The sequence below is a fragment of the Euleptes europaea genome, chromosome 2 (genome assembly GCF_029931775.1).
Source record: "Euleptes europaea isolate rEulEur1 chromosome 2, rEulEur1.hap1, whole genome shotgun sequence".
In the NCBI taxonomy this organism is placed as follows: Eukaryota; Metazoa; Chordata; class Lepidosauria; order Squamata; family Sphaerodactylidae; genus Euleptes; species Euleptes europaea.
Window position 1 is genome coordinate 50717842 of NC_079313.1, and position 72089 is coordinate 50789930.

Below are 72089 nucleotides of genomic sequence, written 5' to 3' on the forward strand. Positions count from 1 at the left end.
TTGTATTGTATTGAGGAACTCAAACAGGTGCCTGTGGTCAGAAGCTGAAGGATCAGGTTCTCATCCATCCCAGTCCCTCAGCAAAACAGTTATACAGTGAAGGTGGAAATTGGAGCACTTGCCTCCCCTCCAGAATGGTTGGTACAGAAGCTTTTAATCTCTACATACAGGCTATGAAGAAAAGCAAAAAGGGAGTGTGATGTTTCATGCTAAGGGTTTTTCTAGGCCAAGAACCTGTTTCCACCAGGAGCCAACTAGATGCTTCAAGAAAGAGAACAACCATCTTCTCTTGTCCGCCTCATATCTACTGGCCTATAGTGTTTTGATACATGAAATTTCCATTTAACTATCATAGCTATTAATAGATCTGTCCTCCATAAGTGTGCCCAATCATTTTAAAAACTTTCTAAATCAGTGACTATCTTCATATCTTGAGGTATTAGATGCCATCTTTTCATTATGCATTTTGTCAAGATTTTGTAGAGATGGATACGTGAAGGGGTAATAGGGTTGCCAGGTCCCTCTTTGCCACTAGTGGGAGATTTTGGGGGTGGAGCCTGAGGAGGGTGGGGGGAGGGGAGGGGAGGGACTTCAATGCCATAGAGTCCAATTGGCAAAGCGGCCATTTTCTCAAGGTGAACTGATCTCTATCGGCTGTAATAACGGGAGATTTTCCGCTAGTACCTGGAGGTTGGCAACCTTAAGGGGTAACCTTCCTTCACTGAGCACCCCTTTCATATCTGCGGATAGCTTTTGGAGGGCAAGGCCCTGGGTTCACTTCTTTGGAACTCCCAGCAATTTCATGGCAGTCTTTATGGGATAAGCAGGCCAATGCCTTTACTTAAATCTTTAATCTCTCCTTGTGGCTTACGCTTGTGTAAGGGTCAGCTGATTCTCAAGAGTTACTACAGCAGGCAAATGTACTTCAAAGAAGTGTAGCTCACACAGTCAGGATTCTCTTGTGACAGCAAACTACAGCTCTAATTTTCATTTGCTGTGTCCCAGCCTTCTAACAGATTGCATTTCTCTCCATCTCTCTTTTGCTCTCTATCGCCCTGTTATTATTCTTTCCCTTTAAAGCGATTAATACCTTTCAAGAAATGGACTTGTGTGCTGATTCAACTATTCTGAGTGCTAATATATGGAGTCCACAGCTCTGAGAACTGCTGTTTGATCGCCACAACCTGATGGACCCTGATGTACAACTGCAGTTATCTCAAGCTTCCACTGTTTGTGGGCCTAATACTTATCATGCTGCGACTTGTATACGGAGGTGCTGCTAGGTGGATGAAATCAATTGTTCTACGAGGGTGGTTTTAGATTAATCTTGCCTGTTAACAATGCTCACCATGCTAGAAAATCAACTTGCGAAGCCTACCGTGGGGTGGAGGGGGGGGGGAGGAACAGGTTGCTTTTGTGTTTTTTGTTGTTGCAAGCAGTCAAAGGTTTTCAGCAACAAGAAAGTTTTCAGAGGCCTAACAGAAACTGAAAGTAAAATAAGGCAATGAAAGCAATACTTAAAATGGTTTGTGATATAGTGCAAGGCCAATAGATAATGCCAGTGCTTCCTCTTGTTTTCTACATATACGTAAGGTTGGGAGTTCTCCAGCTTTGGTCATAAGGTTCAGAGTTTATTTACAGGGCCTCCAGGTAGCAGGTTGAAATCTCAGGGCCATCAGCATTTAATGGCCTCTTTGAAGACTTTATACAAGCTTGCTTACAGTGAACTACTGCACGTATAAATTGGAGATGGGAGGCAAGAAATTTGGTACCAGCTGCTCAATTACTTTATATGTTTAGGACATACTTAAAAAATAAAAGTATATGGGAATTATGTGAGGTGAGTTGTCCATCTCTTCAAAGACACATGATTGTGACTGCACATTGTCACAGATATTATATGGTACATTTCCTAGGAGTGTGTAAAATAACTGTCATTACTGCTATTCAGCGTGACATGAGGTCCACCAAGGGTTGCCAACCTCCAGGAAATTAATGGAAAAAAAACGTGTGCTGACACAACAAAGTTGAAAGAATCACAGCACCAGCTCAATATATGTACACACACACGGAATTATTTTACCTTGATAAGTAAAAAATAAACGAAATAAATTCACAGACTGGTTACATCATCAGAATCACCTTTGCATACTCTCAGAGTAACACATTTAATTGCCAATCAGTCAAAAGATATAAGGTTGCAACGAAAATATCCACAATTCGGGGAAAAAACAATAATATTGTAGTCCAAGTCCATAGACTTCCAATACTAAAATGTCCAGTAATCAAGAGGTCCAAAATCCAAAACGGCACCTCCGGTTAGGTGATCGTTTCACAATGTAAGTTGCTTCTTCAGTTGATTAGTTCTGCCTTGTTCATCTTTTCTCTTATGGATAACGCGATTTAAGCAGGGCACAAAGACCTCTGTAGGAACAATATACGTAATAAGCCATGCCATACAATAAAAAGAAGGATTATGCGCTAGATCAAGTTTATTTTTGGAATAATAAAAACGGGAGGCAACGCCCTACTAAGGGTCGTTTTACTGCTAACAGGAACTCTGATTCTGAAGGTTCCTCTTTGGAAAGGGGTGGTTCCAGCATTTCAAGCGGGGGATCTTACGGATCATCTTATTATCTCCGCTCTGGTAGATGGGATTTTCCTCATGCCCCGAGAGCACAACGGGGTCCCCGACAGAGATCCCAACCACAACAAGTTTCATAGTCAACCTTTCCTCCCGGAGTTTCACGCCGGAAGAAACCCGGGTATTGAATTTGGGCTTGGGCTTTGTCCCTACGCCTCGCTACTCTGGGTTTCAAACCCGGATAGATTTGTTTAAGTTTTTCAGAAATATAAAGCTTAAAGAATTTTTTCATGATCAAGATTCCACAATTCAACATCGTAACGAATTTCGACCTAAATCTAATTTTATTCCTAAGAATCCTGGGTTTCAAATTAACACTTTTCAAACCCTGGTCCTACGGGATGTGGCCAAGTTAGAACAGCGTAGAAAATGACACAGTGGCATCACTAATTTCTCTGAGCAGCAGATTAAGATTTTGGAGCAACTCTCATCTGACAAATCATTAACGTTCATGCCTGCCGATAAAGGCGGGGCCCTGGTGATTTTGGACTCCAGTAATTATGATTTGGAAAACCATAGGCAACTTAGCAATCGTTCCTTTTATTCTCCCTTGAGTCTTGATCCCACACCAAGGGTGATGAATGTGATAAAAACGGTAACATATGAAGGTTTGGCTCTTAATTACATCAATAAGGCAACTGCAGACTACCTCATGGTTAGATATCCTAGAGTACCCATCTTTTACTCCCTACCAAAGATTCATAAGACACTGTTGAACCCACCTGGCCGCCCTATCATTTCAGCCATTGGCAGTTTATTGGAACCTGTATCTAGATATGTTGATTCATTTCTACAGCCTTTTAGCAAATGCACTGTTTCCTACATTAAGGATACCAGTGAATTCATTAACAGAATAGAGAATTTCTCACTTTCTGACAACGTTTTTGTCACTTTTGATGTTTCTTCCTTATGCACGAACATTCCTTTAGAGGAGGTTAGAAGCATTATTAAAAGGAAACTTGACACCAGAGAAGACCTATCTGTACCTACTCATTTCATTTTAAGTCTCATTGATATTTTGTTTGAGAACAATTTTTTTCGGTACAAAGACCAATTTTATTTACAAACTCAAGGTGTAGCGATGGGCGCAGCATGCGCCCCCTCGGTCGCTAATATTTACATGGTGGCTTTTGAGACTGAATTATTATTGGACAACCCACTCTTTCGGGACCATGTTTTGTTTTATGTTCGGTACATTGATGATCTTTTCTGCATTTTGGATAGTGAGTCTTCTTACCCCGTCATTTCTCAGTGGATCAATTCTCTTAATTCCCATTTACAGTTCACTGGATGTATGAATGCACATTCCATAGCATATCTTGACCTGGTCTTTAGGACCATGGAGAATAAGACTACCGTGAGACCGTACCAAAAACCTACGGACGTAGGGGCGGGACTGCATTTTACTTCTCACCATCCCCTCCATTTACGCCTGAATCTACCTTTCAGTCAATTTCTTAGACTAAAACGCAACTCTACCTTTGAAAAAGATTTCATTTCTGCAGCTTCTGATCTTTGCTGTAGATTCCAGACTAGAGGTTTTTTACCCCGGGTCACCCAGAATGCCTTGGCTCGCGCTACTGCTATCCCCAGGGAGAATTTACTGAGAGCATCCAAACGCAATCAGTCTAGGCAACCAAGAATCTTTGCTTCCTTAAAATACAACCATCTTTCACATGAGATCCAGAAGATCGTTCGTAAGCATTGGCACGTGTTATACAATGTACCTGGATTCAGTGAATTTCCTCTGTTTGGACTTAGGAAGACCAAATCTTTGCGCAATTACTTGTTAAAAACCGATTGTCTGGATAGCAAAACAGCATCTAAACCAAAGGGTCACTTTAAATGTGGCACCTGTGCTATGTGTGCGTATTGCTTGCCGATCAAGGAAGTAAGCTCCTCCAGTACCAATTTCACATTTAAACTTAATCAATTTACTAATTGCAGTTCTTCCAACGTGGTGTACGGAATTTTTTGTCCATGTTTTTTATTATACATCGGTTCGACCACGAGGCAATTAAAATCCGTATTGGGGAGCATCGGGCAAGGATACGCTCTAATACACATGAGGCCCCGTTAACCAATCACTATTTAGAAAAAGGCCATTCAGACAAAGATCTTTTATTCTTTGCCTTATGGCAATACAAACCTCGCCCGTATTATCAAGAAGACGTTGCAAAAATATTACACAAACACGAAATGAAATTTGTCCATTTATTTAAAACCATGTCTCCATTAGGTCTTAACAATGAATTTGACCTGACTTGTTATCTTTAAATGAAATTCACTCAGTACCATCTTCAGGTGCAGGCAGTTTGAGTTTATGAATTTAGTCTGTAAGGGTTTTGCACTCGGCACCAGCCAGGGCAGAGCCTGAGGAACCGTGAGGGACGGCTGGTCTGCTGTTGGTAAGCTGGATTGTAAAAAAAAATTTCTTCCTTTTTTTCCTCCTTCAATTTTCTGAATATCTAGTTCTTTTTATTGTATGGCATGGCTTATTACGTATATTGTTCCTACAGAGGTCTTTGTGCCCTGCTTAAATCGCGTTATCCATAAGAGAAAAGATGAACAAGGCAGAACTAATCAACTGAAGAAGCAACTTACATTGTGAAACGATCACCTAACCGGAGGTGCCGTTTTGGATTTTGGACCTCTTGATTACTGGACATTTTAGTATTGGAAGTCTATGGACTTGGACTACAATATTATTGTTTTTCCCCCGAATTGTGGATATTTTCGTTGTAACTTTATATCTTTTGACTGATTGGCAATTGAATGTGTTACTCTGTGAGTATGCAAAGGTGATTCTGGTGATGTAACCAGTCTGTGAATTTATTTTGTTTATTTTTTACTTATCAAGGTAAAATAATTCCGTGTGTGTGTACATATATTGAGCTGGTGCTGTGATTCTTTCAACCTCCAGGAAATAGCAGAAGATCTCCTGCTATTACAACTGATCTCCAGCCGATAGAGATCAGTTCACCTGGAGAAAATGGCCGCTTTGGCAATTGGACTCTATGGCATTGAAGTCCCTCTCCTCTCAAACCCCGCCCTCCTCAGGCTCCACCCCAAAAATCTCCCGCCGATAGCAAAGAGGGACCTGGCAACCCTAGGTCCACCAGGTAGAGCCACAAGAGTCTTGGGGTTTAGGATACTAAGGACCTAGCAGCCTGGTGCTGCTAGTGTGTTAACCAATGTTTGAATCTGGTAAAAGTAAATCTTGCTTAGCACTAGCCATAGTTAGTAGAGAACAACAAGATGTCACTGTTGAATGCTAACAATGGAAGGGAGGTACAATTTTGGGGGAGAAAGGACCTGTCCCAATCTTTTAACCAAAGTAAAGATATTGGCAGCATTAAATCCATATCAGGCATTTGTGGGAAGCGAGAGACAGCTCTGGTTTTGTCTCCTGTCAGCTCATTTTCTTATTATGCTACATTATGAGCTTAAATGTATCTCTGCATGATATTTGTATATGGGGTGGTGTGGGGGAGATATCAGATCATAGTTGTCAATGAAATCTACCAAGTATGCATTAGTCATAATTCTTTTTATCTGAATGTACACATGCAATTATCTTTTAGAGATCTTCCCTTCTATTAACATGACAATTGTCATTCTTGCTTCTACTTTAGTTTGTGAAAAATGTTTATGTAAAAGAGGGAAAGAAACCCCTAATCATAGACATAACAGACATTTTATATGGTTACCACATTACATTTTTTCATACTTTAAATTGCCTTTTTGTATATACTGTGGAAAGTCCTCTTCTACTCACATTCTTAATAGATGTACAGATTCAAGCAATATAATCTGAATTCTTAAACTTAAAAAAAACACAAATGTGTTTAGATAAATTGAACAAGAGCAAAAATGGTGAAACTTGCACATTTTCCTGCCTGCAGAGTGTCATGTGTTATCATGTGTCAAATTCATGTTTAGAACACCAAGGCAGACTTCGTCTGATACAATCTTAAATCCAGACTGTAGGGAACATCAGGGAATCTGAAGATTAATCTCTCTTATTAGTTTTGAAAAGGTAGATCCATCCAGAACTGGGGTTGGAGCTAGATGGATACAGGACACTATGCTGAGAAGTAATGTAGCATAGCATAGCATTTTCCTCATGATGTTTTTCTGATTTAAATGTCCCCTCCAAGGCTGTTTATTCGCTCAGGGGGACCATTAGGGCTGCTCACCTCCAGGTGGGGTCTGGAGATCTCCCAGATTTACAAGTGATCTCCATACTAAACAGATCAGTTCCCCTGGTTGCTTTGGAGGGTGCATTCTATGGTATTATACCCTGCAGAGGTCCCTTCCCAAACCCCAATCTCCGCAAGGTCCACCACCAAGTCTCCAGAAGTTTCCCAACCTAGAGTTGTCAAACCTAGATACCAAATGTAAAGCCCCAAACTGGCTGCAGCTGCTACTTGTTGTTTTTGGGCTAAACTACACATTCAGGTTTTTAATGAGTTGGGTTCCTTGCATTTGAAGGAAACGGCTTTTTAAAAATAATGGAGAGCCCAAATGGGCTTGGAATACCACCGGGGGGGGGGGGGGGAGGCTCCTGCCTTCCTGCCATTTTCTCATGCGGAAAGTTATTTCCCTGTTTTTACTGCTCCACCTGGAGTATTTTGTGCATGTGGAGCAGCAAAAATGAAGAAATAACTCCCCCAGCAGTTTGTGTGTGGGGAAATGGCTAGAGGAGAGGGAGGAGCCCATCCTCCCCCTGTGCAGCTGTGGGGAACCCGGACCCAACTCATTAAAAAACCTAACATACAGTTTGGCCCTTCATTTCTGGTGGTCTGGCACTTTGCTCTCATGAGATTTCTGGCCCAGGAGGGAAAACAAACAGATGGGTTCCATGTGGGACTGCTATTGCTGGTGACTTGGAGAACTTGGATTTTCATGAGCATGAGTCAAAATGTCTTGGAAGTAAAATGCCTTGGGTTTAAAAAAAAAGGTCTCATGCATGCAGAGGATAGAGATACTTTAGAATATCTGAAAGATAACTCATATGGGGACATGCACAAGCTTCAACTATGACCATACTCCTGCATATGAGTTTGCTTTTAAACTTGACTAGGGATGTCAACACTCATAAAAATAGAGGGGAAATTCTGGAGTAAAATGACCTGAAATAGACATGTAAACATTTTGTGAAAATTTGACTTCATTGGAATGAGTCAAATACTTTGTGAAAGCAGCACTTTAAAGTAATGTAGCCAATTCATATTGTTGCAAAGTTCTTAGGCCCAACTTGCAAGGGTAGTATTATTAGTGAATACTACGTGTGACTGTCTCGTTGAGCAAGCAACACTCTTAGGACTTTGCTGGAAAACGTATAGTCAAACATTGTAGCGTATTTGGTCCAGTACGGCAAGCTGGGTGTCTCCCAAGCAAATTATTCCTGAGCCACAGTAGCTAAGCCTCTGTACAAGATACACCCTGTTTTCTCTTGTTTCTCACTTGCTCCACATGCTTTCATCTTCTACCTAGTGAAAGAAAGTGGTGAATGTTTAGACCACACGCATTGATGGGACAAACTGAGATTTGGAGAAGTTGAGAAACTGGTTTCAGATTAGTTCATACAAACCACCTAAAATCTATGAAGCAAAAAGGGACAGTTCAGAATGAGAAGCTATGGCTCTTTCAGATATTGATTCTGATTATAGAAATAAAATTGAGTTATATTTGTATTTTCAGTGATATATTATTTATTGTGAGGGAGTGGGATATAAATAAGATAGATAAATAAGGATTCCTGGTAGCTAAGTTTGTTCATAGTTACTGACTCTTAATGTGTACGATGATGATATACTATTGTCGAGTTCAATGTTGTTATAAAGTTTAAGTGAACATCTAAATTTATTGCTACTCCTTAATTACATTATAGAATGTTTATTTTCTGAGTCTTTTCACTAAAAAAATATGAGTTTTCCCCACGTTTTAGCATGATAATGTCAAAATCTGTATACTGTTTCTAAATTCCGATAATAAAACCTTTCTTTTGTTTACCACAGTGTTGATGGTTTCTATTTCAACTTTTATTTTATTTTTGTCATTTTTTCCCAGCCAGCAGAAACGAAGAGACACAGAGGTACCATAGGATGCAGTAACTTGCTTTTCTATCTCTAACCCTGGTTATAGTTGTAATTACTGTTTTAATAAAACAAAGACATTTATACTTTAAAATTCCATAAATATACCAAACAGTAAATGTTATGTGCTAATTAAATTATACATAATGCATTTCATGTTTTTGAAGCAGTAAGAGTAAATTTCATAAGAGAGTGAGTTTTGTGTATAGTACATATTGTCTTAAAAATGTCCCATTCTCTTCCCCCACAGTAGCTAAAATTTAGCTTCAGAAATTCTAAAATGATTACATCCCTTTCATGTTACATATGTCTCAACCAGCTAGGAAGGTAAGCAAATGGATTGGCAGTAAAATCTGTATATTATTTGGGACATCAATGGCCAATAAAGTACTAATCTACAGTGTACCAATTACTGTGTATCACAATCACTGCAGAATTGTGCAAATGACACAGAGTTTGTTCCCAGTGCAATGATATTATCGCAGTGCAACACTTTTTTCTCATAGGAAATTGGCAGCCACATCCTTCAATAGGAGAAAGCAAAGGATTCACTAGCTGCTGTTGTTATCCAGAGCCTTGATTTTGAGCATATGTACCTGATGCTGGGAACTTGGAACAGAATAGGGATTCTGTTGGTGTACTTCCACCCCATTGTCCAACTGTCTCCATGCCTAAACTGATTGAGACAGTGCTGTATGCCTGATACAGAGGCTGGATAGAGGACACAGTCAGTCATCTTATCTGGTGATAGGGGATTCCCACTGAGATAAAAATATATGGAGAAAATCAGATAAAAGCATGCTTTAGGACTTGGGTCTTTAAAGCCCAGTTTGGCTGCAAACTGAGCTGGCTCCTGCTTCTTCTCACCCCAAGAGCAGCCTGTCACTTCAAGTATGAGCGGGTAACATTTCTGGCATAGTAGTCTGGCTTGAGAAGTTTGCATTTGCACCTTCTAGATTGTAATTGGACTCTGCATAAACAAAGTGCTTTAGTTTCTAAGGCTGCCATACTTTGACACTGAGGAACTTCAGTATTCATCACCATCTTGCCCCCCCTCCCCAACCCCACATGAAAAGAATTTGTGCGTATGTTGGTAATCATGCAGAATTTGGAAAAGCAAAATTGAAGTGCTATCTTCATAAGCATGACTACACCACATACGTTTGGCTAATGGAAAATAATCAAACCTTAATGAACTGAGAATGATTATGCCTCAATCAGCCTTCCAAAAGGGGCCTGGTGTGACAATATCAGGTTTTATACAAATTTGGCAAATCAAAGATTGTACTGTAAGTCTGGAGGTGAATGTCTATGGATCTTGTGTCCCCCGGGGATGTATCATTCCCTTCTGAATGCTTAGCTTTTTTTTTAAGCATTCTATCCAAAATTTGAAAGCAGTGTACATAAAGCCTTATCCATAAAGGTAAAATTCCATTGACAGACTGTTGTTTAGGGAAAGTGAAGTGTGGGGAAAGGGCTGAATCCTATCTCCCTGCTTTCCCTCTCCCCAAGTATCAGACTTAGCTGTTTTGAAATGGCAACCACAACTGTTGGGTTAGTGAAGGGATCCACATGGGCAGCAAATGTTTGTTTATACAGTTCCCCATCTGTAGGGGTGAGGATAAAATTATTACCGTTGCTTAGTTTTGCATACATAGTGCATTGAAATGGGGGGGGGGATGTGAGCGCATCTGTCTATACCATGCATTCCTACAGACATAAGGGCAGTGTATAGACCATAGTCTGTATGGTTGCATGCTGAATAGCCACTGAGTACGACAACTGGGATGATTAACAAACACTTAGACATATGATGTTTAACATTATTAAATACATAGTATTTTATGAAAATTATTTTAAAATTATTTTGGGTTAGGCTCTTTTTCTATTACACATTAATGTATTATTAATTCCCCATGTGTCTTTTAAGTAGGCTTGAGAAATGAAGCAGGAGAAAAAATGGCTAGAAAAGGCCTCCTTCAGATACACTCTAGGGATTTGCCCATGTCTAGGAAAAATGTCTAGGACTAGGAAAAATCTCTAGATCGTCTTCCAGGAGTCTTCCTGAAACTCCCACTACCCCCACTGCACTCAAAATCCCCCAGGAATTGCTGAGGCAGTGCTGGCAACCCTACTTTTAAGCCACACCCCCAATATATTTCTAGCGATGGTTGTGGTCCATCTGTTTAAAAACCATCCAAACTCAGATAAAAATTTCTGCAAGAATTCAGGTGCATTTAAATGTTTACCATTTATAAGTCATTGCTAGAGTATGTATTTTTCAGGTTCAAGCAATCCCTGAAGGAGATGCATGTGTCTTGTCATTGTTTCCTTTCTACCCCTTGCCCATCTCATATCTTCATTTTAAAACTCAAGTGGGAAAAGTAGCACTCCATATTTATACACTTGGATAAAGTGTATACACTCCATATTCATAGCACTCCGTATTTATACACTTGGAACTTTCCTTGATGTCAAGTTCAAAATTATAAGCAAGCTTGTACAGACTAAGGGCCAGTTTATATAGTGATTAACACAACTAAATAATCCCTAGACTCTACTATCCCTCTATCAATCAACCCATTATATTTTTATTCTACCCTTCTTCCAAGGTGATCTGGTTATTTTACATGGTTATCTTCTGCATTGCTTTATGTATGAAGCAGATTAGGCTGAGAGATTGTGTCTGGCTCTAGGTCACTTAGTGAGTTGATTGGGAATTTGAATCTGTGTCCTATTTTATCATCTCAGGTTTCGATCTATGGGCTTGCCCCACTTAAAAAATAGTTCTGGGGAGCAGGGCTCAAAGGACATGATATATGAATGTAACCGAATGAGTTCCTCCATCTAAAATTGGAGTCAGCAGTCTGGGAGGTATTTACCTGGTCCTTCATGCTCAATTAGCACCATCAAAATACATCATTCATTACCAGCATTCTCTGTTAAAAAAGAATAGACCCTACAAAGGGACTTACCTGAAGTTCTCTGCTGCTGTGGAAGTGGGGAGTGTGAAGCATCAGCATCTGTGGGATGGATAACAGGACAAAGAGGAAGCAGAAAAAGCAGAAGAAGCAGAAGCAGAAGAACAAGAACAAGAATTGGTTTTATATGCTGACGTTCTCTACCACTTAAGGAAGAATCCAACCGGTTTACAATCACCTTCCCTTCCCCCCCCCCACAACAGACACATTGTGAGGTAGATGCGGCTGAGAGAAGTCTAAGAGAGTTATGACTAGCACAAGGGTACCCAGCTGGCTTCATGTGTAGGAGCAGGGAAACCAACCCGGTTCACCAGATTAGAGTCTGCTGCTCATGTGGAGGAGTGAGGAATCAAATCCAGTTCTCCAGATTAGAGTCCACCACTCCAAACCACCGCTCTTAATCATTACACCATGCTGGATCAGGAGCTTTCAGATAACATTTCTAATCCATTTGGATACACAATTATTATGGAAGTCATCTGTAAATATTTCCTTTCCCTATCAGAAGAAGGGAAAGAACAGTTAGTTCTACCAATAAGAGTCCTAGTTAAGTACCAGTTTTCTTGAGAATAACATTCCAATGGATTTGCATGCTTGGGATGTGCACAAAATGTACATCTTTTTTACACATTAGGCTACTAGAATTTCCCCAGGATATATATCAAATGAGTTACCTCTCTGTGTTTCATTCTGAGTAGAGATAAGGGATGGTTTTGCAATATAATCATTTTGATGATGCTTTTATTAAGTTCTATGTGATGGCAAATATACTTGAATCTTGGATGAAACGACTGTTTTCAGTGTGGTGAATTTCTGGTTAGCTGTTGGATAAGGAACGGAAAAACACAGATTCTCTATAGGACAGGAGAATTTTCTTTTTGTAAAATGATAGTTTGAAGGGTTACGTGCTGTTTTTTCCTCCAAAAGCGGATTTCATCCTGAATTTTTGTCTGGTAAAGGACTGGAAATTGCAGCAGGATCAAACTGTAGCGGGGAAATTGAGAAAATTTGGGGAGAATGCCATATTGGCATCCTTTGTCACACACAACTGAGGAAGAGAAGTAACAGACATCTCCAGAAACGGAAGGTATAGAGGCAAGCACAGGACCTTGCATCTCCAGACATATGGGATCCAAGTTCATTGGGACTATCAACATTATCACCGATTAACAGAAGTTTCAGCAGTCCCCAAAGGGACAATGCTTGTGAGAGAATGTCCAAAAAAGTTTTGGAGAAGTTGGTAAGAAAAGTCTGTACTTTCAACATTTGGAGGGATCCTGGCCTTTGCAAGCAAAGGGGAAAGGGCTTATCTTGATTCCTGTCAATGGGAGTTGTGTGGAGCATCACTCTAAGTTGCTAACTACTAATCTTCAACCTTCAGGTGATAAGAGGGAAATTTACTGAACTCTTCTTTTTAGACAAAAATGCACTTCTGCACTTGTGAAGCCTAGCGACAGGATTTTAAATTTGTTTCAAGAATAAAATATTTTGTTGGTAGATAGGCTATATAGATTATTCAGAGACAAGCATCATTTTTCTGTGTCCCCCTGCACATATACAATCCTATACTATGCAAACAATGTCATGAGTTAAGAGGGGAAGATGCCTATTTCTGAATAGATAAGATAAAGGTAATGGACTTGCAGCCTGGAGTGGGCCCTTCTGGACTCCAACGAAGTGTCCATTTTTTCCCCTAATGTCTAACCCCTGGTATGATGTCCTTTATAAAGACATGACTTTATAGCCCTTAGTATGACTCTATAGAGCTGAAACTCATGTTTCCATTTTGTAAAAAGAGTGTCTTTAAAATCCTTTATTCTCCCATACTACTGTGATTGCCTCGATTCCCAATTAGTAGTTTCCATGGCTTTTGTGGCAGTTGCATTAGGGTAGGTTATATCCTAAGAGCAGTTCAGTTCACTTAACAGAAAACTGACAGTGAAATTAAGCTTGTGAGATGAGGTTGCCATTTGCCTGCTATCATCAGGCAAAACCCTGTCAATGCTTCCCAGTGCTCAATTGAATGGTGGGAGGAAAATGGGGAGGAAGGACATCTGTGAAGTGCCAACATCACTTCTAGCTGGAACCTAAAAGTTATATTGGCAATGCTCTAGGAATCTTCTTGATCTCTATGGTTTTTACCAAAAAGATTTACCAAAAAGATTTACCAAAAAGATTTACCAAAAATCATAGAGATTTGCCAACATCAATTCTGGGTTCCTCCAGAAATCTCATGGGAATGCCAGGCATGTGCTTGGCAACTCTATGTACAAGCTGAATTCAGTATTCTAGCCTATACCTCTCTTCTTCTCCAGTACCTAAGGTACATCCACAGACTGTTAGTATTGTGCTCTTGTGCTACATCAATGATTCACCACCTGGGTTGTATCGTATACATAAGAGAATCCATTTCCAGTCTAGTTGTGAGTAATTCACATTGTGGTGTATAGATGTAACCTTACTGGGGAGAGTTACCTAGCTCCCAGAGCATTACATTGCTGCTGATTACCAAGCGAAATCTGCATTTGAACAAATGTACTTTTTTTTGTTATTCTAACTCATTCCAATTTACAAACAAAACTCAGCCCTTCTTGCTGAGAGCAGAGATCATTGCTATTCCCTTACCCATGCTGCCCTAGCCAGTCCCACTAGCTAAAAATATTCTACTATGAATATAGAAAAAAAATCTTTCTTTGTTGTTTCCCTTTCTGAAAAAAACAAAGGTCAACTCAAAATGGCTCTCCACCAAGTTGCAATTACATGTGGACATTCACACCAGAGAACTTTTTTCATGACTCTAAAGGCCATCTGAATATTATTGATGATAAGGAACATACTATGCTTCTAACAAGACTTCAGGTCTATCAGTTGAAAAAAATTACAGATTCCTGGAGAAAGTCCATTAGAATAACCAGCAGAAATCTTTTTACACCAGAGCAAATAGAAAAATAACACACAGTTTAGTGTCTTCCTCTCTGCCTCCTCATTAACTAATAGCTGTTTAACTTGAAATACCACTTTGGAAAATGGCTTTTGGAATAAGAATGGAGTAATAGGATAGTGCAGGTAATCAGATTCGTTGGAAGCAACAGTAATCAGTTTCCCTAGTAATCTTTGGGGAGAAATATTTGTACACACACAGATGTGTAATAAGGACATGGCGGTATTAGTCTGGCTCCCATTGTAAGGGACTGGCATGTTGATCTCATGCACTCTTGTTGATTCTCATGAGCACACTGAATATCCCCAATATCGAACATGTTAAGAAAGTGGTAATGCAAAATACTGCATAACAATTGCCAGCAAGCCAACTGCAGTCTTTGCAGAAAGAAGTCACACCCTCCCTCATGTTTCTCTGATCTAAACATCTCCAGAGCCTGTGGTCAAACTACATGGAGATGAGCTTGGAAATCCTACTAAGTCATAGTCATAAAGAGAATTTTACTATATCAAGTCTAACATCTAGTGAACTCTGATAAAATAGTCACCTGTAAGGGCTCTTTCAACTGCCAAGCTTTTGGAGATGTATTTTCTACTTCTCTGATGACCGATGGGCCCTGAAGAATCTATGTAACATGGAGGCTGAATAGAAATGGCAGACCTTTATTCTCAGTTTGTTGTTCCAAGCAGAATTTTGCTTTACTATCAAAGAGGCTGTAAATGGCGCGCTGAAGATTATTACTTTGGGCAGAAATTAGCCAGGAAAAACCCTCAGTTTGCTTTTAAATGTCAAGTTTCATTTATGCATGCAGCAGCTTAAATTTCACTTACCTGACAGTGTCCTTCAGATTGACAATTGTGATAGGATGATCTTGTTTTCAATAATCGCTCATGTTTTAAGGTGTTTCTCTAATGGTTTCTATTGCATTTTAAAAATAGAAGGCCTAGGCATATCCTGATGCCTGCTAGGATATTTCAAACTTGGTTTCTGAGTTGCTGACAGCTTCTGAAAGATTTAAGAACTGGCAGCAGGAAACGTTCCCATAGAACCTGTCCTGCAAAGTTTTTTTCCTGGAAAAACAGCATCGTTTAGCAGGTAATATATCAGTAATAAAACTACAGTTATGCAATAATGGTTCATTAATATGCTAAATCATAACATGGGCTGTTCTGTGAAATTGAAAATGGAATCTGTAGACAGAAAAACCCTCTCCCCCACCCTGACTGCTCAGACAGCCCATTTCAGTTGCTCTTGTGCAGCTTCTATCGTTTTAAATTTTGAAATTGCCATTTTGATTTGCACAGGAGATAAATTGACCTATGACATTTTAATTTTTTTATAAACAGATTTCTATTTAGGTTAAGGTTAATACAGTAGGAATTGTATTTAGTTTTTTTTTTAAAAAAAGAACAACTTGTAGATCCACTATGGCATTCTCAAGAGCACTTTTGTTTGGTATGTAGCTGCTAATTTATCTTTTCTGCCCTTACTATTGTGTCAGAGCTTCATGACTTCTTTACTTTTTTTGTAATCTAAAATAATCCCCCTGAAATCCCTTGATTGTCTGTTTGGACCTGATCCACTTCTACAGAAGGAATGTAATGGGCTTTATGGCACTTACTTGAAAGTAATTTATCCAGTGGAGTGACAGTGCATACGAGAGAGAGAGAGAGAGAGAGAGAGAGAGAGAGAGAGAGAGAGAGAGAGAGAGAGAGAGAGAGAGAGAGAGGATATGCTTTATGGAAAGCGGGGAGTGCTATTTAATTAGCCAAAGGGAAAGTAGTTCATGATACAATCTGTTCCAATCGTCTTGGACATTAAACAAAAAGGCAAGCTAATTTATTTATGTACATGCACTTTATTTGTAGCAGCTTTGTGTAACCTCTTCGGCAGAAGTTTGCAGCACCATCTTGAGAATTAAAAGAACATTTTAAGAGAGACAAGTTTCCTATTAAAAAATTGAAGCAGGAGTTTCATGTCCGCACGTCTATGTGGCAAATGCATGCGTACTAAAATCAGTTGACGGGGCAGTGATCTGGAGTTTATGCTGGGTAATGTTCTGTTTCCACACTTGATGTCTTGTGTTTTTGGAATTCAGTACCAACTCATGTTGCTACAAAAAGCTTTGTGGGATTGTTAACAGGGAGATAATTTTAGATGGGTAGCAGTGTCATTCTGTTGCTGTAAACTAAAACAGGAATCCAGTTAGAGTTGCCAGGTCCCCCGACCACTGGCAGGTTGCCAGATCCAGGTTGGGAAACTCCTGAAGATTTGGGGATGAAGCCTGGGGAAGACAGGGCCCTCAGTGGGGTACAATGCCATAGAGTCCACCCTCCAAAGCATCCATTTTCTCCTGGGTAATGGATCTCTGTAGTCTGGAGATGAGTTGTAATTCCAGGGGGTCCCCAGGGTCCATCTGGAGGCTGACATCCCTAAGCCCAGTGTCCCCTTAGACTGACCAAATTTGTTCTCGCTTAAGCTTTTGTGAGCCAGAGCTCACTTCATCAGACGTACGTAACATCTTTTAAGATGCTACTAGACTCCTGTTTCATTAAACTGAAGAATCTCTCCTTTTTTTCTTCAACAGTATGAGTTATTGTGTGGATGATTGAGATGAATTTCTTAAGATGCCATAGCACTGCTGCCCAGTAATATTTAGAAATGGTAACCCCACCTTTTGTATTTGCAATGAAAGTTTCAGGGAGGCCAGAGAAGGGAATGGCATGGATCCTGGTTTGTTTGTTTTAAGTAGAATGGTTTAACCACATAATATTGTCTAATACAGAATCAGACTATTGCGCCATCTGTGTTGATATTCTCTACTGTGATTGGCAGTGCCTTTCTGAAGTCAAAGGTAAAGGAGCATGTTTCCCAACACCTGAGATCCTTTAACAGGAGATGCCAGAGATAAGTTTGCTCTACCATTGAACCATGGCCCCTCTTCCATTTTCTCTAAGCAAACAGCCAAACTTAATAAGCTTAAGGAAGCATTCTACAAGGATTGTTTTATAGTTAAGGAAGCATTCTACAAGGATTGTTTTATAGTTAGGCTCTCCAATCCTATGCTGCTGTGCCACTTTCATGAAAATGCTCCCTTAGCTGAGACACAAGCAACTTTTCGTACTGTAGTAAGTTAGTGAGAGACAACTCTGAGCTCCGTTTGAGGCAGTGTGCTGAGAATGCAAAGTGTTCTGAAACCAGGCAAGACAAGAATTCTTGGATAAAGCGCAAGGGTTCAGATAAAGTGCAAGGGTTGCTGATGTCTCCCGTCCAATAGCATACTATGGCTCAGTGGCAGACCACATTCTCCTCATGCAGAATGTCCTATGTTGATTCCTCAGTTAAAGCATCTGAGATAGCAGGTGTTGGGATAGGAACGGCCTTTCTGTGCTTAATACCTAGATGGTCTGCAGAGCAAATATCAATTAAATGGATTAAAAGTCTGATGGTATAAAGCTGCTTCTGGTGTTCTAAAGCCATTTCCATGGTTCAGATGTATTGTAAAAGGATTTTCCTGAAGTACTGCTACAGCATTACCTGTAGCTGCTGCTGCACTGGTACAGGGGATAGTGAGATTCTTGCATCAGCTGAGATGCTTTCACTGAGGACTGCTCACCAACCATAATAAACAAACAAACAAATAACTACAGGCTTGGCTAGTTGGATTAAACCTCAGGGCAAGTTGCCAGAATACTTATATAATAACCAGGAATGTTGTCTAGTTGCCAGAAATTTTATAATGAAGGCTGGAATTTCTGCACAACTTTCACTTAGTGTGCATTTTTGATTGGTTTAGTCAATGCATGCCAAGGCAGTCAAGCTATTGTTAGCGCACCATTTCACAGTTGCTACAGTTGCTACTGCAAGGTACACATAAGTAGTATATCCATGGTTATCCTCACAGAGTCTGTTGACCCAAGTAGATGGTAACAGTTGAACATCGATGAAAATTACTGGGTGCTGCACAGAGTGCTCACACTCACCTCACATATCAGGGCAGGGGTCCCCAACATGGTACCCGTGGACCCCATGGCACCCACAAACTCCTTTCCTTATAACCACCAAATTTTTAGAACGTTTGTGGAGCTACGTGGGACTTTTGCCCAATAGGGCTTCTAATTGGCCATTGGAGATCTGATTGGCTGCGCATATTCTTAAAAAGTTGCTTCAGCAGCAGCTGCGACCACAGCACGAGTGTCTTCACTGCGTGACTAAAGGCCAGCTATGTGTATTCAAGAAGCATAATGTTAATATGTTCATTTTAAAAGGTGTCCTGTTCAACAGAGTTTCTGCCTGACATGTTGAAGAATTACTATCAGAGTTATCCATAAGTGCCCTGGCATTTTCTGATAGACTCCACATTCTGCGACAGCCATTTTGCAATTGTACCCACCACCCTATGTCAAAATTCTGAAGGTACCCACAGGTTCAATAAGGGTTGGGGACCCTTGCACCAGGGCTAAAAGCATCTGGGAAGACAATGTTGATAAGGAAGAAAGGAAGAAACCCTTCTTCCCCAGCACTCTGTCCCTAATCCGTATCATATTCCCCTCTCTCAAAAAAATATGGAATGCTTATTGATGCTAAACTAACATGTCTGGATGTGTTAATGGATCCTCAATGAATGTTGACTCTCAGAGCACTTCATAGCTAAGTAGAAATTTGAACCCTGTTCTCCCCAGTCCACTGTGGTTCACATGCAAATAAGCAGCAGCAGCAGTTCCCTTCCCCTTAGCCTTCAGTTTGGCCATTCTGTTTCTAAACACTGGACAGTTTCTTCTTTTATTAAAGGCAATCTTTTGCATCCTGAACTCTTGATCTTATATGCTTCATAAATTTTCAACTATTCCCCCCCCCCAACAGATACTCGAGATGCCCTTGAGTGACTATGATTTCATATGAAGTTTTCTAAGATCACGAGAGGCTCATCCCACATTTTGTTTAGTTCTGGCTAATAAAGGGGAGGCCGAGTAGAACAGCTCTGATGTTTCTGAAGCTTTACAGTAACATATACAAAGATCAGTTCTGTGCAGTCAACAGGAATTCCTCTAGTGTTGGAAATGCAGGCCCAAGGCTTAACGTTAGTGAATCAATGGGAGGGAAGCAGAATTAGGGAGGAATTGGCCTCCTTGCTCCTGTTCCCAATCTTGTTCTACAATTACTTGGAAGAATTTTTGACAGGAGACAAAGTGCAGCACATTTTGTTGGTTTTCCCTCCCCTTCCCAAATATGCACAAACAGCTGTTTTGAATGATCTTGCTTGTTTCGATGAGGTGCATGGCAAAGCCGTGACATTGAACACGGATGGCCCACGTTCAGAGAAACAGACAGCATTGCACTGGAATGGGTGGGGGAGATTTTTTGCATAGCCTGAAAGACCCTTGGTATGCTATAACATCACTTTTGTCCTCTTCTTGACACTAAATGATGATGGAAGCAGATCTGAGAAAGCACAAGGGACAATCAATAGGGTGCATTGACAGCACACACTTCTGCTTAGATTTCAGGTGTTGGACTGAACTGTAGCAGCAGCATGTATGCGTGTGGGTGGGAAGTGATTAGAACCCTCCTTCCTTACATAAGTTGCCAAGGCGCAAATCAGGCTAGATCTGATATATCTGCTAAAATGTAGTATATGAACTTTATTTTCCCTGGCTCCAGACTAAAAATCATTGGATCCAATATTTTTTTTGCAGTCATTCGCACTTGAGTTATGCAAGCACAATTTATAGACATTGGGTTGAATCCACTGGAGCATTTCTACCATTGGAAGGCTTTCTTCCCACAAAATACAACTTTCCCTTCCTGCTGCAGCCACAAATGCTGATCCTGGGGGTCCCCTGAACCTCAAGAACACCAGTACAAGCAAAAATGCTCCACAGCCATCCTAGGAACATGGGCCGATTAACAAAGCAAGCTCAGTGGCATCCACCACTTCAGTAGCTGTTGAAGATAGAAGACTAGACTTGAAGAATTGTTGGCCTGATCCAGCAAAGCTATTCTTACTTTCTTACTTTAAAAGCCACAATGTCCAACAGTACTACATTTCTCTGGTCATATTGGACTATTATATATGGAATTCCCATCACTGTTGGAGCTAGGTGGACAAAAAGTTTATGATACCAACTGGTGACAAATCCCTCTTGGCAAAAAACATATAAAGATATTTCAACGGCCTTCTTCGGGTGATACGGACAGAGAAAAAGGTGCCTTATCCAAAAAGTGGAGCACTTATGGAACTTCAAGTTCTAAAAAGTTAAGAAATAGCCTTAGTATGTTTTACAAATTGTATTTCCCGCAATTTAAAAAAATCAACATTCATGGATTGTCTCTTTGTAGTTGAGTGGATTGTCTCCACTCAAATATTTTACTGGGTCTGTTCTTGTATCTTTAGCAACATTATGCCATGCAGAAATTCAGTAATAAAGTTTTATTCCTTTTTATAGTTTAATATTTTTAGTTCGTTGTTTGTGCAGAAATGGGATGCAAATGTTTTAAATAAATCAATACATTTTCCCGGCATTAAGATTATAGTTGGTTTCATGTTCAGCCAGATGTAGACTGGATCTTTCCAACGCCTGCTTCAGACCCTTGTTCTCCTTAAAAAGCTGCTCCTGTAGGATAGGTGCCATGGGAAACAGCATATGAAGGTTAAGGCTTGATGCAGACATCTACAGAAATGGCACTCCCCCCCCCCCGATCTTATGCAAACAGATGCACCTCTGGATCTAAACCAATGTGACAGAGGGTTAGTGGTAGACTAGGAGAAGGGTTGGAAAGCCTGTGTTCAAATCCCCAGTTAGCCCTGAGGCTGTGTGGATTTCCTTGGGCAGTTATTCTCTTTCGTCCTAACCTACCTCTCAGAGTTGTTGTAAGGATAAACTGGAGGAGGGGAAAACCATGTCATAGAATCATGGAATCATAGAGTTGGAAGGGGCCATACAGGCCATCTAGTCAACCCCCTGCTCAACGCAGGATCAGTCTAGGCATCCCTGACAAGTGTTTGTCCAGACTCTGCTTAAAGACTGCCAGGTAGCTGATTCCACTGTCGAACAACTCTTACTGTAAAATTATTTTTTCCTAATATCCAGCCGATACCTTTCTGACATCATTTGAAACCCATTATTGCAAGTCCTATCTGCTGCTGCCAACAGGAACAGCTCCCTGCCCTCCTCTAAGTGACAGCCCTTCAAATACTTAAAGAGAGCAATCATGCCCCCCCTTTCTTCTCCTGATTAAACATTCCCAACTCCCTCAGCCTTTCCTCATAGGGCTTCATCTCCAGGCCCCTGATCATCCTCGTCGCTCTCCTCTGCACCCGCTCGATTTTGTCCACATCTTTTTTGAATTGAGGCCTCCAGAACTGCACACAATTGTCCTATTGCCTTGAACTCCTCAGAGGAAAGACAGGAGAAAAATTGATAGGCGGGTGGGGAAAGCTACACTTGCTCAATTTCTGTAGCTAAGGCTGCTGTTAAAAACAAGGAACAGGGTCAGTGTGAACAAGATGGGCCACCCATTCCTAGTGTATTGGAGGCTCTTTGAGATATCTGAAGCCCAACTGCTCCTATGCCTAGCAGCGCACAAGTGGTATGACATCAGCAAGATTTCTAATGAAAACTGTATGTAGTGAGTAGATAGGTCCTGGGTCCTATAAATATCTATTGTTCTATCACATCTGCTATGTTTTGGATTTCCATTTCTTAAATTTACCTCCAGGTTATTTTGAATTTTATCTTGATAAATGTCATACAGTTCAGTGTGTACATTTCTTTTGCATTACCACTAAATGCAGAGTGATGCCCAAAGACAATGAGGATTCTGTTATTTTCACCTAAGGTTGTCAATGTTTTAATGAACCAGACATAGAAACCTATCCCCGTAGTTGCAGCACTGGGGAAAGATTTTTTGTGCCGAATGTTTGCCTATCATACAACCAGTATTGTCTAATGCCATCCAAGTTCACTCAGTAGTAAGTCTCGCTGATTTCAACGGGACTGACTCCAAAGTAAATGAGCATGGGACTATAGCCATAAAGGCCTAGGTGCCCCACCCCTAAAACCATGAGTGCTAATTCCAGCCATTACTTCAGGAGATCAAATAAATTTCTTATTAAAACTGTACAATATGCTTACACAACTGCTTGGCAAGTGAATCACAGGGAATATTCCAGTCTACACACTGAGTGCTGCTGAAGGGGAAGGGAGAGAGGATGCCCTTACAGGGCAGGCACACAGCTACTGAGCAGCTAATGGAACACAGTGCCAGCAAGTGACATAATCCCCACCATGCTTGTGTTGCTCTAGCCTGCACAGTACTGTAGGCATTATTGCATTTGTGCTTATTTAAGGCCATTTTTCTCCCTGAAGTGCCCTACAGAAAATTTCTGAAATCCAATTCAATAACCCACTTAAACAAAATAAAACAGCCTATAGTGGTCCTGATCCACCAGGCTACCTAATACAGGTCCCAGGCTGTGAGCCATGGGGTAAGGGCCCAAAGCTCTTCGGTTCTTGTCCTTTGGTTCTCTCCTCAGGATTCACACTGGCTAAATGACCCAGCAGCTCTGTTGCTGCCTCCCTTCAGTGGTGGTCAGTGTGTGTGTGTGTGTTTTTTGTGGGGGGGATATTCCCTGAAACTTACCCCATGAGCTGCTGCTGAATTCAAGACTACTGGATCTGCAAACCCAACAGTGCAAAATAAGAAAAAAAATGTGGATGAAAATACAAAGCCAGAAAGAAACGAAAAAGAGAATATTTGCTCCACCCTAAATAGCTGCAAAATCATTAGCTGGCAGGCATTGTCTTTTGGCCTTAGTGTTCCATTTCTATACAAGAAAACTAGCCTACCTTATCAGGCTGTTTTTAGGATCACTGTGATCCTGTGCTCTGAACACAGAAAGCACTGTATAATTGCTAAGTGCTCTAATTAGCCAGTTCTGTCAGCTTCACGCTTCCATCTCTGCCATTAGGGAAGCACATTGTAGAAGCCTTTTGAGGCAGAGAAAGGGGTGCTTCGTTTTGTTTTGATTTCAAAGCAGCTGTGGCTTTAATTCAAAAGTGCCTTTAATAAGGGAAGCAGGAGGACAGGCCTGGACATGCTGCAAACCATTTGCCTCTGTCAGCACTCTGTCAATCTTTCAGTTTAACTTGGCGAATCCATTTCTCCCATTATTTATATTTATGGCAACCTGCTTAATGCTCTAAACGAAAACCTTTTTTTATGCCGTTGGAGAAAGCATTCGGTTCTGAATGGCCCAAAGGTTCAAATAACGGTTGATTTTGTGGCATTCAACTTATTGGAACTACTGGAGGTAGGCTCGAGGGATTGAGCATCAAGGTTTGGGGAAATTATGGTTTCCTGAGGCTTCTTCTTGGAAGGCTTTGACTCATCGCAGGTTACTTAATCAAGCACTGACAGAAAGCAAATTCTGAAATAAAAAGGAGGAAATGAAAGGGTGCGTTTTGGAATCTCAAACGGTTTCTGCAGGGCAAGGTACAGTCTCTTCAGACGGAAAAGGGGGGGATCTCTTGGAGGGAGAAATGCTATTGAAACAAAACTTGAAATACCAGTCCGCGCATTACGGAGACTTCTGGATAGCATCATGAAACAGCCTGATAGGCCTTTCTGGGATTCTGAATGGCCTGTAATAACATCTCCATCTTCTTCACTGCTCTTTATTTAAATTAAACTATGGTGTGTGTGTGTGTGTGTGTGTGTTTTCATTCTAAATTAACCAATTTAATTTAGAATAAAATGACAGTTTTACCAGTTGCAAGCCTTGAGCAAAACTCTCTCTGATATATGGGAATACATGCCAGACTAGATGTGATTTTGAAACATTTTGTGGATGGCTGGCCTGCAGTTTTTTGAAATGTAGAAATAGCTGTATGAGAGGCTGATTCAGATGCTGGTCATAGTACAAGGGGAAATGGTTAACCTTCTCTCCCTGTGGCATGTTCCTGATCTCAACACCCCCACCCCAACACATGTGTGGGGGAGCAGATAGGCACATATACAAAACCAAAGGTTTTTCCTGAGACATAGCACTTGATGGTGTTTGATATTCCTATGTACCAAAGGATGTGCCTTTTTTTTCTAAGTAACACTACAGTAAGTTAATTACATTGGTGTGGAGCCTATCACCAACTTTTTGACTGGTGTAAGAGGGATCAGGGACCCCTTTTGACCCCTAAAAATGCTAGGCATGAAATCATGGAAACCACATGGGGAGAAAATCATGTTAGCTGGCATTTCAGTGAGAAGGAGAATCAGATGAAGTAGCTTCTTTCCCCTTTTGCACAAGCCTAGAAGCTGGTAGGGTTCTGCCCATTTGGGTGGATATAGGTTTGGATACAATGATTGACCTTTTTTAAAATAAATTTTTATTAATTTTTATAACAAAACATAAAAAACAAACAAATACAATGAAATTAACATAAAAATACAAAAAGAAAAAGCAGAATACAGAAGGATATCTATATCTTAATTATTACATTCATGATTGCTTGATTATAAAATTCAAAAAAGATACCCCTTCCCCACCTAAAAAAGTGACCCTTCACCCGACTTCCGAAGAAGTGTCTAAACATTATTTATTATATTTAATAACACAAAAATATAATATTACTAAACCTAGTTTCTATAACTCGTTAATTAATACTGTAAAATCAATTTTTGCCAAATTATCCCAATAGGAGGCGGCCTTAGACCATGTTTTTTTTAATTCTTCCATATCTTTTCTATGTAGGAATTCCGTTAATTTGGCCATCCTCATATACATCCATAATTTCTCTCTCCAGTCAATGATTGCAGGTTTATTCGCTTGCTTCCAAACTTTAGCTATCACAATTCTTGCAGCAGCAAATAACTATATTAACAAATGACCTTATCATTATTACTCATATTTTTTGAGGAATTCCCAATAAACAAAATACTGACTTCCTTTTTACTCTACCATTAATCAAGTTATTCATTTCCCTCAATACTTTTTTCCAAAAGCTTTTAATTTTTTTGCATAACCACCATACATGCATATATGTACCTCTTTCCTTTCCACATTTCCAGCATAATCCTATATCTCCTCTATTTATTTTGGATATCATCACTGGGGCTATATGCCATCTATAAAACATTTTATATAGGTTTTCTCTAATTTCATTGGTTATTGTAAATTTAAATTCTCTCTTCCATAAATTTTCCCAAATTTCCAAATCGATATTAAATCCTAACTCCTTCATCCATTTAATCATAACTGGTTTAATTCTTTCTTGTTCTAAGTTAGTTGCAATTAATAATTTATACATTATACCTATCAATCCTTTATTTCCTTTTATTAATATTTTCTCTAATTCAGATTTACTTTTATTAAATCCAAACTAATTATCTTTATTAAATATATGTTAACCTATAATACAGAAACCAATCCTTTATTTCAAGTTCTTCCCTGCTTTTTAAAACCCATTTTCCATCTTTCCATTCAATAATATTTCTATAGATATCCATTTGTAAATTTAGATGTATTCAGCTTCTCATATGCGCTTCTACTGGATTAACCCATCCCAGAGTCTTATTTTATAAAATCCTTCTATACTTTTTCCAAATTTGGAATAATCCAGCTCTAATAATATGAATATTAAACTCTTTGTTTACCTTTTCCTTCTCATTCCATATGCATGCCATCCAAAGTGTAAATTATAACCCTCTAATTCTAATATTTTGGTATTCTCTAACATAAGCCAAGTCTTTAACCAAGCGAAACAAGATGCCTCATAATACATTTTTAAATCTGGTAACCCTAAACCTCCTGTTTCCCTTAATTGAATCAAATTATTATATGCTATTCTGTTTTCCTTTACTCCACAAAAAATTTAAAATATCTTTTTTCCAAATTTTAAATATTTTGGTTCCTTTAATAATTGGTAAATTTTGAAATAAAAAACAATGATTGATCTGACCAACAGAACAATTAAAAATGGAACTGAAGTGGCATGGTGTTTGGTCCACACACAATTGTGGGAGAGATCTTAGCTACAAGCATCAGTAGGTTGCTTCCTCTTTTTAAACGCTGGAAAGGGGACTTATAGTGGGATTGAAACTGAGTAGTCTGAAGACATAGAGTGGAGAAACCCCAGGATTTTTTTTTTGTCCTTGCAAGGGGCTAATTATGACTCAAGGCAAAAAATCTGACATCTTCTACCAAGATTGATATTGACAAGATACTATCACTTCACAATGAAAGCAGCTACATATGTTATGACTGAATATTACACCAATGGTTTCTTTAAGCAGCATGTGCTCCACATGTTACCCAATACCCAGGCTGGAACTGGATCCCCACCCTATGTAATACAACTGCAGGTGAGTTGTGGGTTCTCCTCAATTCCTGCACTTCTAGTGCCTGACTAGGATCAAGACTGTGGTCACATGAAGGAGCTTCATCCTTCCTCCCTGTGCCAATTCCCCTGCCTGAAACAGTCAAGAGGGTTGCCATTTAGAGACACTCCCATGTTCCCTGGGATACATGTGGGTTTCGCTGACAGTTCCAATGCCCCCCCCCCCCATTGTTTCTGGCTGGGAAAGACTGAAAACCCTTCTCAACATACCCTGCGTTGTGGTTAGGGTTGCCAACCTCCAGGAGATCTCCGTCTATTACAACTGATCTCCAGCTGATAGGGATCAATTCACCTGGAGAAAATGGCCACTTTGGCCATTGGACTGTATGGCATTGAAGACCCTCCCCTCCCCAAACCCCGCCCTCCTCAGGCTCCACCTCAAAAACCTCCCTCCGGTGGCAAAGAGGGATCTGGCAACCCTAACTGTGGTCCTGATCCACATTGGGTAGCACATGCATGGGAATGAAAGAGAACCCACAAATCATGTGTAATTGTGCCATGTCTAACACAAGGTGGGGACCTAGACCCTGTGTACTCCATATAATGTGAACAGGGTATAAAAGTAACTCTAGACTTGGAATAGCTAGTTGCCTGCATCATTCTGATATAGGGTTGCCAGGTCCCTCTTTTCCTCTGGCGGGAGGCTATCGTGTTAAAATGTGTGCGTGCCCATGCTGACGCACGTGCAGCACTTCCGGCTTAGAACCGGAAGTGTCATTTCGCAAAGGGCCTTTACCTCTTAGTTTGAGGGGTAAAGCGGCCCTTTACCACTTAAAATAAGAGGTAAAGGCCCCTCACGAGGTGGAACTTCCAGTTCTAAACCGGAAGTGCCGCGTGCAGTATGCACGCACACGTGCACGTTTGCCCCCCAATCCTCAGGTGGTTGGCGGGCAGAGGGGGCAATTGCCGGGGGTTTGCCCGCCACCAGCGGGCACCTGGCAACCCTATTCTGATAACGGTTAAGGAGGATTTTAACTGCACATTAGGTACAGCTGATAGAATAAGTGGTAAAATAATTGTATTGACTCATAGTGTAGACTTACATGGACTTTTCATGCATGGTCTTTATCACATCATGGAGTCCTGATTGGGCAGAGTTCCTACATTAGGGCTTACTATTAAATCCTGCTTGTTCACTTAAAAAAAAAAACATTTGCTTTCACTTCTCACTTGTGCAAATTGAACTTGCCATTTGGTGGGGGGCAGCGGGGTGAGATGCTCTGTTTCATCATGCCAAATCTTTATCATTAAAGTAGATGAATTTTTCAACATTATTTTTGTGTCAGTGATGTAAAAAAGGCTTAAAAGGAACAAAGCAATTAGGACCACCAGCATCAGAAGTGTGCAGAACAAAAAAGACCACAACAAGAGCATGCAGGGTAAAAAATGGAAAAGGCCATAGTCATATATTCTGAATGTGCATGACTATTTAAAGATGCATTGGCATACATATATAATTTCCACTTTTTAAAAGTATTTGCTGTGGGAAACTTTTGTGTGTTCTATGCAGAAGTGACATCATCAGTTTCAGCTCCTTGGTGAGATGCATTTGGCAATGCAGATGAGATCAGTCTGGGACATTCGACAGCCAAAGCTCCAGGGACCATCTCAGGTTAGTCATCTCGGAAACATATCTGACCATTCCTACATTACAAAGATGTCTGTCTGTGGCTGTTTCTCCTCAAAATGTGAGTGGAGACATGTCGCATCCGAAAGTAGCACTCCGAACTGGTGCTTTCTGAGAGATTTATACCGCAAGCAAATTGGGCTGTGTCATTTGCTGACTTCCATTCTTGTCACATTTAAAAGATCTCGATAACATGTTTTCCACACATATAGTACACAATACTGTGTTTTCACCTGTAGGTGATGCTAGCAAATTACATACTTTGTTTTACTGCAGGAGAATAATTGGCTCATTCTATATTTTTGCTAACTAGTGGCACTAGCCATTTCTAAGATTGTTAAGATATCTTTGTTTCAAAATAGTTTCAGATTTTTGCTGGAGGCAGTGGGCCTCGCTTCCATCATTAGGGCTAACAAGCTGCCACCCAAAAAATCACTACCTGCGTCTCCACCCCCTAAAGGATACCTTAGTCATATATGCAATTATATCCAGTGTGCAGTGCACATAGAGGTGAGGGCAGTTTACGGTTCTCCCATGGCAAAATTAATATATTACTGGACTTCATGCGCCTATGTTTTTATTCTTCTTTATTTTGAATAAAGTGAAAGAAAATTGCAATAATAAGATCAGATTTATGAAAGACGTCCTGGCTTACCAGCATGCAAACATAAAAAATAATTAAGTATAGCATAGCAGAGAGGCATGCAACAGAATGCTGTGGGCATTAATATAATTAATTGGACCAAAAAAAAAGAGAGCGAGAGAGAGAAAAGAACCATTGCTTTGCTGTGCTATATTTATGGAAGTGTTTGAGAATGAAGGCCTGTGTGGTGTTTTACAGTGAAGCCTATGAAAGAAAATGGTTGTCTATGGCCATGACTTCATGTGTGGCTTTTCAGGAGGGCTGATTTCAGTGTGACAGAGATTACTGAGCTAATAGGACAGCAGAGGGTTCCCAGTGTAGAAAGTGAGAGGGCAAAAGTATGCTGATGATAATCAAAGTTTACGCTTCAGAATTTGAAAGGACCTTAGGAAAATATGAGATGTCTGTGAGCTTAACTATACCACAACCTTCAACTGGCAAAACTCGCTCTATTCTAGGGAAGTATGGGAACTGTAGTTCCATGATGGGAGGTATGATGATAGCTAACAGAGGATACGCCACACCTTCACCAAACTGCAATCCTAAGGGTTCCTTTGGGCAGACACAACTGTTTAACTGTCATAAAAGTGATATCATATTGATGTGCCCAGTGCACTTTTACTTGATTGGGGAAAGGGAGAAATTCTATGAAACTGATTATTCAGATTGTTTCTACATTTGTTGAGTATTATTGATGGAAGGTTCTATTTGCCTTGTGTGCACATTGTGTTTTCAGACCAAGATTATTTATTTATTCTATTGCACACATCTCTCTGCTGCTTCAGAAGAAAAGTTATGATTGAAGTGGTGCCTGGTACAGACTATGCAAATCACAAAAATGCAGTAGAGCAATAAAAAGCATCATACGGTAGTCCACATATTTACAATACAGAATGTAAACATCGAAATAATAAGACTATTTAATCAAATAGCTATAAACTGCCAGTATAAAATCTTGAAAACCATCCAACAGACTAAACCACAGATGCCTGGTGAATACATGGGGTTTAGCCTGGCACCAAAAAACCTGCAAAAACAAACTAATAAATTGGGCATAAGATAAGAATAAAAATTAAAAAGGCACAAAGTTTCTATTCGAAAACCATATCTGAAACCAAGCTGAAATGGATATAGGTAATTGCCATATTTGGCATAAGAGATGGGCTGTAAATTGCCCCCTTCTTTCTAAGCTGTAGTTGTTGATTAAAGAGAGGGTTTTGGCTACCTATAGGAAATGACATTGCAGCCCTCAAGAAGTATAAAATAACAGGCATATGTTCCTTGATTTTCAACTGTTTCAGAGAAGTTCTTGAAATGTTTTTCTTATGAAAAACAAAGATCTTCACACAGCTTTTTTTTCATATTTGTGCATTATGCAGACAGTGCAAGATTAGTCATTTGCTATGGGGCTAAGGAGGAATTTATTGGGATCCATTTTCTGACCATGGGAATTAGGCCCATTTTGGGAAGCAGAGGATATTTCACTTGTGGCTGATTAGATTCTAACCATGTTTTGTCAGTAATGGCAGGAAATCACCAGCCACGGATTTACCCATGGCTGTGTTGTGGCAGCAGGGCAGCAGGATGAAGCATTTGCCCAGCTGCAACAGCTCCGGGAGCCTTCTGGGCGGGGCCTGGCAGCCTTCTCATCAACCAGCCAATCACTGGCCACCTGGGAACACCTCTTGTGGGGTGGAGGTAAGAATGCACCAGGGGAGTGCAGGCTTCATTCTGGTCTGCTCCTCCCCTTCTTAAGGCCTTGCTGCCTGGGCGTCACACTCTCATTCGGCTTCTGGCTCAACCCTTCCCCTTGATTGCATGCTGCTTGGCACAGTTGTTCTCTAGTTGCTTTGTTCCTTTGTCACAGCTTTATGGTGATTTCGGGCATTGGGCTTGATCAGTTTGGGGGGAGGCTGTGCTTGCATGCCTGCCTCCTCCAGGTGGGGACCCCCTTAAAGGGTCTTGGGGGTCAAGGCCTGGAGTGGTATGCCCAGCTCAGCAGCAATTGCACGGCTCCACTCCCAGGTGGCAAGGGAACCACACAGAGTCTTGAGCCCATGTGGGACCACTGGCTTGCCATTTCAGGTTACCCCCAGCATGTGGATTGGGGAAGGGTTCCACGGCACTGGGATGAAGTATGGGAATTACTGAAACCAGACTCCTGAGGCTGATCAGCTAGAGAGGTACTGGAGAAAGGTTTCCACTTGGGGCTTGGCAGCATTGTTAAAACCTCTTTTTGGGCTGATGTGGATGCTGCCAAGTGATCTTAGTGCACCTTGGCATGCCGGCAGTTAAAAGCTGTGCTGGTGAGTCTCAAACCAGGTTTGGACTGCCCTCACATGGGAGGCTATAAGTAGGTCTGTTGAATTAAAAAAAAATCGGTATAGTTCGGATTCGGCTGAATTCGGCCCATTTAGATTCGGGATATGCCGAAGTCCGAACTCCCCCACTTCGGGTCCGTGCAATTCGGCGGGAATTCAAAGTTCGGGAAAACAATTCGGCCGAATAAAGCCTTTAAAAACACAACCGCGCCTTTCCGTGGCTCTGGGGGGGCATTTTTGGGGGTAGAGGTCCCAAACTTTCAGCGGAGCTTCAAAGGATGTTTCTTGAAAGACCCCCCAAGTTTTGTAAAGATTGGGTCGGGGGGGGTGAGATATGGGCCCCGAAAGGGGTCCCCCCACCCTTAATGAGCATATCTGAGCAGAGCTTGCCGCCCACGCACAAAGCTCCCAGCCCCGACAAACAGCTGATAAGTTTGCAAAGCATTGCAACAGTAATGCAAAGCAACACGACTGCACAGCAACACAACCTTGTAAGCAACACCTTTGCAACTGTGCAAAGCAACACCTGACCCCTGGGAGTTTGCAAACCATGGAAAAGGACAGAGGCAGCTAGCTATGCATAATGAGCAGGAGGGGTGGAATTTCCCCTTTTGCATTGGACCCGGGACCAGGCAAATGCATTCTTTAAGTCACCATTTGAAAACCAGTTTTGAGCAAGCATCCAAATAGACCTAACCGCTCTTATGAATGAGGGAAAACCTGAAGACACACAACTGAAGCCCCCCCTCAAACCAGGGAGAGAGAGACTCGAGGGGGAACACCCCCCAGGCAGAACTGGCAAAAGCCCCCTTTGGCTTTCCCCACCCACCCACAGAAACTGCTCCCTCCCCCCACACACACAGACTCTGCTTTTCCCCACACACACACACACACACAGGAGAAAAAGTATAGATTAAAGCCCTCAAAGGGGTCTTACTGTGGCTGTCTTCTGTTCCATCAGGAGGGGTGGGAGGAGGACTGGGTAATCCAAGAAGATTCCATTTAAGCATGGGACGTTTTGCTCTGGAGATGCATACAAGATCAGCTGATCCATTCATCCCAATAGAAAAAAGGGGAAAGGGGAAAGCCCATATCTTGGGACCCCCTGACCCAATGTTTACAAAACTTGGGTGGTCTCTTAAGAAGGCTTGTCTAAAGCTCCGCTCAAAGTTTGGGATCTGCACCCCCAAAAATGCTCCCCCTGCAGCCACAGAAAGAGAAAGGGGGGAGCTGATATTTCTGCCCCCACTGAACCCATCTTTACAAAACTTGGGTGGTATCTTAAGAAGGATTGTCTGAAGCTATGCTGAAAGTTTGGGGGCTGTATCCCCAAAAAAGCGCCCCCTGCAGCCACGTAAATGGAAAAAGGGGGGAGGGAAAAGGGGTGGAGCCCATATCTCGAGACCCCCTGACCCAATGTTTACAAAACTTGGGGGGTATCTTAAGAAGGTTCATCTGAAGCTCCACTGAAAGTTTGGGGTCTGTACCCCCAAAAATGCACCCCCTGCAGCCATGGAAAGAAAAAAGGGGAGCCCATATCTCGGGACCCCCTGACCCAATGTTTACAAAACTTGGGTGGTCTCTTAAGAAGGCTTGTCTGAAGCTCCACTGAAAGTTTGGGGTCTCTACCCCAAAAAATACGCCCCCTGCAGCCACAGAAAGGAGCTAATGTGCACAAGCACCCCCCACACACACACACGAGGATTTCCCTCTCTCTCTCTCTCCCCGGCCGGCCCGCACATCAGCTGATTCCTCCAGTACTCAATCCTGACTGATTGGCCAGAAGAAGACCCAGCTTGGCCACCGATTGGCCGGGGGAGGAAAATGCTGCTTACTGAGGGTTATGCTGCTTACTGCCGCCCCGAATTGGCCGGATTTATTCGTGAACCCCCGAACTCGCTGAATTTGGCTCCCCGGTTTCCTGCCATTTTTGAGTTCGGTTCGTCCCGAACTAAAAACCACCGAATCAGGGGAAATTCAGCTGTTTTTCAGTTCGGGCCGAACCGAATCAACAGCCCTAGCTGTAAGAGAAAGTTACAAACTGATGGGTTGTGAAGGCAGGCATATTAGTTTAGAGATCAGGCTAGTTTAACGCAGCATCTCATATCTTGATTTAGGATATAAGGGCAATGGGAAAAACTCTAATGTTTTCTTATCAGATCTTTTGTTCTAATCACTTTGCTCTGTTATTGTAACTTTAATTTTCTCTCTACAACATTTTTCTGCTCTCCATAATATCAATAAAATGTTATTAGGAAAAAATAAACACATTCAATATATGCTGTTTCTTTTAGAATTGGTATGGGATGGCATGACTGTGGGAGGGAGATTTTTCTTTTTAAGAAGGGGGAGTATTGTTTTCACTTTCTAATTTCACATTGACCAATATTTTTACTTTGGGTAGAATAAAAACATACATTTTCCTTAGACTTTACCAAGATAAATTTTCTTAATATTGTGCATTCCAGGATATACAGCCAACTTTTCCTGAAAGAGCAAATGCATAGATCGGTTTTGCAGTAAAATTGCATTTCTCGCCTCGTTTGTCTGCCCTGATGGCAGTAAATCAAAGTATCTTGAATGGACTAGATCAAAGTTTTAGGAAGAGTTCGCCCACTCCATTTTTATTTAATTGAACAGGTCAAGATGTCTGGCTAAGAGATGAAGGATAAATTTTAGTTCTGCTTCTCAGAATAAGGATTGCTAGCTATTTCCTGCTTTATGATGATGAAGACAGCCACTACCCAATATCAGGGTTTTTTCCTTGGTAACCCCCATGTGCTAGAAAAGCTCTTCCAGGCCATGTTTAAAAGGCATGTATTGTACAGTGTACATTGAGAACATAACATAAGAACATAAGAAGAACCCTGCTGGATGGCCAATAAACAGTTTATAGAAGCCAAGAACTTCCTCTGATGTCGCCTCCTAGCATGGTAGTCAGAGGTTTTCTGCCTTTGGGTACAGAGAAACAATGTAAGTCTGCATCCATACATCGGCTTATACGCGGGTCGGCTTATACATGGGTATATACGGTATGTTCACTGTCATATTACTTGGTGTCGAGGCTGCTCTCCAAACCTCTATCAGTTTTGGAGCCTTGGATAGTCAGTGAGAAAAAACTGTATTGTTAAGACTCATGTCTTATTACTCTTCTGTGGGGGAATGGTGGGTTGGCAATTAATCTTGGATGAATTTTATGTTGATCAGTCCCTGTCTCACAACATGTTTGAAGAAAGAAGACTCTGCTTGCAGGCTAGTCACTAATTGACTTGGCCCTTTGTTCCTAGCATGCCTGCCTTGTAGTCCTTCTTTGCCACTTTGGGCTTCACCTGAATGCTGACTTCTCCTCATTCTGGTTTTGAATTACAAAATGATCCTCTCATTAGATGTTTTTGTACCAGGTGCCTGATCTATTAGATCTGACTAACCTGGCCAGAGGAAAGCTCTTGTTCAGTTATATCTAGATTCTGAGAGAACTTCAAGCTTTGATCGAGCCATAAAATCAGATTAGATGCTGAACTCTTCTGGTGACCGACCAAATGTGCAGCGCACTGCAATTCTTTAGGATAATCTAAGACATTCTGCTGCCTTCTAATTGGTAGAGCACCATTGGAGTGGAAGGGAGCCAACTAAAATCCAACAGTGATGTTATTCCAGAGAGTTTAAACCAAGGCCTGTAATTGCTACAGTTGTCAAGTGAGCATTGTTCTGACCCTCCAGATGAATCTGGAAGCAGCAAAGGCAGATAAGCACAAGGGTGTGACCTCTTCCTGTCTTTTTGTTGGCTTAGCACAGTTCTTTGCTGAGATTGTAGCTGAGCATATTGCGAGCATTGATTGCAGGCTTACTTTTACACATAAGACGTTTTTGGCATGAATTTTAAAATGCATGGATTATAAGCTAAATGTCCTTTGAAGAACGCCAGGTTTACAGTTGAGAGAGGGCAGTACATGGCACTATTAAGGATAACAAGAAGAGGAATCCTCTGACGGGAAATCTAATAAATGTTGTGGCATGCTGTAATAAAGAGCACTTGAAAATGGATGAGGTATAACAAAATTATTCACAAAGAGAAATGGGGAAGGATGTCATGCTGAGTGGTTACATACAGTTAGATAGAGCACTAACAAGGTTATCACTGCAAGCAGAGTGCTGGTGTGCTCACAGATGCTTCCTAACTAGCACAAAGAGGAAACTATTTTTTTTTTACCTTCCAGAACAGGAAAGCCAGCCGTTTAAAGGGGTATTAAATCCTATGCCTGCTTTTTAACAATTCACTGCCAAATGGCATTAGTGGTTCGTGTAGGTCAGTGTAAAGAACATGGAAAATTATTGTTCAGGTTATTTGTCAGAAGGATTTTAGCTTGAACATTTTGTTACTACTCTGTTTCCATCTTATTTTAGTGCCATGGTGCGAACATGGCAATTTTATAAATAACAACATGCAGATATGATATATATATATATGTCCCTCCGCCTTCATTTGGTCTGATTCTATATCTTGCTGAATTTTTTGCAGAATTTCTTACTACTATCTCAAATTGAAGATTGGTGTTCCTGAACTTTCTCCCAAGACTTTACCTGTGGGGCCCCTGAAGAAAGAGCTGGAAACAATAAAGAAGGAGATAGATAAAACGATATTGTTTGTTCCCTTGACTCTCAGGTTTGCAGTCTTCTTGGTTGTCTTTGACATCCATTTTTCCTTCTTTTCCCTTCTGTTGCCATTGCTACCTTCATTACCTCCAGGATCCAGCCTTTTCTCTCTACCCTTAACACTGCTAAACCATTCTCTAATCATCTATATCAACCTTCATCTTGATAACTTCTTTTCCCCCCAAGTACTTAAGTAACTTTCCACATTGTGTGATCACACAGGCTCTCTTTTTAGGTCTCAGTTGTAAGCACTGGCTTACAACATTCTTAGTATCAGTCTCAAGGCATGGTATATTTAACGCACTGGCTGTAGTTCCCATAACATCAAGAGCCAGTGTGTTGTAGTAAACTATAGTACAAAGGACTGGGAATACCCATGTTCAGAACCTCAAATTAGCTAAAAAGGTATCTCACAAAATTGTTAAGAGGATAAAATAACAGAGTAAAAAAACATGAATGTTTCCTCCTTGGAGGAAGAGTTGTATAAAAGCATAATAGATAACAAAGATATACTATAGTTGAGTATAGATTATGAATGCTGAAATGCCGCCAGTTCAGCTGAAGTTCTGTTCATTGGCCTCAAACAGGGGGCTGATTTTTCAGTGACTGCTCAGCCATGCACCAGCAGTTCAAGTCTGTTTGTGGGTTACTTTTTGATTCAAACAGTATAGTACAGTGGGATTAGCAATGTTTCATACATGTGCATTCTCATACAATCCAATGAAAGTTCTAGTTTCTCTTTCTCCCAGAGACCTTTGCCATTGCATTCTATTCAGCAAACATTTATATAAGTACAAATGGGGGACCTGCAAGGGCTTGCCAAGGCCATCCTATTTCCCCCCTCTACTATTTCATCTTTCTCTCCTGGCAGTCCTGTACCCTTTCCCTGATTCCTCCTCTCCTTCCCACCAACCAGCCAACCTACCTTTTATCTGCTCTCCATCTTCATATATATTTACTATTTAATTGCTTCATTTACACCCCACCTTTTCCCCCAATGAGGATCCAAAGCAGAGTACATTGTTTTCCTGTCCTCCATTTATCCTCACAACAACCCTGTGAGGGCGGCTAGCCTGGGAGTATGTGACTGGCCCAAGGTCACCCAATGAGCTTCCATGGTAAGAATGGCTATACTGTTGTTGTTGCCTAGCAACTCCCACAATGGTCACTGTAAAGGGCATTTGTTTTATACAGCTATAGGTGCTGCTTCTATTATTTTGTGGAGTTTTAACCCTCCAATGTATGTATGTGTGTTTTTAAATTTCAGATTATTCTACAAACCTGGGGCTTTTAAAAGTTTGTAGAAAGAGCTGCCCTGTCTGTTCATGGCTCCAGTCTCTGCATTTAACAGTTACTATCCTCACATGGGGCCACACAGAGAATTAGATATATTGATATAGAAAACAAGTCAACCAATGATTTAGCATCATTTTTACAAGTCTTACTATCTAGTGTTTAAGTTTGTATTTCCAAGGATATTTAGTGCATGCACATTTTTCGGACAGCCTTATGGGAAGCGTTGTTTCTGATGTCATAAAATTAACTTCCTTTACTATCCATGACTTTGCGGGATAACTGGTTTCAACAGCTGTGCAGTTGCTAAAATGCCCACAACTCATCTACCACCACCAGAAAACAAAATGCCACCACCAGGGGTTTAACGTGGTGTTTAACTTGGATGGTTGTGAACCAGCAGATCCAAGGTTCAGATCACAACTTATTGTTAGGGTTGCTGTGACAGATACAGGGTCAAATGTAAACTCCGAGACTGCGGAATTCTGTCAGTCAATGCCCGAAGGCAGTGGGTGGAGTCTGGTGAGCTGTTGGAGGGAGAGAGAAGTTCTTGATCTTTTAGCTCTGAGTTCCTGAACTGTCAGTTGTGTGTAGAGACTCTTAGAACCTGTGTGTTCAAATATTAGACTCTTAGAACCTGTGTGTTCAAATAATACCCAGCTTGTATAAAGCAAACCTGAGTGGTGACAAGGGGAAGATTGGGGTAGAGAGAGAAAACCCCTTCTTCAGTCACAAAGTGGGAGGTGGCTCCTGACTCAGTGTTTTGGGGGAGAAAGATTTGCTTTCCATAGGAGGTGGGCAAGTCTGAGGAGTTGGAAAGGTTGTAGATAAACCTCCACTCTCTGGTATTCTTTGTGCTAGGGTAAACTGACTCCACACTGAGACTATTGAGTGCATAAATATATTGAACAAAGTCTGAATATATTTACTGAATAGCCTGAAGAGACTGTACTGAGAACTAAGTACTGTGCCTGTAACCATTCAAGATTTGAACTGTTCCTAACCAACTAAGCTTTGTGCCTCTATTGAAGAAAAGCAATCCATCTATCTACCTCTCTGTAAGTAATAAACTTCAATTTATATTCATAATTATAAAATCAGCTGCAGCCTCTAAGCCTCTCAGTTTCATCTGGGGGGAGGAAAGGGAAGCTTTCACAAACAAAGGTGACAAGGTGTGGGGTTTAAGAAATATTAAAAACCCCTCACAGTTATTGGTAAGAGAAGAAAAAATTATAAGGGTCCAAAAGGGAAGAAGGACCCTCACAGTTGCCAACCTCCAGGTACTAGCTGGAGATCTCCTGCTATTACAACTGATCTCTAGCTGATAGAGATCAGTTCACCTGGAGAAAATGGCCGCTTTGGCAATTGAACTCTGTGGCATTGAAGTCCTTCCCCTCCGCAAATCCTGCCCTCCTCAATAAAATTATGCTGGTTGGTTTTGTATAAGTTGCCCTTAGTGGCCCTAATGGCCACCAATGAATTTGAATTGCCAGCATCTTTGCACATTAACAGTATTGTTAAAAACCCATTGCAAATCTGTTCAGCAGATGTTCACAGCTGTTTGGCGTGAACTGAATAGATCAGCTGATTTACTCTCATCTGACTGATACCTTCAAACATGGTAAGTTCGACTGTCAAATGCATCTCTGGCAAATTTCACAGCAGCCCTAGTAGGCTGGAACCATGGTATGGTTCTTTCCAACCACACAGTTGCAATATTTGCACATGGTCCATAGTGACATGGAATCACAGCATGAAGAAGCAGGTTTTACGAAGTGATATCACATTTTGGGCTGGATCCAGATGAAAAAAATCATGGAAGGAGTTGCCCCACCCCCTTTCCAAAGCAGCCTGCTGATTGATCTGAAAATCCTTACAGAAGCTGGGGGAACACAGCTATCAAAGTTCACCCCAGTATGGTGAACAGCAGGATTTTTTGGGAAAGGGAAGCTGGGGAAAAGTCTTTTTTCCCAGCTCCGTCTTTCAACATTTCTGCTGGATCTAACCTTATGGGCTTGGTCAGTTCACACTGGGTTGAACTTCTGCATGAAGAGGGATCCCCATAGGCAAAACAAAACCAGTTCCTATTGTTTTCTCTTAGAACACATGCACGTACACTACATGAGCCAGGCCTCTTGGCACCTCCCATTTTTTTGTCCTGCTCTTGGTCAAGAAATGTTAGTTCCATATTACTTCCTTGACTCAGTGGATGGGGAAGCCTTGATGGTGGTATGATAAACTCCCAGTCTAAATAATGTGCTAGTGCAGTGCCTACAAATATGCCACAGGAGAAGATCCAAACTCTCTGATGCCCACTGTGGATGCCTCCACATCTGGCTGCTGCTCCTGCAATGTGCTAGACTAAGCCCTGTTTTTTTTTTTTTTTAAGTTGTGAACTTGGTCTCTAAAGCCAGTGTGGTTTTGGAAAGAGCAAGAATGCAGTCCACGATCATTCACTATGATAGTTTTAAAAGGTGGCTAAATGATCTTCTTCCAATAGTTCATTGAATCCTTTACCCAGGTCGTCAGCACAAGGTGATTTTAAGGATGATTTAAGCGTGCACACACACAAAAAGCCCTTGTCAACTAATCAATACACAACTGTAAAATGCAGCACGAGGCACAAGCACAATCACACAAAATGTGTTTTAAATTCAGTCCATAGGAAGGCACTTGAAGCTTAGGGATTTAAAACATTCAGCTGTCTTCAGACCAAAATCATATCAAACCGTGGCTATGAGTATCAATGGTCATGTCTAGAGCCAATAAAATCTTTTGGAATTATTTTTCAACTGAAATTGGCCTTTGGGGATTTTCCCTTTGAGATTGCAGTTTAATTGAAGCATTGAGCCAGTTCTGCATGAAGCTAGACTAAAAAGCCCCACTTGCATTAAGATTCCTTGCAGAGTTCTGCGGGTCTTTGCCAGGTTAGTTAAAGAATTTCTATTGGCCTTAGCCTCCAACCTTAAAATGATGAAACAGTCTCCCAGTGTTTCCTCGGTGCTTCTCATCTTCAGAGGACCACCTTGATATTAGGTAAGCTTATTAGGCAGCCACGGTGGTGTTCAAATAGATCCAAGCAATTTGTTTTAAAAGTCTACATTCAAAAATCAACTGCTTGGAAAAAAAACTATCTCAGTTTTTAGAAAAGATAAAAATATAACTCAGAAAGCTTGCTGGTAAAATAATACAAGGAGATGGTAGTCGAAATCATTTGGCCCTTGGAAACCATGGAATGCCAGTCCGCCACACGCCTCATTCCTGAAAGATTCCTAATGAGCCCGGCTGCCTAAATCCTCCTCCCCCCATAAACACCCCAGTGTGACTGGAGTGCAAATCCAGAAATAAAGAATCACATTGACTTTCAGTCTGAAAATGCTAAGAGGCCCTCTTCCTCAAAGAGTGGTTTCTCCAGGCCCATCATTTCATGTGAGCTCCCTTGTCTTAAGCAAATAAAAACCTTGGAAATTATTGTGGTGTACATTCTCAATCATGGTTACATTAATGAAGAATTTGGCCTTACAGAGAATTCTGCTTTGTTGTACTGAATACTCTGTGTGCATATAATTGTAGGAGGCTTCTCACATGCTGCAAATGGGGAGGCTGCTGGTATTAACAAAAGTGTAATGTATGGGTTTTTCCTTTCAGTGAATACTACAATAGCTTTGCATGAAGCAGAAGATGCCATTTGGCAGCCTTGGACAAAGGGTTAACACAATGAGCAATGCCAAAAGATGTAAAACATGTACTGGGCAGAAGTTCAAAGATACTGTGTCCCTGCAAGGGTGAGGAAGTATCCAATGCAGCTACACTACCTAAAATCAATTTTGAAAAAGGTAAGCACTAGCCTTAGTGGGGCCCTCACTAGGATTTAAAATAAACCTCCAAGGAGGAGGAAGTAATTATATTCCTCTTAATATCTAATATATCAGGTGTAAAGGGAAGAGGAATACAAAACTTTTATCCCAAATAAGTGCTTTTCTGTTGTTGGAGATCAGAATCATGTGCATGTGGGTCCAACTCTATGCTGTCCAAGCATCTTCGTTTCTTGTTTGGTTTTGCAGTGCTCGTGCCTTTTGAAACATAAATGCTGAATGTTGTCATAGTATTTTCAATCCACCAGGCCCATCAACAGACAGAGTTCCCCCCCATCCTTGTATGTCTGCCTAATTCTAATCACAGTGGTTGCATTATAGTAGGAGGGATAATAAATTCATACCTGCATGCTCTTTACTCATTCACGGTTTCATGTAGTAGGATTAAAAAACAAGCCCCATTTTTAAAATTATCTTTCCGCCGAAAACTCTGTGTTTGGTCTTTTTTTTAAATTTAGTTTCATGAAATTAGGTAAGAGGGACTTTTTCGGTGGGGCTGGTGTGGTTGCTTTTGAACAAAATGGCACCAAAAGTGCAGCAGACTTAGTGCTGCCTGAACCTCCAAGTTTAAATCCATACTTGTGTTTGGTCTGTTTTTTTTTTTTAATTTAGTTTCATGAAATTAGGTAAGATATTTAATGGAAATAGAAGCCACCCTATGATTTTCATTGCATCTATGAGTTTTCATACTGACATTTGGGCCAGTCAGTCTGACACTAGAGATCAGTAAACCAGCTACTCTACAAAGCTGATAAATTTGACAAGGAAAGTTCTGTTTAGGATGTATGCTGTTATTTAGCCAAGCATCTCAGTCTTTGTTAAAGTAAGACATCATGGACAGTTGTCTCCAATTCAGCCTGAATACAGTTTATTTTTGTGCTGTCTTTCAGGAAACAGGAAGGACCTTCCGACTGGAATCATAATTCTGAAGTGGTGGCCATGCAAGGATTGGGCAGTGGCTCCAAGATGACAATGGCCTGGCCAGATGTAAACATAACTGGGACAGAAGTATTATTGCTAGTGAAAGAGCAGGAACAACCCCTTTTCCACCACCTTCATGCTTCTGAAGGGTGGAATGGAGACCACAACAGGACAGCTAGGCAGAGCTCTGGAATGGTTCTGACATGTTGCCTTGTTGCCATATGGCATAGTCAGAAATTGCTCTGCAGATGTGTCCAGCTTGGCATTGTGGTTACTGTCACTGTCTAGTGTGACTTCCCACTACTGGGTAGGGTTGCCACTTTTTTGCTCTGGTGGTGGATCTTGTTCCCCCGGCTCCCGTTGCTCAACAGTGTGTTGTCATGGCTTCCCTGATGTGTTGATGTGGCTTCTAGCATGATCTGGAAGTGATGTCATCACACTGGGTGATGCTCTAACATTCACCCAAATCTCTTTGGTTGGAGTCTACACTGCTTCAGCTGGGTGGTGGCAGAGGCTGGAGGGCTGGTAGTTCTTGACCTGGCCCAGCCAAGGAATGGCTGTCACTGAACCTGGAGCATCTACTGTAACTCCCAGTGGTGAGGTCTCCACTGCAGGGTTTGGGGGAATGATCTTGGGAGCCACGGGCTTTGAGACTGAGAGAAATCCTGTGGTGGTGGGGTTTTTCTGGGCTCCAGATGTGTCTCAGATAGTTTTTATGTTTCTTTCTCCAACTCATCTGGATGCTTCTCTGATGAGTCTGAGCCTGGCTCAGTGGGAGTCATGACAGGTGTGGTTTTCTTCCACTATGCAGATAGGATTGAAAGATTGAACAAGAGAGCAAACTTGTCCTCTGTTTCTGGGCTCTACGCTCAAGAGAATTTCATTTGATTCTATCATGTATAAATTACACTTCCAAGCTGCATCTTGATATGTTTGCTCTGCTATCAAATGATATTCTGTGCTCATGAGATTATGATGTTTGATTTAATGGAAGGGTAGCAGCTTTGAAAAAGGCTGTTGTATAAGTAGATTCTGTGGCTATAGTATTTGTGGACAAAGCATATTGTTAGAAACAGAGAAGTAACAGAAAGCACATTATTATGATTTTTTTCAATGTACAAGGAGCATGAATAAACCCATCAACTTAGATAATGTTGGCGAAAAATGGCATAAATGCAGATCATATTGGAGTGGAAATTGCAAATTGAAATCAGTCATGAATAAATTAACTTACTTGCATGGGCCAAGGTCACACAAACATTTATTCCTAGATCCCTATTATATCACAGAATGACTGCTAGTCAGTCACTCGCAATCCAAACATTTCTAATGTCAACTGAAGTAAGTTTGTTCCAGAAACTGAATTTATGTTTGACTCAGATATATTAAAATATTTATGGAAAAGTCTTTATTGGGGGTGGAGATGGAGATTATATAAAAACAATGTGCTGTAAGAGAGGTCTCTTTCTCCAATGTGTACAGAGAGGCTCCCAAAACACAACCCTCTGATAGTTGCTGCACGTTCGATGTGCGTTCTTTAGGATACTCCTGATCATGGAAGTTCCCATTCATTTAAATGAATTTCTTTCCATCCTGACATCAATTCATTCCTTTCCATGCTGAAATCAATGAGGGAGACATTGTGGTTAAGGGAGCTTTTAGAATTCAGAGGGTCAGGATACAGTTACTATTATATCATTAAGGAATAGTTTGTTTTCTGTTTTACTCAGATTTGTAATCCTGCCATATCTTGAAAGTTAGGGACAGGGGTCAACTGACAGCCTTCGCCCAATCAAATAATGTAGAAGTGTCCTCTATTAAACCTGCAGTGGGAATAAAGTAGTTTTCAGTCCAGTTCAGTCTTCTAGATTTTCAGTCTCTGCCAAAGCAAATGATCCCTTCATTGATTCTGAACTGGACTTAGGAAGGGAAGTGGGCAAATGTGAAGTTACCCAGTCCTCAATCAGGGTGGCAGGGTGCTATTATCATAACAAAGGATTCTCATTTGCGAAAAAGTGGGCCACTGCAGTGCGGGGCAATCATTTTGATCCAGTAGTAATTTATCTATGTAAATTATGTTGGGGGGGGGGGAAGTAACTAGCCTCATTATATCCCTAATATCCAAACGATTTGCGTCCCATCCTCCCCGCCTCCTCAGTCACTGCAGTGGCACATAGATCCAGTGCCAGGAATGGAAACCCATTGTTGAAAACCTTGTGGCTGGAAGCAACCCTTGAAAACCCCCACGAAACTGCCTTTTTCTTATGGATCTGTACTTCTGAGCTGCTTTTCCTTTGCTATGCTGGGACTCTGTAATCTGAGGAAGTTCCCAGTCTCCCGTATCAACAGTTGCAATGTTTTGCCAAAATAGCAAGCAGTCCAACCAGCAGTTTGGTGTATATAGATAAAAATAGACCAATTTGCCCAAATAAACCAAACATGCCGGGGCAGAAGATAATCTGTTAAAATGCAATTAAAAGACTTCAACAGCGGAGCAGCTGGATGAAGCTGTTTATCTGTTGCCATCTTGGCTTTGTGCTTTAAGGCTTCTCAAATTATTGAATAATACGGTAGTTTCGTTAACTAGAAATAGAGTCTACACCTCTATTTCATACACTTATTGTAAAAGAAAGGGGTCAAAGAATGGAGTTAAGAGAGCCACATGAATGGCCAGAGTTTCATTTTCAAAAGGCTGTTGACCTTCTCAGTCTGTTTTGTTTTGCTTTGGTATGTTTAACTGCCCCCAGGAGGTCATTAACAGACAGTGGTGATTGTTTGTCAGGTCTTCCTATATAATTAGATCACAGTTTCTGTCAAAATTCTAAAATTCTCTTTGGCACATGCCAAAATTTTCACAGTTTTGAGCCTTTATGTTGAAATATCTCTTAAACAATAAACAGCAGCCTCCACTAGACAGTCGACAAATTTATTTAATATTTACAGTATGCACTTTAAAATATATGCCTCAGGTTAGATTCTTGAGATGTGACATCTTATTTTCCAAGACCATCCTGAGGATAATCCCTTACAATGCATTTTGACATTAATATAAGCCTTAAGAAATGGACCTACTGTGGTTCTCAGTTATATCTTTAAGGAAGTGAAGCCTAGTTGCCGCTGTGTTTCCTTCATTATTCTAAAAGTAGACTCTTTCCTGAACCAGTAAACAAGGCTCTACTGAAATGTCTTATCTTCCCTTAATATTACATGAGTACTGTATGCAATTTAAGATTCCAGGTCAGTTCTAAGGGCCTTTACAACATCAGCCATCGTATAAATCCCTTTGAAACTATTTCTGTTAAATACATATTTTCCAGAAATAGGAAACAGGTAAAATAACTAGATGAAACAGAAAACAAGGGCCCTGTACCCGTACAAGTTATGTAAAGATCAGGTAGAAGTTTTTTTGTCTTGTGCATGACAAACTGAAGTATGCTAAAATATCCTGGTCTACATAATTATTCTTTTCTTCTGGCCATTAATGATGAGTGAATATATCCTGCGTTTTTTAAAAAAAGTTTATATTTTTGTTAACTGTTTTGCTTCTTTGATTTGATTTTCATTGTTGGGTTTTGTTTTATGTACATAAGTTTTAATATGCAATGTAAATGGTGTGTGTGTGTTTATCAGGTATAATGATCTGTGTATATAATATGCAGATAATAAATAATGCTTATTTATCAAATCACAAATAAGGTTGAAAATGGGTATATTGGGTGGGGGAAGTCTGATGAGAGAGGGCGGAAAGTACCGTAACTTGCTCGATTTGCACAACTGAAATTGAAATGGGATTTTTAAAGGTTGAAACAACAAGGATAAGACATGCAAAATCATCCATATTGATGTCCATACTACCATATATACTCGCGTATAAGCCGAGTTTTTCAGCCCAAAAAAAGGGCTGAAAAAGCCGAACACGGCTTATACGTGGGTCAATACGGTACGGTAGGGGAGGAGGGAGGAGGGAGGGGAGAACTTACCGGCATCACCGCCGCCATCGCCGCCGCGCCCGGGAGCCTTCCTCCGGCCGGCAGGGGCCTGGAGGGGCCGGCAGGAGGCCCCTGCCGGCCGTGCCGCTGCCACCCACTCGCCCGGGCATGTTCTTTTAGCCGGCAGGGGCCTTCCTTGGCCGGCAGGAGGTCCCTGCCGGCTCTCAGGCGCCCGGGCGCCTTCCTCCTGCCGGCAGGGGCCTTCCTTGGCCGGCAGGAGGTCCCTGCCGGCCACTCCCCCGGCTCTCAGGCGCTTGGGCACCTTCCTCCTGTCGGCAGGGGCCTTTCTTGGCCGGCAGGAGGTCCCTGCCGGCCGCTCCGCCGGCTCTCAGGCACTTGGGCACCTTCCTCCTGCCAGCAGGGGCCTTCCTTGGCCGGCAGGAGGTCCCTGCTGGCCGCTCTGCCGGCTCTCAGGCGCTCGGGCGCTTTCCTCCTGCCGGCAGGGGCCTTCCTGGGCTGGCAGGAGGCCCCTGCCGGCCCCACCGCCGCCACCCACGCGCCCAGGCGCCTTCCTCCGGCTGGCAGGGGCCTGGAGGGGCCTCCTGCCGGCCCAGGAAGGCCGCGCCGCCGCCGCTGATTCGCCGCGTCTCCCGGTAAGTAGGGGGTTCAGGGGCTCTTCCCCCTCCCCCCCCCTTGGATGGCACTGGGGTCGGGGTGGGTTGGGGTGGGTCGGGAGGGCCCGGGAGGCCCGCGGGAGGGCGACCTGGGGCAGGGGCCCTGCGCCATTTTAGAGCGCAGCATTGCCGGTAAAGGGAATTTCTTATTGACCCTCGGCTTATACGCGGGTCAATAAGAAATTCCCTTTTCTGGCCTCAAATTTGGGGGGTCGGCTTATACTCGGGTCGGCTTATACCCGAGTATATACGGTATATCCTTTTCCCACAAGCAAAAGTTTAAGGTGTTGTGTATTGTGGAAAGGAGGCCACAGGAGAAGGCATATAAACAGGAGAAAAGATCTTGATTTGAACTGGCTACTAGCAAGATCCATTTTAAACATACTGCACTGATATGTTTTTTTCCTGGCTGAAGTGGAATATAGATAATTTACATGACTGAATCCACATTAGAAACAGGTTTGGAGATTGTATAACCCCAGTACACCTGGGTTTCCATAGAGAATGATGCCAAAGAACACCAAACATTCTTGCTCAAAATCAGCTAGCCAAAGAATACAGAGAATTGTGTGTGTCCATGCTTGTGCATGTGAGAAGCAGGAGATGTGGTGTACCTGTGCACAGAAAGGTGAAATCTGGCTACTTCAGAAAATTAAAGATCAGCTTGACAGTTGTACCAGCAGATGACTGGCAGCGTGTTTTGTCCTAGATATAGTGAGTGCAGTAAGAACTTACAGCCTAATTTAGATAAAGACATTATGGGATATGACTTTCACTTACAGAAATCACCGAGTAGAGAAATTTCCTTGGATACCAAACATGTATATTGCTTATAGGACATCTCACTCAATTTTTGAGAAAATAAAATTACCAAATTTATTTTAACAGGACTTTAAAAGTGAAATCAATGAAACTGCAGCACACAGTAGTGCTTTATGTATAGTCTAAATCAATAAAATTATATTACATGGCAATGGAAGGCGAAGGTAAACCTCTAGCAGTGCACCATTTAGCCATGCTTTATAAGGTACATACTGCACTGAATTTTAAAGAGAGGCAGTCATTGCTTTTGAGGTACTAAAACAGGGGGTTTAGTTGAGAAATTGTTAAATGCAATGTTATAAGATTGTGAAAAGTTCAGCTAAATTAGGATGTCAGAAGGACATTATATGCCTTGAAAGAATTTTGGCATTTCATATTTTTTATTTCAATAGCAATTAAAATAGTTAAAAAGAGACAAACTGTGTCTTGCAGGTTTTAAAGGGAAACTTAGAAATCCACCCATACATGATTGTGATTTGCATGCATAGTGCACTGTGAGAACACACCTATGCTTTTCCCTGGTGTACATTCAGATTCTTTGTTTCTTAGAATCACATTCCATGACATTTACAGCCCATTCCTGGGGTGGGGTGGGGAGCTGCTCTGGGACAATGAGCGGTGGAGCAATGGCGCAGCAGGGCCGGTCCTAAGCAGTTTGCCACAATCTGCCATGGAAAATTGCAAAAAAGCAGATAATAACCGGGTAGCGCGCAATGGTGTGGGATCACTAGGGCTTTGTGGGTGGGGCCGAGCAACTGCCAAGAGTGCAGGGAGGCCGACAACTGAGGGCGGGGCACGGCTGAGCCAGGGATGATTGTGGGATTGAGTGGCGGTTGTGGGCATGGCCTGATGGCTGTGTGCCCCACCCCCACTCCAGAGAGTCTCAAGTGGGGAGGAGGTGGGCTGTCGGAGGGCAGTGGTGGCCATGGTCAGCTGGTCCAAGCCGGTCTTTCGAGAGAGCCGCTGAGATGTCGCCACCATTTACTACAGCTGCCATGAGAAGTGGGGGAAGCGCAGCTGAGGGCACAGATAAAGAATCCCCACACTCCCCTGTGACCTCGGTGTGTTGCAGCTGTGGCGCATGGGGGAGAACCATGGTCTTGCTGCTATTGTCTGGGGTAGCATTGTCACGAGTGCACAAATATGGTGACCAGGCAGGCCCAGCTGTGCCCAGATGACCCATTGCCTCATGTTTCCAGCCCCAACACTTGGCTGCCTGAGACTTGTCCATCTGCTCCCAGCCCTGTATGCATGGGTGGCCATGCAGCAAGTGCACAGGTACAGAGCGAGGACCAGCACCCTCCATCTGTCAGACAGCGATTGCCTGGACCATTTCCAACTGGACAGGGCTGCCATCCAGAGGCTCTGTGAGGAGATGGGTACTGCCCTGCAGGGCCAGCTCCGTGGGCCACGTCCCATTCCGGTCCTTCAGAAGGTCCTTCTGTCACTGCGATATCGGGCGGCTGGGAGCTTTCAGGGGGTCATCGCAGACAGCTGGGAGGTTTTCCCCTCCTCCACCTGTCACTGCCTGAATGCCTTCCTGGAGGCTATGGTCGCCAACATCCTATCCCACACGCAGCTCCCCACTGCGGAGGGTCAGCTGGCCCTCATCCAAGCAGGTTTCCAGTCGGTTGCTGGCTTCCAGAATGTCATCGGAGCTGTGGACTGCACACACATTGTCCTCCTAGCCCCACGTGAGGATTAGCACATCTAGCGCAACTGCCACAACTTATACAGACTCAGCCTTCATGCGGCATGCAACCACTGTGGCATCTTCACTGACCTGGTGGCCAGGGTCCCATGCAGTGTCCATGATGCACAGATATTTGATGCCTCCAGCTTGCTCTGCCTCCTAGAGACATGACCAGAGGTGGCTCCTCATTGAGTGGAGCGCAAGGTTGGAGGATGGGGGTGGGGCTCCACCTGGGGCCTGCTGCTTATGGTGTCTGCTCCCATTCCCCTGCAGGTGACAAGGATACCCTTTGAGGTCCTATCTTCTGACCCCCTATTTGGCTGACGACCCCCCTAATCACACCATCTACAACTCGTCATCGAAAGGGCTTTTGGATAGCTCAAGATGAGGTTCTGCTGCCTTCATCATATGGGGGGCCATTGAGCAATGAAGCCAGAGAGCATGGCCAAGCTGTTACTGGTATATACCATAATGCAAAACATCGCCATTCGACAAGGGCTACCTGCCCTTGTCCCAGACCCCATGGAATGCCCATGCGGGGCTGGGGCTGGGATCTTGGCTGAGGAGGCCGATGAAGCTGCTCTGGAACTCCCAGGATATCTGTGGGAGGTGTTGTGGGAGAGCCAGGGGAGAGGGACCCTTCCCCCCACTCCGTGAGCCCGGTGCCCCAGCCATGCCTTGATGGCCCAGTATTGGGCATTGTCTAACATGCATTTGGTGTGCAAGTGAAGTCTATACTTTCAACTTGAATGTCAGCAGTTCATAAACTGCTTCTTCCTTGGCTTGAGATGAGCCACTATTGTGAACAAAAAAACCACAATAACTATATTAGATTGGGTTCAGAAAGGATGTTTTGCTGGTCTGAATTGGTGAAAGTGAATGGGTTGGAGAAAATCTGCAAGCAGCTCTAATTTAGACTTCCTCTGGACTTAATTAAGCAACTTTAGATTTGCTTTGTCTTTCCTTTGATATTTAGCCAAGAAATCTTCTCATAAACCTATTTCTATTCTAGGCTTTGAGAAATAACACACCGTAGGCATATAGTAGGCTTGTGAATGCAATCAGACTTATTATCTGAGTTGATCATTATTTTGAACAGAATTGATTGCTATTTATGATCTTTTAATAGAGGTCATTATTATATTACATGCATTCTGAGTATGATTATGTTGCTTTAAATTAAGACTTGTAGTTAATAAAGATAAAGTATTTCTGATTTTTAAAATTTTAATAACATGCAAACTAAAGCACTTCTGTAAAATGTGTGCGTTATACTAGAAAGCTTATTTGGGGATACTGAAATATATAGGCAGAAATATATAGATGGGTGAATTTTGCCTTCAGTTGTGAAACCACAATTATTCCATGGTAGACCCAATGAACTTACTGACTGGGATCAAGAATAAATCATTAAAAAATTGGTGGGAAAACACTAGGAAATAAAGCTGACTTTTAAAGAAATCATTGAGTTTTTGGGCCACTACTTTAATCACAGAGTTGGGATTTGTCACCATTGCAGAAAAGGCTTAGCAAGTTGGAATGTGATAGAAGAAGAAGAGCTGGTTTTTATATGCCGATTTTCTCTACCTTTTAAGGAGAATCAACCTGGTTTACAATCTCCTTCCCTTTCTCTCCCCACAACAGACACCTTGTGAGGTAGGTGGGGCTGAGAGAGCTCTAAGAGAACTGTGACTAGCCCAAGAAAACCCATCTGGCTCCATGTGTAGGAAAGGGGAATCAAATCCAGTTCTCCACATTAGAGTCCATTAGAGTCCATTGCTCTTAACCACTACAACACGCTGGCTTTCAGTTGTCTTGTGATTCCAGAGTGTTAGGAAAGTTTCTGCCACTGGCCAGAGGACAAAAGGTTTACTGGGAGTCAGATTAAGGTATTCAATTTAAATATGATTATCTAAATACAACATTGTGAACATTTTCACCTCCTCCCCTGGGGGGCAGGGAAGCAGAAGTTAGTGAATGGATAGGTTCTGTGCAGGTTCAAAAGCAGCCATGTCCAATGGTGGAATGAGAAGTAGGAATATAATGTCCAAATGAAAATAACAGTTTCACAGTTTCATAGATATAAGTAAGGGATTTCCCCCCCCCCATATGTAAGTTGTGTGTTGTTTTAAAAAAATCACACATATAAAAAAAGAAAAAATATGTCAGATCAAAATCTTGAACGTCTGCTAGCATGGCTTTCAGCCAAGGCTTCTCAGTGAGTTTTGTTCAACAATGCATATGGAAACCAAAAAGAAAATTCTTTAAGATCTTTTAAGATCTTAAATTTTTATAAAATGGAATTAACATAATCTGTATAATCTGACTATTATATAGGTTAAGTAATGACTGAAATTTAAAAGCAGGGATCTATTATACTGAATTGCAAAAAATCAGTTAAGAATATCGGTCTTTTGTGATAGTAGCTATGTTATTCTATGAGTATAATCTTTGTTATACGGATAAAATGCCTTAAACATTTGGTATCCTTTGGAAGGTTTAATACACTGTATGAATGGTTAGTATGTATGTTTTATCTTTTTATTTAATAATATATATATTATATATATATATAAAGATCCCACATCATCCTTTGAATTTGTGAACACTTCCAACAAGGCACTGATGCAGTGCACACTGCCTTGTGAATATTCTCAGAACCACATATCAGTTGTTCTGTTCTTTTCAGGTGGTTTCAAGCGGAATGCTTGCCCTCCATCTCTTCTCAAGAAATTTCCTTGATGTCCTTCATGTCCTACCTCTTGCCCCTGCTTTTGTGTATATTGTAAGGTGCTGGGAAAGATTCTTGGCCCCATGCTTTTCCTGGCTGATAAAAGTCACCAGATTGAGACTGGCTGAATGGGTAAGGGGAGATGCGATGCCTGTGCTCAAGGAGGCAGTGATTAGACTTGTTTTGAATAAACCCTCTCTGAGCCCTGAGTGACTTCAGAACTCCCCTGTCTTGGATGGAGCTATACTCTCTTTGAAAAGCCAAGTTTGCAGCTTAGGTGTTCTGCTTGACATAGCAGTCACCTTAGAAAACCAGGTGGCTGCTGTGGCTTGGAGTGTGTTTGCCCCACTCCAGCTGATGCATCAGCTGCACCCAATCCTGGTTTAGTAGGATCTAGCCAAAGTGGTTCATACCTTAGTTACTGGACTTTCACAATGTGCTCAACTTGGAGCTACCTTTGAAGAGTGTTTGGAATCTGCAGCTAGTGCAGAATACTGCAGCTAGTCTGCTGGTTGGGGCCAGCTACCAGAAGCATATTTTCCCAATCCTGCAGCAAAGACACTGGACACTGTTCCATTCCCAAGCCCAATTCAAGGTGGCGGTTTTGTCCATTAAAGACCTACATGGCTTGGGGTACCTGAAAGATGGTCTTCTCCCACATATTCGTATTTGGGAATTAAGATCATAGGGAGATCCCCTCCTGACTGTCCCACCAATTAAAGACACTTGTACACAAGAGAAGGCCTTTTTAAGGGCAGCCCAACAATTATGGAATAACCTCCCCAGGGAGGTGTGCCTGGCCCCCTCATTGTTGATCTTCAGGAGGCAGCAGAAGACAGTTTTCTTTAGGACTGCATTTTGATTGATTTAGCTTTGTAGTATTGGCAGTTCTAATTGGAGTTTTAAAACTGCGACTTTTATGGGTTTTTAAGTTGTTGTTTTTATTGTGTTTTTATAATGTTTTATTTATATTGTAAGCTGCCTTGAATTCTACACGGGAAAATGCAGCTGATAAATGTTTTAAATAAATAAAAATAAATAAAATGAAAATTTGATGTGTCACACTTATGACACCCAGCTCTAGATTTTTTTTCTGACTCATGTTCTGAAGCCTCGATACCAGGGACATCTGACTGTAATTATGTGGGTTATAGCCTAGTGTTCTGTGGTTTAATTGGTTGGGAAGAATGTTATTATGGAACAGTGTCAGAACATACGTTGGGCTGCTGGCCTTAGATGTCACTTTAAATCCAGGTATTCTCTGCTTATTTGTGGGAAATATAAATTAGATCATTGCCCTATTTCAGTGTGGTTACAACTGGTACATTAAGGCTGTGATCCTGTGCACACTTACTAGGGTTGTGCAAAAATTGTTTTGGTAAATTTCGGGTTTGGGTTTATTGGGCCGGGTTTTTCCTGGTAAACTTGAAATAAGCCAAATACCCATACTGGTAAATATGGGTATTCGGCTTCTCACCGGGTTTACCGAAAAAAATTGGACCCATTATAGTCTATCGGGATTTTTTTCAAAGCTCCTGTGGGAGAATTTTTGGGGGTAGAGTCACCAAATTTGCAGCGTGGCTGCAAGGGACTCTCCTTAGATGGTCACTGAAGTTTGGTGAACTTTGGGACTGGGGGTCCAATTTTATGGGCCAGCAAAGAGGTTGCCCCCATCCTCTAGGCATTTGCGAGCCAAGTTGTTCATTGGTTTTCAGGTTCAGAAGTTCAACGTTGCTGAGAACTGGTGGAAAGAGCTGATTGGCAGGCTGGCACCTCAAAGTCTGGGGGCTCCCTTCTTATCAGGGCACATAGCATGATGTCCATGCAAATTAGCTTCCAAACTTAGGAAAACAGCTTAAATGCAAAAAAAATAAGGCATGGAAAACATTTATTTTGGTGGCAAATGACATCCTGTGAGCAGTCCTTTGTTATAGTCATCAAAAATCTGATTTCAAGTGATGGTCACGGTGCAGGGAAATGAAGCCTCTACTCGGGGTGACCTTCAGTTTGAGAGCAAGGGTTTTTTTTGGGGGGGGGTGATGTTGGAGCTAGCCGAAGTCATGACCAAGGCAGCTCTTGTGAAGGAGATTGCTCATCCACTTGGGTGAGGAGTCTTCTTCAGAAGCCCAATACACAGCTGTAGAAGTGGGTGTTTTTTAGTTGCCAGGTATATCCCTCTGGATGGGACTGGGTCAGCCTGGTTGGTCAGACCAAGTTGGCTTCTATTACATGACCCCTACCTCAAAAGAGACCAAACTATGGGGCCCTAACACTACCAGTAAAAAGAAAAAAAAAAGAAAAAATGGGAGAAAGCACAGAGCCATGCATCTGAGCAAGGCAAATAATTATTTGGCTTTTTCGGGAATCACCTGTTTGGCTTCAGGCACATTCCTAGGTTTTGGTATGCAGTCAACCAGAAACCCGAATATTGCCGAAATGGCTAATTTCAGGTTTATTTTTGGTTTGGGTATATCAATATGCACAACCCTAACACTTACTTGTGTGTAAGCCACAGTGAAACTTACTTCTGACTCAACTTGCATGGGATCATGTTGTAAATTGTTGGGATTTTTTCCTAAATTATTCCAGCTCTATGTGTGTTCTCTTTACAGTTTGGTCATACAGAAAGCCAAACTTGGGAACATCTAACTTTTAACTTTCTTCACTCTTGCCTGGCCAAGTGTAAAGTGAGCTAAAATATTCTGAAGATTGAAGATGCTGTCATAAATACAAGTCAACAGACCACAGAGATCCCTAGAAGCTTATACGAAAAATACACTTTGCCAGTTCTGTCTGTCCAGATTTTAGGCAAGAGTTCTTTGTATTCTTTGAATGCACCACATTTTCTTCCTGACTGTCTCAATTTCCATGCTGGTTAGCAATGAAGTAAACTAAATGAGTTTTGCTTCCATTTCTCAAAATCAAAAGCAAGCTAGTAACTGATATTTTGCATTTCTCTTTCCGTCATCTATCCAGGAACAAGTTCTGTAATATAGCCAACCTTGCTTCCCTATGTAGTATCAGAGCAACTGTTTTAAGATGTTCAGAGTTTTTCACTTGAAGCCGGGGCAGGACACTAAACTACATAGCATTGATTGCTGTGTCATCGTTCTTGGATTCCTATCCATTTCCTTCTGTCTACATGCTATATGTACTGATTTGCTGGCTTGGTGACTCTCACATCAGTCTATTACAGTGCGTAAGAATTCACCCACTCAAGCAGTTGACAAGAAGATAGGCTACTTTTGCTAGAGTCTGTGTGTCACTTCAAGATGGATTTAGAGTGTGAGTCTATACATTACTTGGATCCTGCTTGGTGTCCCACTTGTTGGCAAGTAGTTGTGTGATAGATTGGGTTTATCCCTTATAGATAGTTAACTGTGGATAAACTGATGGGCATTAAATCATAGCAGATTGCAGTTTATTTGACCACTGACCACAGATATTAAAAGCAACTTCATTTTACTACTATACTACCATACTGTTTGGCAATATTTATTGATTGATTTTTATCCTTCTTTTCACATAAAAGTTGTCTCCCAATACTGCCCCTATCAATCAAGAGAGACAAGACCCCTGTCCCTCAGATCTCACAAACTAAAAAGATAAGACACACAAGTGAAGAGAAGGGAAGGGGAAGTAAAGGATGGAGAACTAATTATGTTGGGGGAAAGTGAGCATTTATATCGAGTTTGGGCCAGGTTGGTCTTCTACTTGTGACTATACTTTTCCTAGAAGTGATGCAGTGCAACTTATCTATTTTTGGACCTCTGATGAGTAGCAGAATCCATTGTGTCCTGTGGATCCTCCACAACTGGCGGAGTCCTTTATGCCAGGGAAGGAAACAAGCTATGGCTTCCAGTTCTTTCCCTGATACATGGAGCCAGGCTGGTCTACCTCTTAATATGATCTTCCTATGAAAAGTGTACATCCTCACAGTAGCCCTTAGATGTCTGGGCAGTGACAGAAGGCAGACTGGTTTGGCTGGATCCACTGGAACAGCTCCTCTGATGGAAGATATTTCTGTCAGAGGAGTGGGACTTCTTTGTATCACTCTCCAGCCTAAATTGCACTTCAAAATGCTGCTCCTGTGGGATGGTGGACCCCCAGGAACAGCATGAGGGGAAATAGGTCTATAGTGGAAGGGGGAATCAGCAGATTTTTTTTGCTGGATCCATCCTACTATTTATCACCCAGTTTAACAGATGGTACAAGGAGGGAAGGTTTTTATATTGCAAAGACCCTTCTCTCTGTGTGTGTCAAGAGATACACATTGAACCCACTTCCATTCTGATCCATGTTAATGGCAGCTGGAGTAGATATCAGGTTTTGTCCTCACAGCTCACCCTCCCAAAGTATAAATATTCGCTTACAAGAGGGGACCCAGAAGGACTTGCAGGGGAAGGGGGGAGATCTCATTTTCCTCTATATCACTCACTATTTTTCTTTCCCTTCCCTGGCAGCCCCCATGACCTCTCCCCTTTTCTTGATTCCTTCTCTTCTTTCCACCCACCAGCCAACCAAACTTTATCTATTTCCCTATCTTCAGCTCCCCTCCTTCCCTCTCATCCCATCACCAGAAAAAGTCTGGCTAAGTTGAGTAGTGGTTGCCAAGGCTGGGCGAGGCAGAGTATTGGGGTAGTGAGTCTCTGGTGTTCACCACTGGTCCTCTCCTAGTGAGTTCTCTCCATCCAGGGACATGACAAGGGAGGAGGACAGGACCATTTCCAGCACTGTTTTGGCCTCCACATCTTCTCCTGCTCCCCCTTTACAGAAACTGCAGTAACTCTCCTTAGGAATGCACTGCATTGAAAAAAAATTCGGTAAAATTCAGATTTGGCAAAATTCGGCCCGTTTTTATTTGGGAAATGCCTAAGTCCAAACTCCCCCTATTCGGATCCATGGAATTCGGCATGAAATTCAGTGTTCACGAATAAATTCGGCCGAATAATGCCATTTAAGCACATTCGCGGCTTTCTGCGGCTCCTGTGGGGCATTTTTGGAGTTAGAGGTCCCTAACTTTCAGTGTGGCTTGAGGGGACCGTTCTTGAAAGAACCCCCATGTTTTGTGCAGATTGGGTCAGGGGGTCCCAAGTTATGGGGTCTGGGTTTCCCCTCTCTGCCCATTGGAATGAAGAGGAGCCGGCAATCCTTAATGTGCATTAGAGAGTGGCAAATCCAAGGCAAAACCTCCCATTGTTTCTGGGGCAGCCAGAGAGAGACTCACCAACTCACACTAACCTCCAGGCGAAGGTGGCAATCAGTGAAAACAGCACAATCACACTCGCAAAGAGGAGATGAGCCCCCCCTTTTGGCTTCCCTCCCCCAAATACACAGTAGAAGCCAGTCCGTGGCTTCTAAGAGCCAATGTAACTACGACGAAAGTGCATCCAACAACGCTCAAAGCGTAAGTATACAGCGTAACTAGCATGGGTAATGTATCTTTTCATTTCAACACAGCCAAAGTGCATCTTATAATGCTACTAGCGTAAGTGCAACCTGCTCTAATTCCGTATCTTCAGGATTGATAGATTTCACTTGCAAAGAGGCAATCAGCCCCCCCAGGACAGGTAACCCCCCAAAATCACACTCCACAGAGGCAATCAAGCCCCCCCAGCAGAACAACCCCCCCTCAAACCAGTACAGCTCGACTCAACCCCAAACAAACAAACCAAGGAGGAGGAAGTGCGGGTGCTGAGCGGAGGGAGACTCACGCCACACCGCCGCACTGACTCAACTCCAGGCGAGGGTGGCAACGGACAAAAAAGGCAGAACGCACACTCCCACAGAGGTGAGCGGGCAACCCCCCGGCAGAACAGGCAAAGCCCCCCCTCAAACCAGTACGGCTCTCAGCTCAACCCCAAACAAATGATCCAAGGAAGAGGAGGAGGTGCGGGTGCTGAATGGAGGGGGAATCATGCCGCACCTCTGCACTGACTCAACTCCAGGCGAGGGTGGCAACGGGCAGAAAAAGGCAGAACGCACACTCCCACAGAGGCAAGTGGGCACACACACCCCTGGCAGAACAGGCAACAGCCCCCTTTGGCTTCCCCCCCAACCACAGAAACTGCTTCCCCACACACAGAGAGAATCTGCTTTCCCCCCCACACACACACACACAGGAGAAAAGGTATAGAGAAAACCCCCAAAAATCAAACTGTGTGGATGTCTTCCAGCAGGAGCAGGGAGGAGAAGTAAATCCAATCCTATTCCATTAAGCAGCTCAGCTCAGGATCTCTCAGGAGCAGCACCACCAAAATGGAAGGTAATGAACTCGGGAGGGGACGGGACGGGAGGGGAGGGACTCGGGGTTTTTTATACTCTTCTCCTAGCCAATTCAAAAGGGAGAATCCCTGCTCTGATTGGCCAGAAGAAGACCCAGCTTGGGCCACCATTGGCCACGGGAGAATGCTGATTCAGGGGTGCCGAAGTTGTACGAATTTATCCGGCGTCTGCCCGAACTTGCCGAGTTTGGCTCATAGTTTTCCCACCTTTTTTTACGTCGGCTCTATCCGAACTGGAAACCGCTGAATCAGGGGAAATTCAGCTGTTTTCCATGTTGGATGGAACCGAATCAACAGCCCTACTTGGAAGGCTCTTGTTGTGTTTGCCTAGTAACTGCCAAAATGGCAACTGTGTTTCTATTATTGTTTTATTATTGTTTCTGCAAACTTGGGACATCCTTCAGGTTTGTAGAAACCCCTCCCCATCTGTCCTTAGTTTCATTTTGCTGATCTATTTATCCATACTCTAAAGCTTATTTCAAAATTAGATATATAATATGGGGAAAGTAAAGGGGTACCAGAGGACAGTGAGCTATATCTTCTTCCTGCCCCATTAATTATAACAAATTAAGAATCAAGCCAGCTTATCTCTACCCAGTCCCTTTCTTTCTTGTGCATAACTTCCCTTTCACGCTAGAATGAGATGGAAACTTGGAGTCCCCCTTTTCATCTAGATTTTATCCAATGCATCCATTAAGCAAGTGAGAAAATGTTGTTTTACTTGTACAAATCAGCATGTCTGTCTTTGACTTGACAGCAACATTTTAGGAGTTAGGCAAATAGTTCAGCTAAAATGAACTACCACTACAGCGTGGTGTAATGGTTTAGAGAGGTGGTGAGGAGCTATGGACTCTAATCTGGAGAACCAGATTTGATTCCCCACTCCTCCACATGAAGCCAGCTGGGTGACCTTGAGCTACTCACAGCTTTCTTAGAGCTCTCTCAGCCCCACCTACCTCAAAGGGTGTCTGTTGTGGGGAGGGGAAGGAAAGGTGATTGTATGTCGGTTTGATTCTTCCTTAAGTGGTAGAGAAAGTCAGCATATAAAAACTAACTCTTCTTCTTGTTCTTCTTCTCCAGCTGTAGTGCATTGTTAGTACCAGTCAGAGGAACTTACCTATTTAATTTTTCAGTTGGTATTTCCAGTTAGTATTGTCCAAAAAGGGAGAAATAACTAACATCAATAAAATCACAACACTTAAGATTTGACCGCACAAAAAGTGTGTCCTTTCACAGAAATAAATATACTTAGAAAATTATCTTCTCTTTCAATGATACTTTCCTGGACAGGGTGTTTTCCAAAGCTCCTACCACAAGCAGAATGAGTCTTCCATGAGTTGAAGGACTCCCCCACCCCGATAATATTGCCATTTCCTCATGGGACCTCTAAAATAAATGAAACTTCAAATGTGCAAAGCACACACATCTATTATTTCTTTTAAACAAAACTTTGGAACAGCTTTATATTTCACTTAAAAAAACAGGTGGACACAAAGAAAGGATTTCTCTGTTAGTAACGTCTAAGGTTACTTTAGTGTAGCTTGTGTTGTTCTGAACCTCTGGGTGAAACAGTCGGAGGTGTTTCAGAGCCTGACCTCTCCCGTTAAAAAATACTTATTTTTAAATAGTGGCAAAGCATGCTTTATGAGGAAATGAGAGCAGGCCCAAAATGCCCTTTAATTTATTTTTATAATAAATATCATTAAATGAAAATTTTGAGCAGTATATTTTTATTTTTCTGTGCAAAGCTTATAATGTAAGAAGGAGCCGTTTCATGAGATGGTTGAAGTAAGCAGTTGCTAACAATGAAGTCACTATTTTATTGAAACCTGATCAACTTTCTGGGATAATTTGGGATATTGTAACAATATTTCTCAAGGCTGAAAAGGGGGGGGGACAACATCCAAAGAGTTTATGTATGGAAGAAATGAAAAATGGTTACTATGGAAGCTCAAGCTGGGCACGGAAAACTTGTTTCCAAATAGTCCTGACTCCACCTTTTACAAACTATGTGCAGATATACTGCATACTTTCTGGTGTATACATATATATTTATGAACTAGTTATAGACATTACATTTTTATACTTATATACTATTTGATGTGTGTGATTTTGACTAAAACTAATTTGGAACCATAGATACATTCCAAGTACTTAATTCAATCAGGAAGGAAAAAAAGTCTTCCTGGAAAGTAGGGCAAGGGGGGTTTCCTTGCTGTACCTTTTTAATGAAGTCTCATCCATTTGATGGCTCCTGGCCCAATTCTTCAACACTTCCACAAAAATGTCACATTCTTTATGGGGGGAAAGTGTGGAATGTGCCTTAACCACATCAAGTGCACCATTTTACAGTTCAAGTTTAATTAATTAAGCTTCTGTTCTTCATGCATGACTAGTCATCTCTCACTTACACACCCATGGCATAGCTTGAAGGGGGCAAGTCAGTAAGTCAGTAAATAAATAAATAAATAAATAAAAGGGCACATTACCAGTGTTCTTTTTAATACACACACACACACACACTTTCCCAGTAGACAAATGCCTTCAAAGAGGTTATGTATGTTTTAGGTCTGCTAATTCACAGCAACCATGTTCTATGTCCCAATAAAATATGCTGGTGAGTTGGAGGAGGGGGAGGAAAATGCATGGCTTTAATTAAAAGCAAAGGCAACCTCCTCTATGTATGAATTTTTTTTAGATATCATGCTGAGACAAGAACAGAGGTAATCTGTTCACTATAGAGTGTGTAGCAGGAAGTAGATGGGATTAAAACTGAAATGTCTTTGCAATGGGAGTGTGAAACAGAGAAGGATATGTTACTGGAATTGGTGCATGTGTGGAATAAACAGAAAGCATACCTTTAAAATATCAATACTTGGCAGAAACATATAAGGAATTAAATATAATATTGCCTATGTGGAAAGCCATAGAACGGAAGGGTTTTCCTCTGAAGTCATCCTATTTTGCCTGTGTACAAACTTAGGATCTTGTTTTCTAAATACACCATAGTCCACTTTGAATAAACTTCTGTTTATCTGAACCTGAATGTAGTGATGGGAATTGCCTGATTACCAATTTGTTTCTGCAAAGCAAAGATAAAACATTTCCATAGGTTTTATTCCTTGGCCTGAGCACCTGGAGCCCATTACCCAACTAGCCACCCCATCCACTGGAGCATGGCATGCAACTTCCCTCCCCCTGTTCACCCACCGATGATACTGGCATAAAATTCACACATAGAGGCTCAGTTGGATGGAAAAATGGCCACAACCTTTATTGGTTACAGCAACAGGCACTGGCATGGCGTAGAGGCATGATCCTTTCCATCGGCCAACCCGCATGTCAGCCGATGTGCTCCTACCCCAGCCAGCCTGCAGGGGTCCATGAGATGCCAGTATGTGGAACCCACTCGGATGGAAGCCAGCTGTGTGGTCCCCTGCCACTTGGAGGGAGGCCAACCTGACAGCCCCCAAGCTGGGCATGTCCCCAACTGCCCCGAGCTGGGTGAGTCCTGACAACCCCTGATCCGGGCATGTCCCATCCAGGCCTCCCCCAAAATTCCTTATTGAGATCCTCAGAAGTGGGAGAAAGGGGGCGTGCGAGCCAGCTTTCCCTCCAAACAGGATACAGCCCCATGCCAAACAGCCAAATGTTGTGACAAGTAAAATAATCAAAACCCACAACTGATAATTAAAGGAAACCAGGGCGGGACAACCAAAAGCTCAATGCTGGAGAGGGGCCGTGGGCCGGCTCTTTTTATCCCGACCAGCTGGACCACAGTAAAAAACGCCCAGGTCCGAGCCAGCCTTAGGTCCTGGGCCTGATTGGCCCATTTGAATCTGAGGGCAGGGAGGCCTGGTGACATGTGCCATGGTGGGAAAGTTGCTGCCAAGGCTTGTAGAGGGCACTTTCCTTCTCCCCTCTCTCCTGATGGCCACCATTATGCTGTGGTGTGCCAGCTGGCTGTGCTGACCCTGCGGCTCCTGGCTATGCCTCCCCCGGCCCTGACAACTACCCTAAGACCTCTGCATCGGCTTGAGACATTCCCTTTCACAGGCCAGCAAATGGGGCTCATCGCTGGGTTGGAGCCATTGCTTTTCCATTTTCATGACACAATGAGATTATAGCAAAGTGGAAGAATACCATACTTTTTTTTTTTTTAGTAGTGCCAGTGAAAAGCAGCCCTGTGGAGTGGTATATAGAGGTGATTAGCAAAGAATAGATGTCATATGTGCTTTTTGCAAGTGTGTATTTTATGTGGTATACAGCATCATACAGAGAGGAAATAGCACCGAACTGCAAAGCTGCCCAGAGTCTAGATCTGTGTAGTTACTTGTCCTCTTTAACAAGTCCTTTATAAGGAAAATGATTAATATTGAAAAAGCAACACAATCTATTTTAGTGCTCTCCTCCTATGTAATTTTCAAACGTCCCCCAAATGATTAAGCTTATTTAATACAGCAACAGTTCTTTAGCTTAGCATATTTCTCCATCAAAAGCAGTTCGCTCGTTATTGCCTCTTCCTCTCATCCTCCCCCTTGGATAGGGGAGGGGGATGAAAGAAAAACAGATTACTGTAAATTTTGGCAGGCAATTCAATTTGCATCATTTTCTTACAAGTCACATGACTTGGATTTCCTCTTGTTTATGATAGATGGAAAATGTCTTCCAGATGTTTTTAATTATCAGAATTTTTTTTAAAAAGCGAAATGATTCTTAATAAAATTTCCTCATATATAGATAGATAAACATAGATATAGATAGATATAAATTAGTCAATAAATTAGCATACTGGCTTATCAAACTACCACGTAACACTAAGCATGACCCTGATACGGCAGACAGAAGCAAAGTGAGCTGAAGAAAAATGTACTTTCAGTTCCAGTTTCCAATTGAGATCATCATCTGTCGCAGCCTGGGGCCAAGCCCACCATGGGACTCTATTGGTCTAGGATGCTTATTCTTTGACCATAAATATAAACACCTCTCAATTGCATTGTTAAAGCAGAGAGAAGCAGCTTGTTGACATGACACAGTTCTAAAGTTTAGAGGCAGGATAAGAAAGAGCGAGAGATGGCATTTTAGTTTTTTCTTTGCTGTGCTGATGCTGCGCTGCAGGAAGCTTTTTGCTCAGAAGTGTTGGACGGGTGCCCAGTTTACTATGTTAAGATCTAGAAGAAAACACAATAAGAAGAAGGGCAGTATATGAATTGCCAGAAACATACATGTGGGGTGCAAGATTGTAAGCATAAAAAATAAATCGAAGGAACTTCACAATGGACAATGGTTAAGAAACTTTAAAAACCTACCCTGACTCTGCCCCTCTTATTCATGAAGGTAACTATCTGTTCTTGATAACTGAGCTACAAAATAACAAGATGCCTCTATTCCAAACCCACATTTATGTGGGGCAAGGAGAGGATGGCAGAATAAGAGAATGCTTACATTGTATTGTTTTAGTGTTTTGTGTTTCTTTATTTTCTGTGTTTTTTTAAAAAAATATTGTGCATGTTAAGTTCAGCATATAGTTGGCAAGCGATGAACATAGAAAGAGTTGGTTTCCGGTAGACCTTGTGACCTAACTGAAAGTTTGTTTTACGGATGACAAGGGTATCAAGAAATGGGAGTTTACCCTCAATTTCCTTTTCCATGGAATAATCAAAACATTAATGGACCGTGCAAGACGGATCTGTGAACCACAGTTTCTCAAGGAAGAAACTAATCATCTAAATCACACACTGCTAGCAAACGGCTACTCCAAGAATGAAATCAGAAGGGCCATTAAACCAAACAAAAATCAGAAAACTCAGGAAAAACAGTCTCCCATAGGAAAGGTATTCTTGCCATTTATTAAAGGAGTCACTGATAGGATGGAGAAACTTTTGAAAAAACATAACCTACAAACAGTGTTTAAACCCACCAAGAAAATACAACAAATGCTACGATCAGCAAAAGACAAAAGAGACCCCCTCACCTCTGCAGGAGTATATCGTATACCTTGCAGCTGTGGAGAAGTTTACATCGGGACCACAAAACGCAGCATACAAACAAGGATAAAAGAACATGAAAGATACTGCAGACTTGGCCAGCCTGAGAAATCAGCAGTGGCTGAACATGGACTGACACAAACAGGACACAGGGTCTTATTCCAAGACACTGAAAGACTGGACAATTCTACCAACTATTTTGTCAGATTGCACAGAGAAGCCATTGAAATTCATAAACATCAGCACAACTTTAACAGAAAAGAGGAGAGTTTAAGAATGAATAAGGCTTGGCTTCCTGTTCTAAAAAACCTCCAGACTAACAAAGACAACATTCAACAATAGCCATGCAGATTAGCTTTTGATTACACACATTAACAGATCACTTCAGGATACAATGGTTCCATATTAACATACCATACCATCATTAGCACATTATCTTGATACTTACAGGACAATGATTAGCACATTACTTTTGCAGGACAATACTCAGCTCAAACCCAACCCCTTTCTGACTATATATTACTCTTCCTACACCCTTGACACTGAGAGACACTGTCCTTAAGTGTTAATCCTCTGAAGATGCCTGCCACAGTTGCTGGCGAAACGTCAGGAAAGAAAATTCCAAGACCACGGTTACACAGCCCGGATAACCTACAAGAACCAGTCATAAAGATCTCTTTGTTGAATGTGTGACTCCTTTCCACAGTAAATGGGGAAAAAAATTCAGATGGCATAACCATGGCAAACAAATGCATACATGAGAGGAGAGACCTTTGCATATTCAATGAAATGTCTGTATAGCTCTCTCTCTCTCTCTCTCTCTCTCTCTCTCTCTCTCTCTCTCTCTCTCTCTCTCTCTCTCTCTCTCTCTCTCTCTCTCTCTCTCTCTCTCTCTCTGATTGGGAATCCACCTTTGCTATAGTGTCATTAATGCAGAAGGAGACCCACTAGGGTTGCCAACCGCCAGGTACTAGCTGGAGATCTCCTGCTATTACAACTGACCTCCATCCCATAAAGATCAGTTCACCTGGAGAAAAAGGCAGCTTTGGCAATTGGACTCTATGGCATTTCCTCTCCCCAAACCCCGCCCTCTTCAGGCTCCCAAAAAATCTCCTGCTGGTGGCAAAGAGGGACCTGGCAACTTTAAGCCCAACATACATAACCTTCATGCAAACACTGAAATGAAAATGTGTAGTCCTGCTGTTGTAATCCTGTTGTCTACAAGTATATTTCCTCATTACTGTTATAGCACTATTTGGGGCTAAATAAAGTCTTTTTGAAAAACATTCTTTTACAACTAAAATAAATAAGACGTGCCACTCTGGCAATACCACTTTCAGAGCCAGTGCTGTCCCACTGTACCAAATTTGGCTCTCTATAGATATATTTCTGTCCATCTGAACAACAACGGCTGTTTCAGCTCCCCAACCATGAATCAGAACTCCTGAGGCAAGCCTAGCAGGTAATGGATACCAAGGAAAAGTTAAGTAAAACTTGTGTCTAGCTGCTGAAAGCAATACTAAAAGGATACTATTTCCATTAAAAGAGAAAAATTTCAACCCACAATAGGCATTGCTTAATTTTTAAAAATATGCCTAAAAAGTGAGCAGGATTGTATTGCTATCCAAAAATAACAGTAGCAAATGGAAGCAATGGAGATTGCACCTGTAGTTATGGATGGCTGTGGGTGGTTATCTATTATCATGAACCAAGATTTTAGAAGCAAACTATGAAGCTTGTTGGAGATAGTTTCCAGTTATTTGTGCCACAGGCATAATAAAATGTTTGAATCTCCTCCAAGCCATGGTGGAATGAGGAATTAACAGCATGATGGCATTTAAAGATAACTTCAGAAAACAAAACAATTGGTTGTAACTTCTGATTTTCTGGTGTCCTAATTGGTATTTACTTCATAAGGATGTGCTGGAAACCCCCTTAACAATACATCTCTTACATTAATACTGGCAAATGCTGCTGGTGCAAAGCAGTTTTCCCTGATTCAAGAGGGGTGTTTTTTGTGTGTGTGTGTGTGTGTGTTTGTTTGTTTGTTTGTTTGCTAGCAGAAAGAGCTTTTTCATTGGGGGGAAGTGCCTTGCATCAGAGAAGGATGCCACCATTTGTGGAATTGATCCATGGGATCCCACCCAGTAGCTTTTAGTGTTACATTAAAATCCTGAAAATTGGCTGTTTTGATCCACACTTTACAGGCTTGGCTGTAGGGTTACCAACCTCCAGGTAATAGCTGGAGATCTCCTGCTATTACAACTGATCTCCAGCTAATAGAGATCAGTTCACCTGGAGAAAATGGTCACTTTGGTAATTGGACTCTATGGCATTGAAGTCCCTCCCCTCCCCAAACCCCTCCCTCCCCAGGCTCCGCCCCAAAAACCTCCCACCGGTTACGAAGAGGGACCTGGCAACCCTACTTGGCTGTCTTGATCTACTGTTTTTAAAGCTATCAAGAAGAATTACAGGTGACACGTTATTTTGTCTTCTGATTTGAATGTGAAAACTTTGCTACCACTACCTCTTTGCAAAGTAAGGTTCTGGGCCACTGTCTGGACTAAGCATTTGAGTTAAACTTGTATGCAGTTTTTATTATTTTATTGCACTTTTTTTTTTTTTTTTTTTGCAAGCTGTCCAAAACAGGTTTATGGAGAAGTGACCTGTATCTTTTTATATGATTAATAAAGAAGAGAGAGCATAGTATTTGTTATCAAATTAATGCTAGGGAAGGGGCCACAGCTGAATACTACTGTACTTGCTTTGCATGTTTCAGATCCTGGCCTCTTAGGGGACTTAAAGAATCTATACCAGATCATTGTACAAGATCTTGAAGAACCATTGTCTTTCACGGTTTATAGTTAGGGATTATTGGGCTGATGCTCTATAATGGAACCCCTTAATAGTTTCAATTATTTGTATATATTACAAAATATTGATGGTATTCTGCTTAACCGCTAGTTGCACTTTGAATATATATGAGGAAAAAACCAAGGGATACACTGCTGAGTGTAAAACAATTCAAATGTAATACTAAACCATGGCTTGGCACTTTATGACTAGAGGGATCCTCAGGCTTGAATATTCTAAATACCACCTCCCACCCATCCCTCAGAGACCATGATCTCATGTTTGATTTGCAGCAAACCATAGTTTACCATTACATTTGAACTGGCAAAGCTATGAATTTATGCTTGCCCCATAAACCAGGAACCCAGGATCAAGCTTGGTTGTCAAGGTAACCTCAAATCTGTTTAGCATTTTACGTTCTAGAGTGGAAGTAAACCAATTAAATCATAGCTTGGGGGAGGGTAGTTGGGAGTGCTAAACCTAGGGTTGCCGGCTGAATGCTAGCAATTGGCAGGAGGCTTAGGGGACGGGGACATGCAAATTAGTATCATATCTGGGCAAACCCGTAAGTGACATCATGATGTCAGTTCACCTTGCTAGGATTCTGCCAAAATGTTTGTGATGGAAGTGACCCTTGCACCTCTGCATTCCTGCAGTAGGCAAAATTCCTGCAGGACAGGGAGTCTCTGGCTATAGCGAGAGACTTGGCCACCCTAGACCATAGTTTTGCATTACATCTGAAGCTTGTACATGAAAGTACCCAGCTATTTTTGAATAACTTTTTAGGCTTAAACTATTACTTGTGCTAATAAAAAGCTCATATTCAAATTAGATCGCATTTGGGACTACCTGCATGGATATCATTGTGTATACTGTGCAAGTGTATAACCATTCTGTTATCTCTTTTCCCTCTCCCCCGTATTAGCATCTCTAGCTAAGAGGTTGAGAAAGGAGACCTCTTGTCCTCTCTCTTCGTTTCCAGATTATCTAAGTGAACTACAAGCTGTTTCCTTCCTCAGGCAGTATCATTGGGGAAATGAGTAGAAAAGAGTGAGGTACTAGTGAGGGTAGAGAAAAGGGCATCCCCCTTGAGTCTAGATTAAGGTTAGGAACAGCAGATGCAACTGCTGCCTGAAGAAGTGATAGGATAATATAGTATGTTGAAATAGCTTCACTGACTCCTGTTTAGTTTCTATTATGGCCTTTAAAACCCTAAGCAATCTGGTATCTGTATACCTCAAGAACTATTTTCTCCCATGAAAACTTGTGCTTATTCTTTTGGGTCATCTACACTGCTCCATGATCCAGCACCAGAGGAGATATGATGAATGGTTATGCAGGAAAGGACCTTTTTGGTGGCCTTTCTCCAGGAAGGCCCTTCACTTCATTTTAGACATGTAAAGAAATTTATTACTGACAGTACTGAAATAGATGGACCAATGTTCTGTCTCAGCATAAGGAAGCTTCATAGGTTCCTTTCATGGGGCTGTGGGGGGGGGGGGAGGGAAGAAAGCCTGTCATTGGCCATGACAGCACCTCATGTTTGCAACGTTTATTGAAGCATTATTTCCCGGTCTGTTCACACCTTATTTCTCCCAACTGATTGTGGAAATGTCTCCAGACCCCATATTCTTCGTGTTAAGAGCATATATGGTGAATTAACACAATAAAACTTTCCTCACCTGCTGGTCTGAGGTGCTTACAGGAAAACCTTCTAACATTGTTAACTCCCACTTCTGTCCACTGGCTCATGCCTCACTCCTCCCCTACATCCTCCCCTTTTACTTCTCTATTTTCCCGCCAGCCATTTTCCTGCCAATTTTTTGGAATTGTTTAAAAAAGTGCAAACATTGGTACAAAGGATTGTTTGCATGATCAGCTTCAGTTGCTTGATCGGTGTGTCTCTCCCATGACCAATCAATTGATTTTAATGGGCTGCTTGCCTGTTGATTTTGTTGTTTTCACGGATGCACAAGAACAAGATGTTACCCAATGCAAGCGCCAATTGCACTCGTGACGCCTTTCCCCCCCTCTCTAAGGAATTAAATGCCTGGAGCTTTGCTATGTTAATGGGATTGTGGTGCTGGGACTCGCACATGTCATCAACCAAAATGGTTTGTTCTTGCAGTACCATGGTCTGAAAAAGGCTACGGTCCACATGTGTAAGTTTTCGATCACCTTGGCAAAGGGACATTTGAATGATGGGATGCTGGCGATTATGTGAGGCTCCCAACATGCTTGCCTAGCACCTCTGCCATGTTCCACAGACTTGATGGTTGGTGTTGGGTGGGTGTTTATTTTTGTACTGCAATATGCCATGCCTGCCATTTTCAAAAACGGCTCAACTTTTGAATGTTGGGAAGGTGACCGCAAGACACTAAGCTTTCCCAGGATTCACCTTGGGGTTGTCTTCAGACCAATCGCTTGGCATTTTCTGACCACATAGTGGGCATGACTTGTCACCAACCATGTGAGCATCTGCGTTTAAAATTGAGTCATACACCCTCCCCCATTATTTTTGCATGGACCTTCTGCCCTGCATAGTTCAAAGTGTTAATTAATGATGTCTGCAAGCAGCAAACCTCAGGGAGCTACATCAAAACCAAATAGAGGACACGACATCTCCTGGCATGAAAAGGAGACGTTGGATTTGCTTGCAATCTGGGATGAAGAAAAGATACAGGAGGCCCTTTGCACTACCCACTGCAGCATTGATATATTTGAGTGCATTGCTTGTCAGATGGCAGCGCTTGGGCACATGCACTCTGCCGTAGCATGCCAAACAAAAACTATAATAATAATAGTAATAATAATAATTTATTATTAGGTCTATGACCACAGTCTTGGACCAAGGGAGGAGGAAAGGAAGGGAAGGGAAGATGAGGGAGGGCCAAACAAAAACTAAAGCAGTGCCCCATGAATATAAGTGGGTGGCTGCCCACAACAGCCGCTCTGGCAATGATCCGATGACATGCACATTTTATCCCCAATTTCACCCCATTCTAAGTGGGGATGCAAGCACTTGCCCGAAAAGGGTTTCCAGAAGCCTAAAGGTTTGTTGGATCATCAGTGAGCCGGCCAATAGGCAAGATATAGCCCCAGGTTCCGAGGACCTCTTCACTCACAAAATGATGACCATCATCAGTGATGAGATTGCTGTTACTTCAACACCCACGGATCAACGTAGGCATCCATGATGACAAACTGTTTCCTCCTGCGAGCTGATGATCTCCCCCCAACCCTGCAATTGTGTTGGTGACCCTGTTTTTGCTGTGATTGCTGCTCCACTCACTTTCTCCTTCCCTTGCCCCAACAAGCAGCGGTTGAAAACAGTCTGGAGAGTGGAAGTGATGATTACCCTAGCAGATCCCCTGATGTCAAAACCATGATTACCACAGAAGATCAGCACGGTAAGTTAAACGGTTCTCATGTCTTATGTCTTGATGTTCTAGTCTGTTTGGGGTTATATTTGTGCAAAAGCTCATTGAATGCTGTTGGGGGTCAGGGATTTCCCCCCAAAATATTGCTATCAGAGGCATGTTCATAACGAAACTCGTAATGGCTAAGGTGGTTACAAGGGGGAGGTCGAGATGGGGGGAATAATAGCTTTGATGTATGATGGAACATTGCCCTCATGTGACACTCACAGCCTTAGGCATTCTGTTATAGGGAGGACAGCTGTTCGTGGTTGCTTGTCTGGGGTTGCCCTCGCACTGCACTGCGAAGCTTGCTAAACTTTGGGCAGACATTCATCACTGTGCCTCTCTTCTGTCATCAGATGGCAATGTTTCCATGAGTGAGGTTGAAGATTGTGATCCACCCTCAGTTTAAGAAGCACCTTGAAGGACATGCTGCTTGCTTTTTTGAGTTGTGATTGAAAAATGGCTGGACAATGCCACGATGGGTGGCCTCCAATTACAATTTAGCAGGGAGGCTTGTTAATGGAGCATCTCATGGGGGCCAAGGAAGAGGGGGAGTTGATGGTGGGGGGGATGAAATCAATAAGAAGCTGGGGCAAAAAATGCTGCACTAGTGTGATCAACAAGACTGTGTGTGGCAACTATATATAATTGAACTGCCCTGTGGAATGGAAACATGTCAGGCAAAGCTACTGTACCTTCGTGCCACCTGTCCTCCCATCAAGGTTGTCCGGCGGCTTCCCAAAGCTCCAACAATTTCTCAAAATGGCAGGGCCTCGCTCTGGACCTGGGGAACCCCTCCCAGGCCTCCAATGAGCCCATGAATGCTTCCTTCAGCCTCTTGAATTTGGAATGGCACTGGGAGGTGGTTCAATTGTACCCCCATGCATGCAGAAATCTGGCCACTGTTGCATAAACCGCACGGTTCTGCAGGTGGGTGCTGGTCATTACCCTGCTGGCCAAGCTGTGGTTTGAGATGAATTTGAGCATTAGCTCAGCTTTGTCTCACTATCAGAAAGTGCCCCTTCTGGCCGCCATTTTTCAGCACATGTAAATGGAGGAGCGTTGGGATGAATGGGAGGAGACATCAGGAGGCAGCAGGAAATCAATGCAAGTAATGGCATTATTAAGGAGGTAGCCCTCGCCAGGAATCACACGACAAAGGGAAGTGTGAATTTATCAGATTTCTTCTTAAGTAACAATGAATGGACGTCTACACAAGCGCTGTTTAATAAATTTTCAAATGTGGAAACTGTAATCCTCCTCCCCACTCCCCCAAAAGACACGTAACCAAACTCTATT